Source organism: Symphalangus syndactylus, chromosome X (genome assembly GCF_028878055.3).
Source record: "Symphalangus syndactylus isolate Jambi chromosome X, NHGRI_mSymSyn1-v2.1_pri, whole genome shotgun sequence".
Lineage (NCBI taxonomy): Eukaryota > Metazoa > Chordata > Mammalia > Primates > Hylobatidae > Symphalangus > Symphalangus syndactylus.
Window position 1 is genome coordinate 131,757,759 of NC_072447.2, and position 72,089 is coordinate 131,829,847.

Here is a 72,089-nt window from a genome sequence, read left to right on the forward strand (position 1 = left end):
ATCTAGCTAATGCCAGGTAGTAACTGGAATAACTAGCAAGTGAGAGGGTTATAACAAAGTTGACTTTCACACACACACTTTTTCAAACATGCTGGTTCACGAATTTCACTGGTATTGACTGTCTGTATTCCACACTCATCAAATCAAAAGATGTTTAGTAGAGCCTGTCAGGAGGATTACTGTGGTATTTTCGGTTCTCATGAATAACTGTTGGGGATGTTATACACTTTCAGAACTAGTAGTGATGCCACCTTACATTTGTATAAGGATAGTGGTTTGCAAATCATTTTCATGTAGACATTCCTCATGATAACTTTGTGGTAGAGGCTGTGTGGGTGTTGTTATCCTTCCCCTCATTTTACAGTTGAGGAAATCGAGGCAAGGAAGGAAAATTAGTGTTTATTGTACATCTAATATCTGCCAGACATTTTACATGAATTATTCCACAGAAATTCCTATCACTGGCAGGCAGGTGTTATTCTTTCTCCATTACAGATGTGAAAACAATACTGAGAGGGGAAGTGCCGTGGTCAAAGTCACATTGCTAATAAGGAGCACCTCAGGGGTTTTAACACAGCACCATTTCCCTTCAAAACACATGCTCATCTCAGCACTCCACAGTACCTCCCAGGTAGGTATACTTAGGGGCAGAACCGGTGTTCTTTCCCCAAGTCAGTGTTTCTCAAACATCAGTGTACATGTGAATCACCTGTGGATTTTGTAAAACTGCAGATTCAGATTCACTAGGGGCAGAGTGGAGCCTGAGATTCTACATTTCTAATGGGCTCCCTGATGATGTCTATGTGGTTGGTAGCTAGTCTGTGGACCAAACATTGAATAGCAAGGTCCTAAGTCACAGCAGCAGCTCTCAGACAAAAGACAGGCTTATACAGGCACAACATACTCTTTCCTAGTTTTGGACAAAAAGGCAAATAGAAGGCTATGGTCTTGTTTAAAATAGGGTCATTTTCTATGTTTGTATGCACATATGGTCAGCAAGGAATCTCTGGATTTAAATTCCTTATCTGTGCATTTTCAGCATTTTCCTAATTTGCTGCATCACAAGAACCTGCTTGTTGAAAATGCAGATTAGTGTTCACACTCTAGATAAACTGCATGGGTATCTTTGGTGATGGGTTCTAGAAGGCTGCATTTCAATACTCTCCCCACCGCTGTGCCAAACCCCTATCAACTCCAGTGTGGATGGCACCAGGTTCAAGAGGCCAAAGAAGAGACCCTGATCCAGCAAATGAGACATAGGGTTTTAGTGGGGGCTTACATACAGGGAAAAGAGACCAGTTGCAGAGGTCTGGGCAGGATAACCACATGGCCCGGTGATGGCAGGCTGGGCAGAAGAACTGCAACTGCTTGAAAAGAAAACATGTAGTTTACATAGCATTTTTACTTAGTACCTTCTCCCTAACAACCTCCACCTGGCAAGCTTCATTCAGCCCAAAATTCAGGGCTTTGATCCCCTGTACAGCCAGTTTTCCACTGGATAGGCCATAGATTTAGATGTTCCTCATAGACAAGGAATGATTCTCTGGTTTGGCTACTCCCAGGTTCCCTAGCTCAGAACACACTCTCAGGTGAGTCTGCCATATAGTGTCATTCTCAGGGTGTGCTGAAGTTATTGCTATCAGCTGCATTTACCCTACACCCATGCAATTCTGATGCCCACTAAAGCATTGGTTAAGAAGGGAAGCAGCAAACATTTCTGTAAAGGGCCAGCTAGTAAATATTCTACAAAATTATATTTACAAAAACAGGGCCAGATTTGGCATGCAGGTCTCAGTTTGCCAAACCTTGGATTAAGAGAGCTTATGTTTGGGGAAGGCAAAGGACTGAGTAGGTACCACAGAGAAGTGAAACATCACAGTTCCCTCTCTTACCCCATAAAGTATCTGAAGTAACTAAGAAGCTTGGAGGGTTGGAGAGGAGATTTTTACACGTGGTTGTGTATAGAAGAGTGATAGAGACATAAAGACCCAGAGAAAGACAATGATTTTTTTTAAAATGAGAGACAGATGAGGTTAACACACCGAGGAAAGAGACCCCAACAAAGAGAAACACAGAGGCCAGAATAGTGGCACATGCCTGTAATCTGAGAACTTTGGGAGGCCAAGGCAGGCAGATGGCTTCAGCCCAAGAGTTCGATACCAGCCTGGGCAACATGGAAAAACCCTGTCTCTACAAAAAATACAAAAATTAGCTGAGTGTAGTGGCACACCATTGTGGTCCCAGGTACTCAGGAGGCTGAGGTGGGAGGATCACTTGAGACCGGGAGGTCGAGGTTGCAGTGAACCAGGATTGCACCACTGCACTCCAGCTTGGGCAACAGAGCAAGACCTTGTCTCAAAAATAAATAAGAAAATACAGAGACAAGCAGGCATGCACAGAGACAAGACACTGAAAGGTAATCTGAAGTCACCAAATGCAGGGTAACAGAATCAACAACAAGAATAGTAAACAAGGCAGAATTAAGGCTCAAAAAAGGGAGAGAGCAAAAAGGCAAGGGGAAAAAGCAAACACCTTATGAATAAATAAACCCTGAGCTCAGCTTGTTCTCCTATGCAGAACATGGGTGAATTCAAAGCACCACTAGTGAGATGGAAAATGCATGAGACATAAAGCTGATATTTTCTGCTTTTAATTCTTGGCTCCTTCTGATAAACATAAAGCATAAGTTTTCTCTTGGTTGTGATAAATCCTCTCACGGGGTCTTGCCACCTGACCATTTGAGACGCACTGATATAAGGAAGCTAGTGTGTGTAATACTGATTTCCATCAGGCAAGAAAAGCTTATCAATCTTTACTTTTGTCATAATATGGATTTTTTTTTCTAAAGTATACATACCCCTTGTCCTGTTTTGATATAATCTTGTCCTCACACCACACCCCTTCCCGCCCATCCCCCAAACACACACACAGCAACAAACTTCTCCATTTCTTGAAACTCACTGGCCTAGACAGAAAACACCACACAGGGTGCAGGGTGCAGAATATAGAGCAGGACAAACACTCGAAGTGAAGAGAATGCTGTTTCTTTATAAATAGTAGAAGTAGACAATGGAGCATTTCCTATGAGGGCAAACACGTCATCCCCCTCACTTGTCTTCCTGGGATCGCCTTCCTCACAACGCTTTTCCTTCTGCCATCAGTACTCCGGATCTGAGGTACTATGTACTGCTACGGCAGAGGCCATCATGAAGGAGATTTGATGCAATTTTTTTAACCCCTAAAAGACTTTTTTTTCCCTCTGAAAGCCCTGGCCTTAATGTTATAGTGACTAAAAGAATACGCTGCTGCTGCTTCATAAAACCAAGACAGCATGCTGATCTCAGCCCATCCTCAGTGGGTTAAGGGGTCCACTGACAGCGAAGTACAGCTTTCCTAATGTCAAAGGAAAGACATTAGAAACAGCAGCTGGGGGCATGCAAGGAGCAGTTTCCAACTGAGCTCAGCTAAGATCCCCTCGTGATAGATTGGGCAATAGTTCTGTTGGGAGTAGAAAAGGGGGTTGGTCTCTAACTTTGATAATGATATAACTTTGATCATGTAAAGTATTTAATACTTAGTACAAAATACTGGTAGTTATTGTAGTTATTATCATTACCACCTATTACTGTTACTCAGTTATCTTCAGGATTACCAATAGAGTGTAGGATAGGATAGTGATTAAGAGCTGAGCCGGGCGCGGTGGCTCACGCTTGTAATCCCAGCACTTTGGGAGGCCGAGGCGGGCAGATCACGAGGTCAGGAGTTTGAGACCACAGTTTTTCATGAAACCCCGTCTCTACTAAAAATACAAAAAATTAGCCGGGCGTGGTGGCAGGCGCCTGTAGTCCCAGCTACTTGGAGAGGCTGAGGCAGGAGAATGGCGTGAACCCGGGAGGTGGTGCTTGCAGTGAGCCGAGATTGTGCCACTGCACTCCAGCCTGGGCGACAGAGCGAGACTCCGTCTCAAAAAAAAAAAAAAAAAAAAAAGAGCTCAGGTTTGGCAGCCACACTTGAGTTTCAAAATGTGCCCTACCACTCCCTTGTAAATGTTACCAGGTCACTTGGGTGATGATCCAGAGCAGTGGTCAGAGGATTTATATAAGATAGATACTAATAGTCAAGTGTCTGGGATGCCCTACACTTGCCTTGTCTCACTGCACCAACAGGGAGTTGCTGACTGCTGTGTGCGAGGGAAATAAAACAGATTCATTTCACTGCACACTTCACTGAGGGGTAGAATTGGCAAGGAACTCACATATATGGCAGCAGGTAGGAGCAGGAAAGACCATATTGAGCAATTTGAATTGCATTGCAAATGACACTAAGACCAGAAAATTGAAGTTTCTGCTGCCTCGCCAGGAACTGGCTAAAGGGCAGGACAATTAAGATAAAGGTATAGTCCCCCAGTGAGTCAATAAGTTTTGCTCTTATCCTCATCACTGCCTCAGACCTTCACCTTAGACAAGGTGGGGATGCTTAACCCTGACCACAGCCTGAGCACCTAATCTTGACCAGCTGTTTTTAAAATCACAACAGGGACCCAACAAAATAGAAGGTATCTGTTTGCTTTATCCCTACAGAAAGAGAAACAATTCAAAGTAACACTTAGGGGCAGTGGGCGGGTTGCATTATCTTTGTATATGAAAAACAGCAAATAACAAACTGGGGTTGTATAAAGGAAAAAGAAGTCTTGCCTCAGTTACCTTTGGACAGAAGTTTCTTCCACAGGGCCTAAGTGTTAGGCTGACAGCTACTTTTGACTTATTGGCAGAAATGTGGAATGCAATGTTCAACATGTATACTCTGAGGCTCCACCTTTATAACACAGCAAAGGGAGAGTGAGTTACTGATCTTTCCCACTTATCAGGGAGCCTCACTGTAAGACAAAGGAATTCTTTGCATGTTGGCCTTATGGGCTAACTTTAGCATGACCCTATGGCATAACGATTTGGCTTTTTTTAGGAACCAGGTTCAGAGAAACCTGGGTTCAAGTTCTGACTATCCTACTTCCTAGCTACAAGATCTTAGGCAAGAGAATGTACACTCTGAGCCTCACATTTCCCATCTACAACACAAGGATTCTAATGGCACTTATTTCGCAGAAGTACTGTGAGGGTTAAATGAGACTATGTAAAGTACTGGATACTTAGCACAAAACACTGGTAGTTATTATCATTACCACCTATTACTGTTACTCAGTTATCTTCAGGATTACCAATAGAGTATAGGATAGGATAGTGATTATTAAGAGCTCAGGTTTGGCGCCCACACTTGAGTTTCAATACGTGCCCTACCACTCCTTTGTGCCTTTGGGCAATTTGTTTATCTCCTCTGTACCTCAGTTTCCTCTGTAATTTTATGATAATAGCCCTGCCTGCCTCACAGGATTGTGAAGATTAAGTGAGCTAACATATGTGAAATACTTACAAATGGTGCCTGGCACAGAGTAAGTGCCATGTAAATATTAGCTACTTTTATTTTATTTTTTTTTTATTTTATTATTATACTTTAGGTTTTAGGGTACATGTGCACAATGTGCAGCTTTGTTACAAATGTATCCATGTGCATGTTGGTTTGCTGCACCCATTAACTTGTCATTTAGCATTAGGTATATCTCCTAATGCTGTCCCTACCCCCTCCCCCCACCCCACAACAGGCCCCGGAGTATGATGTTCCCCTGCCTGTGTCCATGAGTTCTCATTGTTCAATTCCCACCTATGACTGAGAACATGTGGTGTTTGTTTTTTTGTCCTTGCGATAGTTTACTGAGAATGATAGTTTCCAGTTTCATCCATGTCCCTACAAAGGACATGAACTCATCATTTTTTATGGCTGCATAGTATTCCATGGTGTATATGTGCCACATTTTCTTAATCCAGTCTATCGTTGTTGGACATTTGGGTTGGTTCCAAATCTTTCCTATTGTGAATAGTGCCGCAACAAACATACGTGTGCATGTGTCTTTGTAGCAGCATGATTTATAGTCCTTTGGGTATATACCCAGTAATGGGATGGCTGGGTCAAATGGTATTTCTAATTCTAGATCCCTGAGGAATCGCCACACTGACTTCCACAATGGTTGAACTAGTTTACAATCCCACCAACAGTGTAAAAGTGTTCCTATTTCTCCACATCCTCTCCACCACCTGTTGTTTCCTGACTTTTTAATGATGGCCATTCTAACTGGTGTGAGATGGTATCTCATTGTGGTTTTGATTTGCATTTCTCTGATGGCCAGTGATGATGAACATTTTTTCATGTGTTTTTTGGCTGCATAAATGTCTTCTTTTGAGAAGTGTCTGTTCATGTCCTTTGCCCACTTTTTGATGGGGTTGTTTGTTTTTTTTTTGTAAATTTGTTTGAGTTCATTGTAGATTCTGGATATTAGCCCTTTGTCAGATGAGTAGGTTGCAAAAATTTTCTCCCATTCTGTAGGTTGCCTGTTCACTCTGATGGTAGTTTCTTTTGCTGTGCACTGACAAACCCACAGCCAATATCATACTGAATGGGCAAAAACTGGAAGCATTCCCTTTGAAAACTGGCACAAGACAGGGATGCCCTCTCTCACCACTCCTATTCAACATAGTGCTGGAAGTTCTGGCCAGGGCAATCAGGCAGGAGAAGGAAATAAAGGGTATTCAATTAGGAAAAGAGGAAGTCAAATTGTCCCTGTTTGCAGATGACATGATTGTATATCTAGAAAACCCCATTGTCTCAGCCCAAAATCTCCTTAAGCTGATTAGCAACTTCAGCAAAGTCTCAGGATACAAAATCAATGTAAAAAAATCACAAGCATTCTTGTACACCAATCACAGACAAACAGAGAGCCAAATCATGAGTGAACTCCCATTCACAATTGCTTCAAAGAGAATAAAATACCTAGGAATCCAACTTACAAGGGATGTGAAGGACCTCTTCAAGGAGAACTACAAACCACAGCTCAATGAAATAAAAGAGGATACAAACAAATGGAAGAACATTTCATGCTCATGGGTTGAAATAATCGATATTGTGAAAATGGCCATACTGCCCAAGCTAATTTATAGATTCAATGCCATGCCCATCAAGCTACCAATGACTTTCTTCACAGAATTGGAAAAAACTACTTTAAAGTTCATATGGAACCAAAAAAGAGCCCGCATCGCCAAGTCAATCCTAAGCCAAAAGAACAAAGCTGGAGGCATCACGCTACCTGACTTCAAACTATACTACAAGGCTACAGTAACCAAAACAGCATGGTACTGGTACCACAACAGAGACATAGATCAATGGAACAGAACGGAGCCCTCAGAAATAATGCCGCATACCTACAACTATCTGATCTTTGACAAACCTGACAAAAACAAGCAATGGGGAAAGGATTCCCTATTTAATAAATGGTGCTGGGAAAACTGGCTAGCCATATGTAGAAAGCTGAAACTGGATCCCTTCCTTACACCTTATACAAAAATTAATTCAAGATGGACTAAAGACTTACATGTTAGACCTAAAACCATAAAAACCCTAGAAGAAAACCTAGGCAATAGCATTCAGGGCATAGGCGTGGGCAAGGACTTCATGTCTAAAACACCAAAAACAATGGCAACAAAAGCCAAAAAAATTGACAAATGGGATCTAATTATTAGCTACTTTTAGTAGTATTTTCATAAACATCTTGAGGGCGTGGCTCACAGGTCCCAGTGGTGACTGATTTTAGCTAAAGCATGTTCTCAGTCTGTGTTTCTAACCCTACTATCCCCACTAAAAGCCTAAATCCATCCACTAACGCTTCATCCCACAAATTAGGGCACGAAATCACATCTGGTCATTAAGATTCTGTCAGCAAAGGCACGTGCCATCACACTTCTCCAGAATCCAACCCTCTGTCATCTCCCATTTGAGAATCACTAAGATACTATAGTTTCATGTGTCATGGTAAATTATGTTGTATCAATAGGGCAATGCAAAAACAGACACAACTGGTTGTGGCATGTAAGAAAATGATAAATAAGTCCCACGAATTTCAAAAGACAGTTTTCTGAAGGGAGGGCAGGTGGTAAGCCTGGAAGTGAAATGAAAACTGTTCACAAATTGAAAGACAGAGAGAGTTTCTTCATTCCGGATTTGACACTTGGCCAAGTTAGAGGTCCACACAATTTCTATTTAGAGGGTTCCTTCTACTCTCTCAGTGTACCCAACATAGAGATTGGCTGTTGTGGCACCCCAGCTAGGCCCATCTTCTCTAGAAATGATCCTTTCCCCAAAATGCCACCCCACACCCCCCCCAGCCCCACCCACACAGCTCCCTCCTATCTTTCTCCCAAAACAAAATTCTACTTCCTCAATATCTGACCTGGGATATACAAGGCTGGTCAAAGCTTAAGGCATTGCACTTCTCAGGGATATATTCCATATTTAAAACCTCTAAGAACATGTTAATGCTTTAACCTAGGAAAATGTTTCTCTGAGAGAAAAAAAATTCAGAGAATTTTGATAGAGAGATATGAAGAGATTAGACTAAAAGAGACCTTTGGTAATGCCTATTAAATTTATTTGGTTGTTTTTCAGCAAATATATATTGACACTATGTGTTCATTCTTTCTTAGACCTTGGAACTTTAGCAATAAAAATAAGATAAGGTTCCTGCACTTAGGGAGTTTACATCCTATAGGAAAAAAATAACCAAGAAAATATAATTTTAGATTATGTGAGCAATATGAAGGGAATTTATTTAGCAGAGTGATGGGATAAGGGGTAACAGGCATGAGAGTGATTGAATATTTATATAGTATGGTAAGAGATGATTTATTTGAGGTCATGACATTCGACTTGAGATTAGAATGATGAGAATGGAATCTGCCAGACAGAAGTCTGAATTATGATAGAAACCATTCCAGACAAGGAACGCAGCAAGGTCAAAGGCCATGTAAGGGGAATTAATTTGGTATTTTAAATGAACAGAAAGAAAAGTCATGTGGCTGAATTATAGGAAACTGGGAGTGGAGTGATAGGAGATGAGATTAGAGCAGAGACTGGGGCCAGATAATATAATAGAGCATTTGGACTTAATTCTAATGGGAAGCCTTTGGAGGGTTTTCAACAAAAGGGTGACATAATCTGACTTACATTTTTAGAATAATAAAGCAGAAATAATATGATAGGAGACATAGGCAGGGGGTAGGTCATATAGAGGCTTCTAGAGTAAGGTGAATCATATCACACTGGTCCACAATTCTTACTTTCTTCGAAAAGTGGAGGAAAGCTTCTGAAATTATATAACATAGCTTTGATAGCTTAATCTTTTTGTGGGCAAAGAACACCTTGTTTCCTTAAAATCAATTTTTTTTTCTCATTTTGTTTCTACTTTATTTACTCTCCCCAATATCATAAATGACTTCCTCCCTGCAAACCATTTTTTTCATGTTATGTCCTTGAAATTTATGTATCAATGAACCAAATAACTTAGCATTTGAACTCGTTTCTTATTATTTCATAGAGAATCATTGTTCGTTCACTTTTTTTTTCTTTGTCATCTCAACCAGTCTTTCACCCAGTGTGGTCCATAGACTACCTGCTTCAGAATCACTGTATGAGCCTATAAAAGCAGCATATTCTTGGACCTCAACCCAGACCTACTAAGTGAAAATCTCTGAAGGTAGAATCTTGTTACTTGCATGTTTCAAAAGTTATCCAAGTGATTCTGATTCACAGTAAAGTTTGAGAACCACTGTCCTATATTTTTCATGGTTTTGCTCCTACTTTTGCCTCTTTCTGCGATACTATTTCTCCAAACCTGTTTAGAAATTCCGCATGTGCTTCAAGGCTCACTTCAAATGTAATCTTCTTTACAAAAACCTCCCTCTCCTGCTTCCTCTTATCCAGACAAATGTGACCTTTCCTATTGCGATGAGTATGGAGCAGGGTACGGCAAGATGTTAATACTGGGGTTCAGGGGGCTGTTAAATACACTGATAGAACAGCTGCCATGGAGCTGGAGGAAAATTGCTGACCTGAAGTCTGACCTTACTCAGATTTATTTTATGACAGTGGAATCACAGACATACGAGGCTTGCTTACTGAATTCCCAGAGACTCTGGGCTAGAATAAATCTTAAGGGCCATAGTGTATTTTCCTTGACAGTCCATGCTATATGCATGTCTAAGACAGGTTTCTCTAAGGCTCTCTGCCTGAACATTCTGTGGACCCCTAGGTCATACACACTTTGTATCTCTTTTTTTTTTTTTAAATGTAGATTGTTAGGCTCAATGTCAAACCTACTGAATTGGATTATCATGGGGTGTGGTCCAAGAATTTGACTCACTTTCATTAATGGTCGATTGTGTTATTTCACTATATTGTTCATTGTGAGCAATTAGAAAAAGGGGACAAAACCAAACAAAGCAAAAGCTACATAAAGACACTGAAGCAATACCAAGGGAGAATATTCAGGGCCGAGATTGGAAAGAAGGCAGAAGGTAGAAGAGGTGAGCCTAGCATTTGGGGTTCCTCTTTCCCTCATGACAATCGTTAATTGTGAAAGAAAATGCAGCAGTTTGTCGCTCAGAAGCTAAGAAAAGTGCACTGGAATCTCACAGGGCTGGAAGGAATACAAATTGAAATTTAGATTCTGCCAAGTGTTTCTGTTAAATGTTGCAGATTTTCAATTGTTATCTTCAAATGGCTATACCCTAACAGTGAGGGTGAAGCAGAAACAGCTGAAACCTCAAATGGCTGAAGCCTAGCTTTGAATCCCTTTAAAGTAATCTGCCCCTAGCCTAACTGCATGCCAGAAACAAAAAACAAATTATCTCTAGAGGAAGAATAACATTATTCAGAATTTTGACTATCTTTATAATTATTCACACATGAAGTGTGATATTTAATCAAAACATAACGATTAACTCTAAAGGATAAGAACTACCCAAAAGCTAAGAAAAGAAAATTGAAAGAGATGTATAGGGGATCCAGATATTGAAGATATCAGGCTGAGAATCAAAGTAATTATGACTAATAGGTTTATGGGTTTAAACAAAAAGATGGAGAATTATGGTAAATAGCTGAAAATTCTAAAATAAAATTAAAATTCTAGAAGTAAAAAATATAATTTATCAAATTAAGGACTAAATGCCTGAGTTTAAAAGCAAATTAGACAACACAGAAGACATTAAGGTAGGTAATATACAGACCTGTCCAAAGCATGTAGAGGCAAAAAGTGGAATGCAACTAAAGCCATGCTTAGAAAGACAAGTACTTTTCAGTGCACATATTAGAAGAGGGGCCCCAAAATCTATTATTTTGGCATATATCACAATACATTAAAAGAAACATGAAAACCAGAAGAAGCCTGAAGGACAAAATGACAAAGTTAAAAGCAAAAACAGAAAACATGCTTACCAAGGCCAAGAGTTGTTTTAAGACTAATAAAATTGATAAGCCTCATTACAAAACAGAACCAGAAAAAAAGAGAGACTACCAGGAGTGGAAAAGAGAATGTGATCACAAATATTTCAGACATTTGCAAAGAAATAAAATATCATGAACGACTTTTTGCCATTAAGTTAGAAAATTTAGATGAAATGAAAAATTCCTTAAAAAATTATAAAAACTGACCCAAGAAGAAAAATAATATCTGAATTCTTCTCTACCCATTAAAAACATAGAGTCTTTAATTTAAAACCTTCCAGGTCCAGATGGCTTTGCTGATTAATTACACAAACATTTAAGAGAGCAATAATTCCAATCTCACACAAATTCTTCCAGAGAATAAGAGAAGATATAATTTCCAATAGTTTTTTTTTTTTTGGTGGCAAGCATCACCTTGATAACAAAAGTTGATAATTACATTACATGAAAAGAAATCCATAACTTAATCACCCATGAATATAGACATAAAATTCCAAAATTCCTCAACAAAATCTTACCCGACTGAATCTAGTCATATGTCAAATGAACAATCCATAAAAAACAAAACCAAATCATTGTATTTCAATATAAAAGCAGAATCAAGAAAAAAATAAAATAATCTCAAATGAGGCAGATAAAGCATTTTATAAAATTTAGCATCCATTTATAATTTTAAAAACACTTTGCCAACTAATAATAAAAAGGAACATTGTTATTTTAACAGAATACGTCTACATAGAGTTTATAGCAAACATGATACTTTATTTATTATTTATTTTTTATTATACTTTAAGTTCTAGGGTACATGTGCACAACGTGCAGGTTTGTTACATATGTATACTTTAAGGTGAAATGATGAAAGCTCTCTTCCTCAGATCAGGAACAAGACAAGAATGCCCCTCTTCACTGCTCAGATTCAGCATTATACTCAAGAAACTCACTGGAGCAAGAGATCAAGGAAAAAAACAACAAAAGTTGAAGGACTAAAAGGAAGAAAAAACCTCTCAATTTCTTCACATGAAATAATTATATATTTAGTAAATATAAAATAATTAAAAGTAAACTATGATAATGAATTTAGCAAGGTGATTACATATGTCAACATACGCAGATTGATTGTATTTCTTTTTTTTTTTTATTAAACTTTAGGTTTTAGGGTACATGTGCACAATGTGCAGGTTTGTTACATATGTATCCATGTGCCATGTTGATTTCCTGCACCCATTAACTCGTCATTTAGCATTAGGTATATCTCCTAATGCTGTCCCTCCCTCCTCCCCCAACCCCACAACAGTCCCCGGAGTGTGATGTTCCCCTTTCTGTGTCCATGAGTTCTCATTGTTCAATTCCCACCTATGAGTGAGAACGTGCGGTGTTTGGTTTTTTGTCCTTGCAATAGTTTACTGAGAATGATGTTTTGCAGTTTCATCCACATCCCTACAAAGGACATGAACTCATCCTTTTTTATGGCTGTATAGTATTCCATGGTGTATATGTGCCACATTTTCTTAATCCAGTCTATCGTTGTTGGACATTTGGGTTGGTTCCAACTCTTTGCTATTGTGAATAGTGCCGCAATAAACATACGTGTGCATGTGTCTTTATAGCAGCATGATTTATAGTCCTTTGGGTATATACCCAGTAATGGGATGGCTGGGTCAAATGGTATTTCTAGTTCTAGATCCCTGAAAATGGCCATACTGCCCAAGGTAATTTATAGATTCAATGCCATCCCCATCAAGCTACCAATGACTTTCTTCACAGAATTGGAAAAAACTACTTTAAAGTTCATATGGAACCAAAAAAGAGCCCGCATCGCCAAGTCAATCCTAAGCCAAAAGAACAAAGCTGGAGGCATCACGCTACCTGACTTCAAACTATACTACAAGGCTACAGTAACCAAAACAGCATGGTACTGGTACCACAACAGAGACATAGATCAATGGAACAGAACAGAGCCCTCAGAAATGATGCCGCTTATCTACAACTATCTGATCTTTGACAAACCTGACAAAAACAAGCAATGGGGAAAGGATTCCCTATTTAATAAATGGTGCTGGGAAAACTGGCTAGCCATATGTAGAAAGCTGAAACTGGATCCCTTCCTTACACCTTATACAAAAATAAATTCAAGATGGATTAAAGACTTAAATGTTAGACCTAAAACCATTAAAATCCTACAAGAAAACCTAGGCAATACCATTCAGGACATAGGCGTGGGCAAGGACTTCATGTCTAAAACACCAAAAGCAATGGCAACGAAAGCCAAAATTGACAAATGAGATCTAATTAAACTAAAGAGCTTCTGCACAGCAAAAGAAACTACTATCAGAGTGAACAGGCAACCTACAGAATGGGAGAAAATTTTTGCAACCTACTCATCTGACAAAGGGCTAATATCCAGAATCTACAATGAACTCAAACAAATTTACAAGAAAAAACCAAACAACCCCATCAAAAAGTGGGCAAAGGACATGAACAGACACTTCTCAAAAGAAGACATTTATGCAGCCAAAAAACACATGAAGAAATGCTCAACATCACTGGCCATCAGAGAAATGCAAATCAAAACCACAGTGAGATACCATCTCACACCAGTTAGAATGGCCATCGTTAAAAAAATCAGGAAACAACAGGTGCTGGAGAGGATGTGGAGAAATAGGAACACTTTTACACTGTTAGTGGGACTGTAAACTAGTTCAACCATTGTGGAAGTCAGTGTGGAGATTGATTGTATTTCTATATACGATCCACAAATAATAAAAATACAGATTTTTAAAGCTAATATTTATAAAAGCACGAAGAAAGAGAAAAAAGAAAAAGACTAAATACCTAGGCATAAACCTAATGAAAGGTGTTCTATTTAAAAAAACTCTAAAGCATTATTGGTAGAAATTAAATAAGACTGAAATGGAGAAATAAAGTCATGGATTAGGAGAGTCAATATTTTTAAAATGTTGATTTTCCCAAATTGATCTGGCTACAGATTTATCATAATTCCAGTTAAAATTATAGTATTTTGGTGGATATTAGTAACATAAATCTAACATTTAATTGGAAACATAAACCATCAAGAATGGTCAAGGCAATCTTGAAAACAGAGAACAGTATTGGAGCACTTATACTACCAGATAGTCACTACTTACTATGAAGCCACATTACTTAAGACAGTGTGTTATTGGGACAGATATAGATAAAGAGATCAATAAAACATAATATGAAGTCCAGAAACAGAACAATACATATGTGGATACTTGATTAATGACAAATAGGTCTGGAATACAGTGGAAAATGAAGTTCTGGATTACTTGTATATACATTGGGAAATAGTGAAACATGATACTTACACCATGCACAAAAATAATTTCAGGATGGATTATAGATCAATATGTGAAAGATAAAACTGCAAAGCTGTATTAATAATATAGAACAATATTTTCGAGATCTTGAATAATACTAACCTGAAAAAAAATATGATGAATGGGAGTTTACCAAATTTAAATAACTTCTGTTTAAAAAGAGATACTACAAAGAAAGTGAAAATACAAGCCACAAAATGGCTTTTGCCATATATAACTGACAAAGGGTACATATACAAATTAAGAATATTATCAACATTACATTGAATGAAATAATCCATATAAAAGAGTGTACAGACTAGATGACACAAATTTTATAAAATTCAAAATATGCAAGTCTAATCTATGTGGTTAGATATCAGGATAGTGGTTACCTCTGGGGAAGCCGATGGGGATAATGAATACAGGAAGTAAAGTGGGGCTTGGGGGACTTGTAATTTTCTTTCTTTCTTTCTTTCTTTCTTTCTTTCTTTCTTTCTTTCTTTCTTTCTTTCTTTCTTCATTTCTTTCTCTCTCTCTCTCTCTCTCTCTCTTTCTTTCTTTCTTGATGGAGTCTCGCACTATCATCCAGGCTGGAGTGCTGTGGCACGATCTCAGCTCACTGCAACCTCCACCCCCTGGGTTCAAGGGATTCTCCTGCTTCAGCCTCCCGAGTAGATGAGACTACACGTGCCTGCCACCATGCCCAGCTAATTTTTGTATTTTTAGTAGAGACGGGGTTTCACCATGTTGGCCAGGCTGGTATCAAACTCCTGACCTCAGGTGATCCACCTGCCTCAGCCTCCCAAAGTGCTGGGATTACAGGCGTGAGCCACTGTGCCCGGCCTTGTAATGTTCTTTATTGACTTGTGTTATAATTATAACAGGTATGTCACTTTGTGGTCGTTCACTGTCATGTTTAAGTCTGGGTCATAAATGCCACTTCATATTACATTGGAACTTATAATGCCTTCTTGGTTGACTCAGCCCCCTCACTACCATGCCCATATCTCTGCTGTAAGCTCACTTGCACAAAGCTTAACATTCAAAGGGTGACTAATATTTTATTGACATGAAAAAGAGCTAGGTGTGTCTGTGGAGCGGGCAGAGAGAGATAATAAGGAAAAAAGTAGGGATATGAAAAACGGGGTATCCTTCAATACCAGACTATTTAGGAACCACATTGTCAAAAAGCATAAGAAGCCAAAACTTGGAACAGCCATTCCTATTGCATGTCTATTCACCTACCACATATAATCAGATACAACAGCAGTAAAAACCATGTACATAAGATTATTCTCCAGCTTTTTCCTTATATGTTTTTAGACATTTGCCTACACACATAAATACACGCTAACATAAGTTTATCACTATCACCATCCCTGCTCCTAATATGCCCTTATTTAGTATCTCAATGTTAGTATCTCTATTTCCTCACTGATAAAACAATTAAAACAGTTTAGGTCACAAGCTATAATACATGACCTTAAAGCCCAGGAAAGACAGGCAAGAAAGATTCAAACAGAAAAATATCTAGTCCAGTAGTTCTTGAAAACTTTAGTGTAAATTAAAATTACCTGGAAGACTTTGTTAAAATACAAATTCTTAGGCCTTTCTCATCAAGAGTCTACATTTTAAAAGCATCACAGGTGTTTCTGCTGCAAGTGGCTTATGGGGAGGAATAATGATCAAACTGAACATCCTAACTCCCCTCAGGATTGTTATATTACCATGCCATATATATTAACTCTGGATCTATTTTTAAAATTTATTTTCAAGGAAAAGAAAAATCTATGACATTTACCAGGCATCATAATAATCGTCTATTTTCTAAAAACTTTCACTTAGATTTGATTTTTTTAATAATACAATACCATTGTAACATACACTAAGGGAACCAGCTATTTAAAGGAACCCTATGGTGAATCCTTCTGTAAAGTGAAAACAATTCCCCTGATTTATTGTTGCATAAATCCAGATTTTCATATCTGAATTCACCTGCTGGGGAGAAATGTTCTCCCCATTGTCTAGGTCCTCTTTGCTAGCCTTCTGTTCAATATGCGGCCTTCTCACAATTCTGTGATTTACATGGAGCAATTTAGAGAAGTAAACAAGTAGTGTTGCATGTTTAACTAGACTGATTGGATTGAAGGGCTGCCAGTAGCTAGCAAGACAAAAGATAAAAGGGGCTCGGGCCTCTGTATAGAAGGAAAACAAAGTAAAAAGGAGGAGGCTACCACCAAAAGAAGATGTCTATAACGCTGAGCACCGTAAAGAGATACAGCTATGAAGCTCAAGAGCCCTTGAGATATTGTTTTTCACAAGCTGGAGAAGGAATTACCTGCAGGATAGAGTCACCAGTCCCTTCAATGGCAAGGTAAACTTAGTGAAATCTCTAATCTGATCTGGGATATGATCACAGAGGGACTAGGAAGTGAAGACTTGTTAGAGATGCATGAAGGGAAACATGTGAGTCTGAAAGAGGCTATCTTTCAAGGTATTTCACACCTATAGAACCAAGGTTATTTGTATGTTTGTTGTCTCTTTAACACTCTATGACCTATAATGACAACATATTTATAGCAAATTAGATCTCAAATCCAGTGAAAATAGTCAGAAAATATGGTATATAAACTCACTACTGAGAATGGAGTTGAAGTTGTATCCCTCTGGCCACAGCCCATAAAGAAACCGTGATAACATCATAGCAGCAAAGACAAAATGAAACTTTTTGAAATAGAGTCTACATGTTAGAATGAACAAGAATCCAACACTATGTCTTCTTTGCCAAATACCTAAGACACAAATGCCTATCACGAAACCTAAGATATTGGTATATAAGCACAATAAATGAGATGATTTGGACAAGATTCTGAGGACCATGTGTAGCACATTGTTAATTTATAAAATTGTCAATTCCCTTCCTCTTTATTTCCTACCAGTCTGAACTTATTTTCAACAAGACACCTTTCTTAAAACATGAAATGCCATAATGGGCTAAGGTCCAATTTGCCACCAATTAAATTAAATACATTTTTTCTGCACATTTAGTACCTGCCGGTACTGTGGAGGACACAATCATGAATCAAACACGACCTTTGTGTTAATGGGAACAGCCTTTTCCTTTCAATATGGAGTTGCAAAATTACCTTCCTTATTGATCACACCCTTAGTAATATACCATTAGAACTCCTACTTTAAAGGGAAAAACAGTTCATAAATGATATAAGATGTGCACAAATGACCTCAATGTGAAGAACAAGTCAAAATGCCACAGATTTCTGGTAAGTCCTATGAAATTCACCAGTTGCTTTAAAATTAATCACAACAGTTAATCAGAAGAAGCAATGCATAATTCATAAAATTTTATTTTTCTTAAATGACAGCAGTATATATCAAACCAATCCATCTGAGAGACAGCTGGAGTCCTTTCTCACATTGTCAGGCACAGTCAAGATCAGGGGAGTATATGAAGCATGGGAAAAATGTAGCATGGCATCAAATACTAAAATCATCCTATACTCAAAAGCCAAACTGTTCATCATTCATATCCAGGGGAAAATAAATATAGGAAACTAAGAGCTGAGTTTCTGAAGTATAGCTCTATCTTGAATTGCCCGCTTGGCAAGGCTTCCTGTCCCATACAAACACTATATACCAGTACTCCAAAGTCAGCCACAAACAGAAAGGGCTTCTCTTCCCAGAAATGCCACCATGCCCTGGAGTCCAAATTAACAAGAATTTAGCCATCATAGGATCTGATTATCTTCCTTTTTGTCAACCTTGGGGAATTGCCATAACCCCTAAACATTCTAATTTTCCTTTAATCGTTTTCCAATGAATATTGTAGATATGACATCCTTGATGTTCTTTCTCTTCTTTTGAAACATATTTATATATATCCAGTTCATGCTATCTTTTAGGGCTAACAAGTTTCATCTATTAAAGCAGTGGTTTTCACATTTTATTTTAGGAATGGAAGCTTTTCTTTTTACCCCAAATGGTCAAGAAATCAAATATGTAAGACAGATCAAAGTGAAGCTAGTCTGGTTGAAGCAGGGCTGTGGATGTGTGGAGCCCTGCTGCCTGAGCCTCCCTCTCCTCCCCAGTCCCTTAGTGGCTCCTCGGGGGGCTTTGCAGAACTCCTAGGTAAAAGGTATCCTTTTAACTATTATTATATCAGGGAGAAAATGTTATTTTAATAACTGGACAGAATTCCTCAGAGAAGAAGCAATAATATTTGTTACAAAATAACTTGATAGTCGATTGGGCATAAAAGGTGAGATCAGGAGAACCTGCATTAGAAAGAAAAAGCTTAAAATAGAGCAAGTGTAACTTTCCTGCATAAAAATTTAATAAGAGTTTGTGGTAAGCGAGAGAGGTAAAAGGACATTTGTGATGCTGCGAAATAAGCCTCCTTCAATTCCCCAAACACAAAAAGCTCATATGGGTGAGTATGTGTTGTGAAAATCAAAGAAATGTGGCTAAGTCCCCAATTCTGGGCTGGTGTGGAATAAAGGAAAGAAAAGAACAATGGAAGGAGAAAGAGGCCAGTAAAAATGAAAACTCATTAGAATCAAAACATCAGAACTGGAAGTAATAATAAAATGTGAGTCCCTTTTAATTTCCAGGAAATAAAATGGGAGGGCAATGAACTTCCAACAGAATATGGGATGGGCTTCGGATATAATATTATCTAAATTTCAAAAACTGCAACTTAAGACTTAGGTCCAAAATGCTTCTATTTGGCACACGAGGGGACTATGGCATCTTTCTGTCTCAGGTTGAAATGAAAAATAACTGAAAAGATCCCTCTCTTCTTCCTAAGTCTTCTTCCAAGTCGTTAGGCCTTACACGGAGAGACAGGGACAAAGGAAGAGACAGAGAAAAAGAGAGACTTTCTCAACACTCACAGAAAAAAAGTGGAGAAAAGGAAGAGGAAGATGAAGGAGGAAACAAAAGTAGAAGAGGGGAAAAGATAGGAATAAAAACAAAAAAAATAAGTGTTATGACATAAAATGAGGTAAGTAGGAGACTAGGAAAAGAGGGGAAAGAGTAAGGCATGGGTAAATTTCTATTCAAGTAAGGAAAGCCCCTTTTACAAACGAACTTTTCTCCTCACCCAAAGCGTAACTTAGAAAGTCCAAAGTCCTGAGAAAGCATGGCTTATCCTAATTCCCTTTATCTCCCAATTTGCAATTTGGAGAAGAAGGGAGCTTACGGTTCTCCATTATTTTTCCCTCTGAGGATTTCCCTTTGGGAGTGGGAATTGGAGGAAATCTTGGAAAAAAAAATAAGTTACCCTTGAAAACATCTAAGCCTTGGTATCAGCCTATCATTGCCTCTCCAAATTACCATCTCATTCTTTTCTGCATGGAGTTTCACCTTCTCTTTAGTTCTTTTTTTTTTTTTTTTGAGACAGAGTCTCACTGTCGCCCAGGCTGGAGTGCAGTGGCGCGATCTCGGCTCACTGCAAGCTCCGCCTCCCGGGTTCACACCATTCTCCTGCCTCAGCCTCCCGAGTAGCTGGGACTACAGGCGCCCGCCACCTCGCCCGGCTAATTTTTTGTATTTTTAGTAGAGACGGAATTTCACTGTGTTAGCCAGGATGGTCTCAATCTCCTGACCTCGTGATCTGCCCACCTCGGCCTCCCAAAGTGCTGGGATTACAAGCGTGAGCCACCGCGCCCGGCCTTCTCTTTAGTTCTTGAAAGAGTTCTGAATCACTTTCTTCAACTTGAAGAGAAAATATTACCTTTTATAAGAAAAAAAATCATGCTATTCTCCCTTTCATGTTTGCTTATGATTAACTTGGTCATGAAAGCTCTTTCCTCTGAGATTATTTCCTGTGACATGTCATCTATGCTGCTGTAATAAACAGTATTCCAACAATGGTCTCTTTGCCATATCTCATTATCAGGCCAGTACCCAGCCAGAGCCACACAGAGCAGTAACATGGAGAAAACATTACTCTTCTGCTTTCCTAAAACCTGTGGTTTCCAATGTTTTAGAAATCTAAAGACCTTTAACAACGTGTTTGTGAAACTATTCTCTGCCGAATACCATTTAATTGAGAAAATCTATGCTAATAAATAGTGATTGAACTGAATAATACTTTCCCATGAACTTGTACTTTATTAATCACGGAAGCGACATGCATTTATTTAATCAATGGTAGCACATAAAGTAACCATATATGTTACTTATTCAGTCCACAGAGAGTGCTTGGTCCTCAAATACATCCTTGGTCCCTTGCAATAATGCAACGCTTTTCCTCTTCCCAAGATGTCTATGGCTTACACGTTGGAAACCACTGGGGATTTTCTAATTGGAACAGCCTTTTCCTTTCAATGTGCAACTGCAAAATTACCTTTTCTACTGATCACACCCTTACTCATACATCTTCAGGACTCAAACTTTCAGTTTGGGCGACACATGCATATTCTTATTTATATGCCTTAGTTGTTTTTCTCTGCAGAAGCAGACTATCACCTTGAGAGTAGGGTTCTACAGCAATTTCTTCTATTTCTCATGCCTCCCACATATCACACTTCAGGGCCCTGCAGAAATTATACTCAATAAATTCTGGTTATATGAAAAAAATCACTCCGTTTTCTCAATGTGTCCAGGTACATTCTTTGTCCTCTTTCACCCTCGAAGTATGGAACTACCTATAAATCCCTTAACACATCAGGCTATCTCAGATCTTTGTGAATTTGCACATTCTAGGTTTCCTCACCAACTGGACTAGGAGATTTAGGAGGCTAGGTAAATGTCTTTCTCAGACAGTATAATATTCACAACGCTTCATTCCTTTATTCAACAAATATTTGTTAATTATCAATAGCTGTTCTTCTAAGACAATCTGTAAACTCCTTGAGAAAAACAACTGTATTTTTAACATCTCTAGATGACTAGGACACAGTTCCTGGCACATAATAGATGGTCCGAATATGGTGATCGAATTGATTTATCACAGCTGTTGTAAATGCAACCTACCTTTGCCTATAATCTGAATATCTTATGTGTAGAAGACCAGCCAGTTAAAGATTTTGGCATAGACTTTACACACACACACTACTCCTCCTGGAGCTACTCATCTGGCCTCAGAGAAAGATTGTTTTTTGCTTCTGCATGTTAGTATTAAAAGTTTTGAAATATTTCCTATTAAAAAGGCAGCTACTGAAGTAATTAAAAGACATTGGAATCAGACAAATCTAGGTATAAATTCTGACTCCATCACTTATTACTTGTGTGACCTTGGGGAAGTCACCTGATTTTTCTGAGTCTTAATTTTATCACCTACAAAGTGTGGAGGAAAATAATCCCTATTCTCCATGGTAAATATGTAGCAAGTAATTTGGCAGACAGTAAGTGCTCAATTAATATTAGCTAACAATATTGAAAAGTATTGTTAAGGTTTATTATATATCCCTAAAAGAATGCCACAGGCCCTGAATAAAACACATTTATCACTTAAATGTAGCCCTTTAAATCCTCACCCACTCCTCTCCCAAAGTCCTTCCCTAGTCAGGGACCAGGACTGTACAGGAATATTCCCTTGAGCTTTCAGAGGCTTTGGGACACTAATCAGTGTCATCAGGCCTACCTCTGCATTTAGTGCAAAATATCCCACAGGACACAAGGCAAATGAGGCAGTTCATTATCTGGAGGCTGGCTTTCTGTGAAGAAGCACCTTCTCTTCTCCATTAAAATAAATATTGTGACATTTTGAATATCTGTGTTTTTTAAATGTCTTGTGATTAAAAAAAAAAAGGACGAGGAGCCTTTAAAAAATCAGAAGCTAGGCTAAGAGTGAACAGAAATCTTGCTAGAATTATTACTAAGGAGACTGATTGTATGCAGATGGCCTGGCAAATGGTGGGTAGGGGGAGGTGTTAGCAGCCTGGAGTGACTTGGAAGCTGGCAAGCAAGGAAAGGGCTAATTGGAAAAGGGCCATTTCAAGGATTCACTGTGCTGGCAGGAAGTCACAAAACATGTCATCACCCTCACTTTCCTCACTTTCCTCACTTTTTTGTTTCTTCTGATTCCATGCAGTTAGTGGTTAGAGGTAAGAGAAGGCATAGACTGTCTCTGTTTGGCTAAGTTAGAACAGACTCTAGGCTCCAGGTCAGTGGTTGGCAAACTTTTTCTGTAAACAGCCAAGTAGTAAATAGTTTATGCTTTGCAGACCATATGGTCTCTGTCACAATTACTCAACTTTGCTACTGTGGTGCAAAAACAGCCATAGACAATAAGAAATGAATGGCCATGGCTATGTTCCAATAAAACTTTATTTACAAAAACAGCCTGCTATCTCAATTTGGTTCATGGGCCACAGTTTGAGCACCTCTGCTCCAGAAGAATACATCGGAGGGAGCCAAGAAAAGATACCCAAAAAGAATATTTTTGGAAAATAGGAACAGCATGTGCAGACCCAAGATCATGAGATTATAGCTATTATCTAGCTATATGACCTTGGGTAAACTATAAATCTGTTTATATCTTAGTTTCCTTATCTGTGAAATGAGGTAGTTAGAGTTGATTATGATAATCAAGATGATTAACATATCTATCCCTTTACATAGCTATCTTTCTTTTTGTGGCGAGAACCCTTAAGATTTGGTCTCTTAGCAATTTCAACTATACAATACAGTATTATTAACTATAGACCTCATGTCATACTTTAGATTTCTAGAAGTTATTCATTCTACTAACTGAAACTTTGTATCCTTTGACCAACATCCTCCCATTCCCTACCTCCACCCTGGCCCCCTTTACCCCTAGTAACCACCATTCTACTCTATGCTTTCATAAATTTATCTTTTTTAGATTCCACATATAAGTGAGATCACATACCATTCATCTTTCTGTGTCTGGCTTATTTCATTTAGCATAACGTCCCCTGGGTTAATACAAAGGCCCGCCATGTGTTTCTACAATCTGCCATCAATTGGCTGGAAGTTGAGCTCTTCTCTTGCACCAAAGATGGCTTGAGATATGTTCCCTATATATATGATGATGTTTTGGCTTTTCTCTTCTTGTGTGTGAGAGAGAAAGAAGGGGAGAGAAAGAAGGAGGGAAAGAGATTTCATTTGCTGAGAAAATGGAGGAAGAGAAGATGGGAGGGGAGTTTTTAAGACAGAGCTGAGTCATAACAGCTTCTGCAAAATCACTGGAGTCAAATACAGCAAAATTAGATCTAAACTGGGATTTTAAAAACCTACAATTATCTCATCTGTTATTCTGAAAACCCTCAAAAAGCTGATAACATCACGGCTAGCTAGCATCTACAGGGCAATTTTATCCAAGCCAGCTGGTTTTTTCTAACAGCACCTGCAAAATTAGACTAAATTAACTGAAAGACTATCCTGAATTATTAGCACTGCCCCGGGGACTCAAGCAGTGGTGTAGGATGGTTTCAATGACCAAAAATAAAGGGAAAATATGATAAAACTATCTCACTTCAAATAATTTTACCATTCATAATGGCCACTAAAAGACAAATTAAAGGATTTATGCCTTAGTGAGTATTTCCTTTCTTTCTGAGATCTTACATACGGAAGCAGATAATACTGCACCATACCGGTTGTGTAGCAAATGTAAAGGCAGAATATATATGTCAAATATGAGGATTAATTTAAAGCAAGAAATAGAATTTATTGAAATAGTGTATTATGGAATGGAAGGAACAGTTAAAAAGCCAGAACCTAAAGGAACAGGAACCCAGTTAGTTCCAGGGATCACAATAACAGAAGGTTTTTGACCTCTCTGACCCCCCCACCCCCACACTGAGGTAGTCAGTATCCTAAAATTTGTCGATCATCATTTCATTCCTTTAAAATTTTACTAAATTCATATGCAGCCCTAAAAATACATTTCAAGTTTTACAGGTTTTAATTTATGTAAATGTAATCACATATGCATTCTTATGTGACTGTTTTTACTTACATTTGTAAGATTCATTCATGCTGATATGCATTGTCATAGTTGATCCTTTTTTTTTACAACTGTATAGTATTTTACTGTGTGAATACACCATGTTTTATTTACCATTCTCCTGTCAATGGACATTTGGGTTGTTTCCAGATGTTTGCTAATAAAACAATGTTGTTGGAGGAGGGAAGGATAAACAGAGCATTGAGGAATTATAAGGCAGTGAAACAATTCTGTATAATACTACAATGAAGGATACATGTCATTATACAGTATCGAAACCCGTAGAATGTACAACATCAAGGGCAAACCCTAATGTAAACTATGGACTTCGGGTGATAATGATGTGTCAATGTAGGCTTGTCAATGGTAACAAGTGTACCACTCTGGTGAGGGATGTTAGTGGTGGGAGAGGCTATGCATGTGTGGAGACGGAGTGTATGGAGTGTATGGGAACTCTGTACTTTCTGTTCAGTTTTTCTGTGAACCTAAAACTGCTCTAAAAATAAAGACTATAAAAAGCAATACTGTTATACAAGCATTCATTCAGTAGAGAGTCATTGAGCTCTTACAATGGACCAGAAACTAGTCTGGGCCCATGGATTTCAGTAGTAATGCAGCAGACAAAAATGTCTGGCTTCAAGGAGTTTATATTGCAGTGGGGGGAAAACAGCATATTAGATGGTGCTAAGTGCTATGGATAAATTTAGAGCAGGAAAAGGGGTTAGGCAGTATCAGCTGGGTATAATTTTAAAAGAGAGTGGTCAGGGTAAGGCTTACTGAGAAAGTGATATTTGAGTAAAATCCTGAAGTAGATGAGGGAGCAAGTCATTCTCCTCTTGGTGAAGAGTGTTTCAGAGATTAGCAACAAATGCACAAGTCCTAAGATAGAAGCATTTCTGGAGTGTTAAGAAAACAGCAGGGAAGGTTCTGAGGTTGGAGCCGAGTAAGCAAAGAAGAGAGTTAAAGGACATGAAGTCAGACAGGTAATGAGAAGGTGGGCAGAATAGATTCTGTAGAACCTTTTAGGTAATTGTTAGAATTTGGGCTTTTATTCTGGGAGAGGTGAAAAACTACTAAACATGTATTTCTAGAGTATATGTGGTAGTATTTCTAGAATATATATGGTAGAATTATTGGATCACAGGGTATACATATCTTCAACATCACTAATGAATACCAAATTATTATCAAATAAAACCGTGTCAATATACACTTTTATATTTATGAGTATATAAAAGATACTCATAGCTATACAACTTCACCAACACTGACATTATCAGGCTTAAATATGTTTGCCAATCTGTAGATTTAAAATGATGTCTAATTGAGGACATAGTTTTTATTTTCCTGATGACTAATGAGACTGAGCTTTTATTCATTTTTTCATGAAATAATTTTATTTCAACTCTTCACGTCATTGGCTTATTTTTTTCACCAAAACCAGAGCCATTTTTTGAGTCACATTATATTTTCTTCTAAGTTGTTTAAGATCCAGTTTTTTAAAAATCTGTGCATGATGCTTTCACTGAAATTTTTATCCTAAGCCTCAAGTAACTTTTTGATTTTTTTTTATTTCTGCAACATAATCACTTTCAGCATTTATAAGACTTTAAAATTGGGGAATAATTTACATGCAGTAAAATGCACAGACCCTTAAGTGTAAAGTACTTTCATTTTTGACAAATGCTTACAGCTGTGTGACCCAGATCCCTATCCAGATATAAAACAGTCTATTGCCTCCAAAAGCTTCCTTTTGTCCCTTTTGAATCCTCTCCCCAGTCCCTGCACCCGGGGCCAGAAGTAACCACTGATCTGACTTCTATTACAATAGATTAGTTTTGCCTACTGTAGAACTTAGTATGAATAAAATCATACAGTATATATGCTCTCATGTCTGCCATTTTTTTACTCACTATATTTTTGAGATTTATCCATGTCTCGTATATATCATTGATAGTTTACCTTTTAGTGATGAGTAGTATTCCATTGTATGAAGACAGTTTGTCTATTCTCCTATTAATGGATATCTGGACTATTTCTAGTTTGATGTTTTTATTAATTAATCTGCTGTTATGGACTGAATATTTGTGTCCCCTCAAAATTCATTGGTTGTAATTTTAACCCTCCATGTGGTAATATTAGGAGGTGAGATTTGGAGGAGGTAATTGGGTCATGAGGGTGGAGCCTTCACGATCGGCATTAGTGTCCTCATAAAAACATGCCCAAGGAAGCTGTTTAGCTTTCTTTTGGGTATGTGAGGATACAGTAAGAAGTCAGAAGTGTGCAACAGAGAAGAGTCCTCATCAGAATCTGATCATGCTGGCACTGTGATCTCTGATTTCCAGACTCCAGAATTATGAGAAATTAATATTTTATGTTTAAGCCAACTAGTCTGTGGTAATTTTTTACAGCAGCCCAAAAGGGCTAAGACAACTGCTAGGACCATTCTTACACAGAGCTTGGTGTGGACAAATGTTTTTATTTCTCTTGCATAAGTACTTAGTAGGGTAACTGCTGAGTGAGGGAGAAAAATCTGTCAAAAAAGTTTCTAAAGTCATTTTATACTTCACACTCTTACCAGCAATGTATGAGTTACAGTAGCTCCAAAATCTTACCATTTTATGGTGTCGGACTATTTCATTTTAGCCATTTCAGAGGGTTGTATCTCATTTTGAACTGGTATCTTATTGTGGTCTCTTCATACCTTTATTTGACATTTGTGTTTCCTATCCTGTGATGTGTCTCCCTAAGTCTTTAGCCCATTTTTCTATTGAAATGTTTGTCCTTTTCTTTTTTAATTCAGGACAATTATTTATATTTCTGGCTTCTCATGTTTTGTCAGTGTAGTGTGTTGCAAATATATTCTCCGGTTTATGGCTTATCATTTTGTTTTCATGAAGATGTCTTTTGATGATCAACAGTGATTTTTCCCCCAGTTTTATTGACGTATAATTGACAAACAAAAACTGTATATGTTTAAAGTATACAACATCATAAAATGTTTTAACATGCATATACATTGTGAAATAATTACCACAAACAAGCGAATTTAACATATCTATCACCTCACAAAGTAACATTTTTTTTGCAAGTGGTGAGAACATTTAAGATCTACTCTCTGCAATCTATCCATCTGACAAAGGGCTAATATCAAGAATCTACAAGGAACTTAAATTTACAAGAAAAAATCAAACATCCCTATCAAAAAGTGGGCAAAGGATATGAACTTCTCAAAAGAAGACATTTATGTGGCCAACAAATATTTGAAAAAAAGCTAATCATCACTGGTCATTAGAGAAACGCAAATCAAAACCACAATGAGATACCATCTCACGCCAGTTAGAATGGCGATCATTAAAAAGTCAGGAAAGAACAGATGCTGAGAGGGTGTGAAGAAATAGGAACACATTTACACTCTTGGTGGGAGAGTAAATTAGTTTAGCCATTGTGGAAGACAGTGTGGCGATTCCTCAAGGATCTAGAACAAGAAATACCATTTGACCCAGCAATCCCATTACTGGGTATATACCCACAGGATTATAAATCATTCTGCTATAAAGACACATGCACACGTATGTTTATTGCAGCCCTATTCACAATAGCAAAGACTTGGAACCAACCCAAACGCCCATCAATGATAAACTGGATAAAGAAAATGTGGCACATATACACCATGGAATACTATGCAGCCATAAAAAGAATGAATTCATGTCCTTTGCAGGGTCAAGGATGAAGCTGGAAATCATCATTCTCAGCAAACTAACACGGGAACAGAAAACCAAACACCACATGTTCTCACTCATAAGTGGGAGTCGAACAATGAGAACACATGGACACAGGGAGGGGAACATCACACAACGGGGCCTGTCAGGGGGTGGGGATCTAGGGGAGGGATAGCATTAGGAGAAATACCTAATGTAGATGACATGTTGATGGGTGCAGCAAACCACCATGGCACGTGTATAACTATGTAACAAACCTGCACGTTCTGCACATGTATCCCAGAACTTAAAGTATAATAAAAAAAATTGCATGTTAGAAATGTGTTCTATTACTTGGAAACTATGCTGTTATATGAAAAAGGCATGTTGCAAAGAGATGTTATAAGATTACCTTTTCCTTTGAAAATATATCTCTATATATTATATGTGCATACCTCACACATACATATGTGTGTGTACACACACATGCAAAGTTATTTCAGCTGAGAGTGTAGCTGAAGGGAACATGCTATGGTTTAAGACACTGTATGCTGTGGAGGAAAGTCAATTCCAATAATTTGTTATAAGAGCTCACATATTTCAAATCAAGGCATTCCGGTAAGAACATGATTTATTTAAATTAATGTTTCACTTTTCTAAATGTATAGATCTACATATGAAACATGTTTTGCCTATGGTAACTAAAGAATTCATCCCTATTTGTATTATCTATGTTGACTGAAGTAGACAGCCCTCACTTTCAAAATTAAATTGCATTCAACTTCTTCAGGCAAGAAAGTCAGTGGCTCATTCTTTTCATAATTAAAGACATAGTACATGTTTTACTTCCAGTAATGGCAAAGTAAGTCACATTGAACCAAACCTCCCATAGCTAGCAATTATAAACTCTGGGGAAAAAAATAAAATAACTATCTAATAGCACTTGAGGACACTAGAACTTATTTCTTCTATCTAACTGTATGTTTGTACCCATTAACCATCTCTCTTCATTCCCCCAACCCTCCCCAGCCTCAGCTAACTACCATTCTACTGTCTACCTCCATGAGATCAAATTTTATAACTCCTACACATAAGTGAGAACATGTTGTATTCGTCTTTCTGTGCCTGGCTTATTTCATTTAATATAATGACTTCCAGTTCCATCCATGTTACCGAAAATGACAGGATTTCATTATTTTGTATGGCTAAGTGGTATTCCATTGTGTATATATACCACATTTTCTTTGTCCATTCATCTGTTGATGGGCACTTGGGTTGATTCCCTATCTTGGCTATTGTGAATAGCACTGCAATAAACAAAGGGGTGCAGGTTTCCCTTTGATATAACAATTTCCTTTCCTTTGGATAAATGCCCAGTAGTGTGATTGCTGGATCATATGGTAGTTCTATGTTTCGTTTTTTTTGAGAAACCTCCATACTGTTTTGATAGAACAGTAGGCTGACTATAGTTAACAATTTATTGTATATTTCAAAATAGCAAGAAGATTTGAAATATTCCCAACACAAAGAAATTATAAATGTTCAAGGCAATGGATATTTTAAATACTCTAATTACACATTATTACACACATCATTACACGTTATATGTATGTACAAAACATCACATGTACCCCATAAATGTGTACTCATTATGTGTCAATAAAACTTTTTTTTAAAAAAAGATCTACTCTCTTAACAGATTTCAGATATACAATACAGTATTGTTAACTACAGTTACATCAATATTTATTAAGTCCCCAGTACTTATTCATCCTGCAAAACTGAAACTTTGTACCCTTTGACTAACACCTCCCCATTTCTCCCACCCGCTAATCTTTAGTCACCACCATTCTACTCTCTGCTTCTATTAGTTGAACTTTTCAATATTTCATATATAAGTGAGATCATGCAGTATTTGTCTTTTTGTGTCTGGCTTATTTCACTTAGCATAACATCCTCCAAGTCCATCCATGTTGTTTTAAAACACAGAATTTTATTTGTATTTTGTAAGACTGAAAAATACTCCATTGTGTGTGTGTGTGTGTGTGTGTATGTGTATTATTCTGCAGTATCAATTGTAATGTCTTCTCTTTCTTTTATGATTTTATTTATTTGAATCTTTTTTTCTTAGTTTGTCTAGCTAAAGGTTTGGCCATTTTGCTTGTGTTCTCAATAGCAAAGACTTGGAACCAACCCAAATGTCAAGAAAATGTGGCACATATACACCACGGAATACTATGCAGCCATAAAAAAGGATGAATTCATGTCCTTTGTAGGGACATGGATGAAGCTGGAAACCATCATTCTGAGCAAACTATCGCAAGGACAGAAAACCAAACACTGCATGTTCTCGCTCACAGGTGGGAATTGAATAGCGAGAACACTTGGACACAGGATAGGGAACATCGCACACCGTGGCCTGTCATGGGGTGGGGGGAGAGAGGAGGGATAGCATTAGGAGATATACCCAATGTAAATGACGAGTTAATGGGTGCAGCACACCAACATGGCACATGTATACATATGTAACAAACCTGCACATTGTACACATGTAACCTAGAGCTTAAAGTATAATAAAAAACATAGCCATGTGTTAAGGCATATACATAGAAGTTCTGATGTAATGGCCTGGGATGAGGCCTAAACATTTATATTTTTAAAAAATTTCCAGGTAATCATAACATTGAATAAGTATTGAAATCTACTGCTTTATATAACTCTGGAACTTTTAAATTTTCACTCGTACATTTATTTGTTCTCTACATATCCCATATTTGCTTTTGTTATAATGTTTTTTAAAAATTATTAATTTGGATATTTAACTTACTAGTTTTCAGCCTTTTAAGAATTTGTATTATAAGCATTTTTACTATATACTTCTTTTTATCATTTTATCTATAATCCCCCACTATACATAGGCATGCACTAATTTTTCATTAAGTACTAGATACATTTTAATTTGTATAATTTCTTCTTTGACTCATGAGTTAAATAGCAATGTGCTTTAAATTTCAAAATATAAGGGAATTTACATTTTTGTTACTTATTTCTTATCTAAAGGTATTTTGGTTACAGAATATAATCTGTATGATACTGACTCTTAGATATTTGTTAAAATTTGTTTTATGGAATAAGACATGATCTATTTGCTGTATGCTTGAAAAGAATCTCTATTCTCTGTTAGTTGGGAACAGTATTCTAATTATATATGTCCACTAAGTTAAGCTTGTCAATTTTGTTATTCAAATCTTCTGTATCCTTACTGAGTTTTATCTGATTGATTTATCGTTTACTTGCGGAGGTATATAAGATTTTCTTGCTGTGATAGTGCAGCAGTAAATTTCTCCTAGTATTCCTGAAAGATTTACTTTATTCTTCTCTATTTGCTCCCTTTATACAGGTGATCCAGAAGGGGACACCTAATCCATAGAATCCAGAACAATCACACCTGAGATTCACACTTGGGATAGCACCTTGCCTAGTTACAGTGTTATTTGAAATTTATTGATACAGGTGAAATGTCGAAGCTCATATTAGAAAGCGGGGGTGGTATAAGTGGGCAATTCAGGGTCTTTTAGCAGTTACCCACAAACCATAAAGAGAACTCTCTATCTATCTGCATCACTAGCTGTGAAAATTCAGGACCCAAACTGAAAGTAAACTCCACAGTATTTAGTCTGTGCTACTTCAAATAAGGATCTTCCTCTCTTTTAAGATGCCACCAACAATCCAAGAGATATAAATAGAGGAAAACTAAACCAGGAAGACCAAGGTGATACCAATGTAGAAATCTAAAAATACACAAGGACCAAAATAATCAGAGTGATTGGTGATTTCCATAAAATAAAGATAGAATGCCTTCTGCACATGCGTGTCAAGACATCAGCTCAAACATCAGGCACCCCAGTTTTGATGATACATTTAGCTACTGGCAGTCTCAAATTAAGTACAAACTGCTCATCCCAAAGAGAGACAGCCAATTTTAAAGGGCACGTTCCAAAATTCATGGAGGAACTAAGGATATGAAGATGAAACTCTGGCTAGTGCTGATGCTGGTACACACACACACACACACACACACACACACGCACATGCACACACACACAATTGACCCATAAATCCTTACCCCTTCTTACTTGACCTGAACCTTTGACTTTCTTTCCCTGTCAACATTACCCACCTCAGGCGTCATGTGTCATACATGTTATGATGCATGAGAATGTCAGATAAAAACCCCATATTCCAGCCACATTCCTCCCTGACATCAGGTTTAAAAGCAAGAAATTTAGCATTAACTGCTTTTCCTGGGGAAAAAAAAATCACTTTCATTTTGCTCCCTCCCAATATAGTTCAGCCACTGTTATTAGAATCGACTTTTTTTTACTCCACTTGAACAATAAAACTATTGATAAGCAACCTCTCCCCATCCTCGTCTCCTCTCTACCATTCCCATTCTCTAACATTCACAATTCTACTTCCTACTTCCACGAGCTCAAAATTGTTTCTTAGCTCCCACAGATGAGCGAGAACATGTGCTGTTTATCTTTCTGTACTTGGGTTATTTCACTTTACATAATGTCCTCCAGGTTAATCTATGTTGCCATGAATGATACATCGTGTGCGCATGTGGAAACATTACTCTGCATCCCATAAATATGTACAATTATTACACATCAAGTAAAAATAAAAGATTTTTTTAAAAATAGGGTAAAGACCCAGAGATTATTTTTTTAAAAAAAGAAAAAAATCTACTGGCAAATAATTTAACACCTCACACACACACACCCACAAAATCGGATTCCAGCAAGTTTCCTTTTACCCTTCTTGGTGAAACTGTTTGGACAAATAACTGTGAAGAACAGAGAGGCTGGATGTCCAATACTCAAAAGACTTGATTTTGTCTCCCTCTGGAAACAAAAGCAGAGTAGAATGAGGCAACCAGGGAGTAAACGGTGCTGCTGCAGAGAAGGGAATAGCCCACACAGCCTGAGAAGCCTCACTAATAGAGCTCTTAAGCTAATAGGTGTCATCCTCCTGCTGGAAGTTTAATCAATGGGGACCAGTTCCTCTTAATATCCCAAGTTCTATAGATTGCCAAATGCCCTAATTAAAATCATCTCTCAGTAGATTCTTTGCAGATTACTCTGACACTGAAATACAGAAGGGAAACTGAAACACTGGCTATTGAAGTCATCCTTGCCTCTTATTTCTAAAGATCTTAATTTTTACTCAACAAATATTTACTGAGTAACTACTACATGCAGGCATTGTGTTCAGCAAAGCAGTGAATGAATTAGATATGAGCCTTGCCTTCAAGGAGTATGCTGAGAAAGAGAGAAAAGCCAATAATAATTCAGAATAGAAAGAGATGATGGAATCTGTGTTTAAAATGAAGCAGAAAAAAGGAACCATGACAGTTTATATAATAACCACTTGCCAGGTAAAACACAGAGTGCCCAGTCAAATTTGAATTTCTGGTGAACAATTGTTTTTTAGTTAAAGTGCACCACATGTATTATTTGGGAGAATTTATCCTTAAAAAATCACTATTTATATGAAATTCAAATTTAACTGGGCATCCTGTATTGTTATTTGTTAAATCACCCAACTTTACTCCCTGCCATTTCTCTTTGTGATGACCCCAGCAGAGATTTCACTGTATAAAGACTCTGAGAGAAGGGGCATCAAACCAGTACATGGGGCCTCTTTTGAACTTTATCAGCACCAAAATTCTGAGTCAGAGCCATCTTTTAAATCATATAGCAAATCACACCATCATGTTTAAAACCCTTCCTTGAATTCCTGTCTGACTCAGAATAAAATCCAAACTCCTTACTAAACCCTGTCAGACAGCACATGATCTGACTCCTGTTTACCTTTCTAAATTTTATAACAGCCCTATGAAGAAGATACCGCTATTAGTCTCATCCTACAAGTGAGAAATCATACAAAAGGAGGACATGCTCTACCAGACATCAAAACTAGTTATGTTATACAAAACCTATTATAGTATTAATGGGGAGAGTAGAAAACAGATTGGAAAATGTAAAATAATAATGTCCAATATTGGTAATGATGCAGAGCAACGGGCACTTCTAAACAACATAGTACAAATTGGTCATGGTGTTTTTGAAGACAATTTGGCAGTGTTTATAACCATTAAAAATATATCCTCTGGATCAGCAAAACCTGAGTCCTCTCCTCTCGCTCTCCTCCCTGGACAGGGTGAGCTTCACCACTCACTCCACCACCTTCTCCATCATTTACCAGTCCCTGGGCTCAGTCCAGCTGCCCAGCTGCGGCGCCCTGCCGGTCAGCAGCACAGCGAGTGTCTATGCAGGTGCTGGGGCCTCGGGTTCCCAGATCTCCGTGTCCCCTCCACCAGCTTCCGGGGCAGCTTGCAGTCTAGTTGCCTGGCCGTGGGGATGGCTAGGGGTCTGGTAGGAATGGGGGGCATCCACAATGAGAAGGAGACCATGCAAGGCCTGAACAACCGCCTGGCCTCCTACCTGGACAGAGTGAGGGGCCTGGAGTCAGAGAATCAGAAGCAGGAGAGCAAAATCCGGGATCACCTGGAGAAGGGATCCCAGGTCAGAGACTGGGGACATTACTTCAAGACCCAGGAGGACCTGAGAGCCCAGATCTTTGCAAATTCTGTGGACAACACCCACATCATTCTGCAGATTGACAATGTCCATCTTGCTGTTGATGACTTTAGAGTCAAGTATGACCTAGAGCTGGCCACGCGCCAGTCTGTGGAGAGCGACATCCATGGGCTCCGCAAGCTCACTGATGATACCAGTGTCACTTGGCTGCAGCTGGAGACAGAGATCGAGGCTCTCAAGGAGGAGCTGCTCTTCATGAAGAACCATGAAGAGGAAGTAAAAGGCCTAAAAGCCCAGATTACCAGTTCTTGGTTGACCATGGAGTTAAATGCCCCCAAATCTCAGGACCTCTGCAAGATCAGACAGACACCGGGGCCCAATACGACAAGCTGGCTCAGAAGAACCCAGAGGAGCTGGACATGTACTGGTCCCAGCAGATTAAGGAGAGCACCACAGTGGTCACCAAGCAGGCTGCTGAGATCGGAATTGCTGAGATGATACTCACAGAGCTAAGACATACAGTCCAGTCCTTGGAGATTGACCTGGACTCAATGAGAAATCTGAATGCCAGCTTGAAGAACAGCCTGAGGGAAGCAGAAGCCCACTACACCATGCAGATGAAGCAACTCAATGGGGTCCTGCTGCACCTGGAGTCTGAGCTAGCACAGACATGGGCAGAGGGGCAGCACCAGGCCCAGGAGTATGAGGCCCTGCTGAACATCAAGGTCAAGCTGGAGGCTGAGATCACCACCTACCACTACCTGGGGGAAGAAGGAAGGACTTCAAACTTGGCAATGCCCTGTACAGCAGCAACTTCATGCAAACCATCCAAAAGACCACCACCCGCAGGACAGTGGACCACAAAGTGGTGTCTGAGGCCAACGAAACCAAAGTTCTGAGACATTGAGCCAGCAGAAACAGGGTATCCTTTGGGGAGCAGGACACCATCAGCAAACTAACACAGGATCAGAATACCAAATACCACATCTTCTCACTCCTAAGTGGGAGTTGAACAATGAGAACACATGGACACAGGGAGGGGAACATCACACACTGGGGCCTGTCGGGGGGTGGGGGGAAAGGGGAGGGAGAGCATTAGGACAAATACCTAATGCATGAGGGGCTTAAAACCTAGATGATGGGTTGATGGGTGCAGCAAACCACCATGGCAGATGTATACCTATGTAACAAACCTGCATGTTTAGCACAGGTATCCCAAAACTTAAAGTAAAATAAAAAAATAATAAAAAGTTCAGAGATCATTGGAGATATATATATATATATATATATATATATATATGCACACACACATATATATATTCTCTGACCTAGGATTCATATTCTAGGTGTTTTCCTAGTTACATGTGTGCATATATTCACCTATACAGGTAAATGTATAAAATAAGATCAGTGAAGATGCAAACCATCCTCTTTTCAATGGCCATCTCTATCTCTAGGATAAAGGAGTGGAAGTGAGACAGGTGGGGTCAAAAGGGACTTTTATTTTTCTATTCTTTATTAAAGATTCATGGCTATAATGTATTTGTGATTTTCATATGCAATTAAAAATATATATTTTTAAAAGACACAAGGTTAGATAAACACACTCCAAAAGTTTTTAGTGATGTCAGAATTATGAGTAACATTTATTTCTTTTTCTTCTTGAAATAGGATACCACTTATCCTGACTGTAAATCGGCTTTATGATTTTAGAAACCTTGATGGACACAAGAGGGAAAAACTGTCATGTAAATACTGCAAGCCATTTTCTTTCTTTCAAGTGGTAAGAACTTGAATCACCTTTGGGGCAACCTGTTCTTCAGTTTTGGAGAAAGTGCCTTGAATGGCCCTTGTTACATAAATTAAAAAAAAATCTATTATTCTTGGAGGAAACTATATAGTACTCTGAATGTAGATATTTTAGTCTCAAAAATAACTGTTCTCTTTGGTAATGTAAATTGCTGTATATGATTGAGTCAGGGCTCTTATCTGCAGACTCTGTTGCTTTGGAGTGGTGGAGTGATGGCTTTCTATGAATTTAGACTACACTGTGCTTGGACTGTCGCTTATTCACTTGGAGTTGTGGGAGGTTTTAGCAATTGCTCACCGGATAGTTTTAGCTGAGACCTAGAGAACTACAGAAAGATACAAAGGTATGATCTATATCTGCTGTATAACTTTCTTACAAAGGCAAACCACAATAGGTTTACACGGTTTAAATTTGACTAGCATGGTAGTGTTCTTTACATTGTACTTTTTAATTTGAAACCAAATGACTCAAACTTTGAAAAATACACTACTGCTGAATAAATCACCTTCCAATGTTACTATCTTTAGGGCTAAAGAGTGCAATTCAATAAAGCTACAATGTAGAGGGTGTGGAGGTTGTTGTCTCAGAAGGGTTGACATTCTCATTAGCAATAATCCTCAAAAATGAGAGGGCCTGGGTGTAAAAATAAGAACATGGGAATTGGTTCTCATTTGGGAGTGTTAACCTAAAAAAACGCAATTTATAAATTTAGAAAAGATTTTATTTCTTGCAAAGGATTACAGCCTGCAAGGTGGCCATCCCACAGGCTGGGAAGTGTGCCTCTGGCAAAGACCAAAGACAGACATTTCAAAGGAAGAGGGGTTAGAGTAGGAGCTTTATGCTGAAAAGGTTGGCTAAGCATATGTATTCAACAGATTACCGGAGGAGCTAACAAAAAAATCATGAAGGTAGTCCTGACGCATGCATATTGAACAAACATGCATGTAACATATGACCTATGTTCACCTTGGAGAGGAGACTTAACATTTAAATGTATTCTAATTAGGCCCTATACATCAAAAAGTCTTTTCAGGATACAAAGGCACTCAAGTGCACGGCTTCTGTAAACCAGCCAGAACCAGTCCATGGTCAGTGGTCTTCTTATCAAGATAAAGTCACTGAAATCAATCTGTTGTCCAATTAATCCAATTAAAGCTGTGTGTGTGGTTATGGCTGGTGGAACAAGAGTTCAGTTAGTCAGTGTCTGTGAGCTGGATGAGTTGTAATTGGTTTAACATCGCTTATCTTGAGGCCATTGCTTGTTTAGCTACTAGAGAAAAAGAAAAACCTTGTGGCAGTTAGGACATAATTTATTCTTTAATTATAGGGGTGTGTAACTTAAACTTTGCCTGGCGTGACTCTAAGTCCTGTTTATAATTTATTATCTTATTGCCACAAAGAGTCTGTTCTGTCAGTCTTATGGTCTCTATGTTAACATTAATGCTGGTCAGTTGTATCTAAACCACAAAAGGAAGGGGTTATGTCCAACTTCCCACCCCATCGTGGTTGGGAATTCGATTTTTAGGTTTTTATGGAATCCTCTTGGCCAAGAGGGGGTTCTTTTAGTCTGAAGGAAGGCTTATGAGTTTATTTTTAATTTACAGGAGTAAGGAAAAACTTTTCTTCTCTCAGGGCATGAAAGGAGCTGGAGCTTGATCTGGAACCTATTGTGTAAATATACTCACACAATTTGTTGAGTGGGGCAGAGAGTAGCAGTTAGCTAGCTCCAGGCCACACAGAAGCAAGCCAAGAGGTAGGCAGAGAAATGCATTTTATGAAATCCTCATTATGGATTTGTCCCTACGGGCTCTAAGAGTAGCCACATATACTACTAGTGGTGATGATAAAGTATCCTCAATGTTGTATTTCCCTTCCATGATCCCCAAACTGTCAGTAAAGTGTTCTGAAAGGAAGGGTTGGCTTAATGGGTGTGCAACATGTGCAGCTACACAGGGATCCACCCTTAATAGGGTCCCTAGGAATGGTTTTTTCTCTCTTTTTAAAATTCATTCTAAAAAATAAAATAAAATACATGTGCAGAACGTGCAGGTTTATTACATAGGTATACGAGTGCCATGGTGGTTTGCTGCACCTATTGACCCATCCTCTAAGTTCCCTCCCCTCACCCCTCCACCCCCCAACAGGCCCTGGTGTGTGATGTTCCCTTCTCTGTGTCCATGTGTTCTCATTGTTCAGCTCCCACTTATGAGTGAGAACATGCGGTGTTTGGTTTTCTGTTCCTGTGTTAGTTTGCTGAGGATGATGGCTTCCAGCTTCATCCAAGCTCCTGCAAAGGACACGATCTCATTCCTTCTCATGGCTGCGTAGTATTCCATGGTGTATATGTACCACAGTTTCTTTATCCAGTCTATCATTGATGGGCATTTGGGTTTGTTCTATGTCTTTGCTATTGTAAATAGTGCTGCAGTAAACATATGTGTGCATGTGTCTTTATAGTAGAATGATTTATATTTCTTTGGTTATATACCCAGTAATGGGATTGCTGGGTTAAATGGTATTTCTCGTTCTAGAACCTTGAGGAATCACCATAAAGTCTTCCACAATGGTTGAACTAATTTACGTTTACATAAAAACCCTGGAAGAAAATTAAGGCAATACCATTCAGGACATAGGCACGGGCAAAGACTTCACGACAAAAACGCCAAAAACAATTGCAACAAAAGCCAAAGTTGACAAATGGGATACAATTAAACTAAAGAGCTTCTGCATAGCAAAAGAAACTATCATCAGAATGAACAGTCAACCTACAGAATGGGAGAAAATATTTGCAATCTACCCATCTGACAAAGGTCTAATATCCAGAATTTACAAGGAACAATGAATGCTTTAATGTTCTGTGATCTCCACCTTGAAATTCATAATAATTTTTTTAAAATGGGCTCATATTTTCTTTTTGAGATGTGTCCCACCAATTATATAGCCAGTCCCGCTCAAAGGTTTCAGCCTTTTATCAGCCGTAAAGCACAGAGTCATCTCTCAGAGTCTTCACTCCATGGTTGGAGTAGTGGTAGCAAAGGTGGATATGAGCGGAAAAATACTACAATGACAACTTTAGAGCAACTTTGAAAATTCTCATGAAGTGGGGACACATTTTTTGTTCTGTTTTAATTTTGTTATTTCAATAGCTTTCGAGGTACAAGAGGTTTTTGGTTACATGGATGAATTATATAGCGGTAAAGTCTGAGATTTTGGTGCACCTGTTACTAGAGTAGGGTACATTGCACCCAATATTTAGGTTTTTATCCCTTGTTCCCCCTCCTACCATCCTCCTTCTGAGTCTCCATAGTCCATTATACCACTCTGTGTACCTTTATGTACCCATAGCTTAGCTAATACATATAAGTGAGAACATACGGTATTTAATTTTTCATTCCTGAGTTACTTCACTTAGAATAATGGCCTCCAACTATATCCAAGTTGCTGCAAAAAACATTATTTTGTTCTTTTCACGGCTGAGTAGTAGTCCATAGTGTATATATGCCACATTTTCTTTATCCACTCATTAGTTGATAGGCATTTATGTTGATTCCATATTTTTGCAATTGTACTGCAGTAAACATGCACGTGCAGGTGTCTTTTAGATATAATGACTTCTTCTCCTTTGGGTAGATAACCAGTAGTGGGATTGTTAGATCAAATGGTGGATCTATTTTTAGTGGTCTTTTTTTGTTTTTGAGACAGAGAGTCTCACTCTGTTACCCAGGCTGGAGTGCAGTGGCATGATCTCGACTCACTGCAACCTCCGCCTCCTGGGTTCAAGCGATTCTCCTGCATCAGCCTCCCAAGTAGCCGGGATTACAGGTGCCCACCACCACGCCCAGCTAATTTTTGTATTTTTAGTAGAGACGGGGTTTTGCCATGTTGGCCACGCTGGTCTTGAACTCCTGACCTCAGGTGATCCACCCGCCTCGGCCTCCCAGAATGCTGGGATTACAGGTGTGAGCTACAGCACCCGGCCTCTATTTTCAGCTTTTTAACAAATTTCCATACTAATTTACATTCCCACCAGCAGTATATAAGCATTCACTTTTCACCACACCCACAACAACATAAGTGGGGACACTTTTGAGAGGACATAGGCAGACGGAGGTCTCAAAGTCCCCATAATTTAATCAAACAAAGGAAATGTCATTGTCTGGAATTATTGGTTGTGTTCTCTTGGTTGGTTTGGAATTTGTTTTTACATTTTCCAAATGGCCATAGATTAATCATCAATTATAAGAATTAGGGGGAATCTTAATATATATTTAGTCTAGCATTTCCCATATTATGTGTTAAAAACCCTGAGGTAGGGTGCTGTCACAGGAATCTGTATGCACCAGGGTCATTTATAGTCACGATAAATAACATAACTTGCTGTCTCCTCAGCCTGAAATGCCTTTATCCCACTCTTTCCTGGCTAACCCTTCCTAATGCTTTGGGCCTTAGCTAAGAAATGACCTCCAACGGAAAGCCCTCTCCGATAACCCCAGCCTGCATTAAGTGTTTCTCCTCTTAGCTGCCAGAGCACCTTGTACTTCCCCTGCCATAATACCTATCACCCTACAATGATCTGATAACTTTCTTGTCTCCTCTACAGACCATGAGTCTTAAACAGAGACATTGACTCATTCATCTTTTTTTTTTTTTTTTTTTTTGAGACGGAGTTTTGCTCTTGTTGCCCATGCTGGAGTGCAATGGCGCAATCTCGGCTCACTGCAATCTCTGCCTCCCGGGTTCGAGTGATTCTCCTGCCTCAGCCTCCCGAATAGGTGGGATTACAGGCATGTGCCACCACACCCGGCTAATTTTGTATTTTTAGTAGAGAGGGGTTTCTCCATGTTGGTCAGGCTGGTCTTGAACTCCGGACCTCAGGTGATCCACCTGCCTTGGCCTCCCAAAGTGCTGGGATTACAGGCGTGAGCCACCATGCCCGGCCTGGCTCATTCATCTTTGTATCCCTACCACTTAGCAAGGTTCCTGCCACATCTTAAACGCTAGTAAATAATGGGTAAATAAATAACTGAATGAATGAACAAAGTATTATGCTTTTCAAACCATGCAGATGATGTAAGTATTAAATATATTAATTTTATAGTCTTACTATTTTTAAGTAGGTATTCAACTCACAGATACATTAAGCATACATTATCATAGCTGTAAAAGTCTTTGATAATAATAAGGGTTCTTCATAATTGAATATAATGAAAACCACTTATCTAGTTCAACTCCTTTATTGTGCAAATGAAGTTGCAAGGGATAGACTGCATTCACTTGTCCAGCGTCTCAAATTTTACCAAGGGCAATGGAGCCAACAGCTAGCACGTCGGCCTGTATTTTCTTGAATTTGCTAATTCTTTGTTTTCTTTCCCAAATTTGGCAATGCAATCTGCACAACCTAGGTTGATGCAAAATAACTTTCTTGTACTAGTGCCTCCTGCAGGTCTGCAAAGTAGCAGTAGCAAAGTGGCCCATGTCTCAAGGCCCATGTCTGGGACCTAGGAGGCTTAAATGCCAGGATGAGGCAAGCCAGTGACCAAACAGGCTGAGTGGTTCAGTATGAAGGAAAGTCACAGGGCAGGGCAAAGTGGTGAGGTTCTTTGTCCAACATAGTGTGTGGCAACATCAGATGCTGGGCTAAGGGGTGAAGACATAAGAAACCTCTGAAGCCAAAATTTCCAATAGTATATGGCCTCCTAAAGGTTTTTGCCAGTCTTGTTCACTACTGTATCCCTTATGCCTAACATAGTGCCTGGAACTGGAACATAGCTACTTCTTAATAAATATTTACTGAACAAATGAATAAACTAAAAATATGAATTGACCTCTTCCAGTTCTAGAAGGAACTGCTGAAAAAGCTACCTAAAGCAGCAAGCCTTGAAGATTCACCTGTCTGATTCTAAATGGGCAGTACATGATCTTTAATTATGTTTCCTCAATATCCAAAGTATCAGGCAAGGCACACTCCAAGGAAAAAGGGGTACACCTTAGGGGAGGTATATCTTAATGATATAGCTTAGGGGAGAAGATAGATTCCACCTTATGCTAAAATAAAGAAAACCAAGTCAGAAGCTCACAGACATAAATAGGCTTTTAACGCTCATCATCCGGCTGGGCGCAGTGGCTCATGTCTGTAATCCCAGCACTTTGGGGGGCCGAGGTGGGCCGATCACGAGGTCAGGAGATCAAGACCATCCTGGCTAAAATGGTGAAGCTCCATCTCTACTAAAAAAATATAAAAAATTAGTGGGATGTGGTGGCGGGCGCCTGTGGCCCCAGCTACTTGGGAGGCTGAGGTAGAAGAATTGCTTGAACCTGGGAGGCGGAGGTTGCAATGAGCCGAGATCGCGCCACTGCACTCCAGCCCGGATGACAGAGCGAGACTCCGTCTCACCACCACCACCACCACCGCCACCACCACCACCACCACCACCAACAACAACAACAAAAACTCATCATCCAAGTAAAGTGAAGGGACTGCTACAACTCCCTGGAGCTACACCCACAGGAATGGCCTTTTATAAAGATTTCATTTTGTTTTCCTTTTAAGTTTTATTTAATGCTATTTACAATCTGGTTCCTTTTGTATAAATTGGGAGAGGGAGATCAGTAATATATAATAGGTAGATAATGCTGTGGTTCTTCCTAGGCTTCACAAACTCCAGAAATGAACCTCGAGCCTCGTATACCTTTGGGAAGTCCTAACTGTTCTTACACATTTATCTTTATCCATAATGGGGTTGGAGACCTTGAGATGTTAAAACAATTACGTCAACTCTCCATTTCCCTTTGCTTGTTTAGACACAGATTTAGTGGCCACTTCAAAATGGGAGTTTTCTGATCTCTTCTGCCTGCCTGGCTGCCATTTCGTGACATCTTTTAATGCAAGTTTTCGTGTCATTAATCCCCCCTCTTTAATTCTGTTAGGAGTCACTGTCCTTTAATGTCATCCATTGAATTTTTCAAGAGTGAACACTTTTTTCTCATCTTGCAAACATCTCCTAATTAATGATCACCACCGCCTTCTCATTAATGCTCAATACATGAGATAATTAATGATCACTCATGCACCAGATGAGATTTTCAGGTACGGCTCACTCCAATAGTGCTGTAGCTTTTGTGACCTCAGTCAAAATTTCATTTATATGTCCTTTCTATAAAGAAAGGGATGTCACAACCTCATTTTCTAAACTTCTCCCAAGCAACAGACTCCTTCCCTCGGCCAAACATGTTCAAGTCTTATACATATATATTTTTTAAGTCAAAAAACAAAAAAGGTACCACACTCTCAATTTTCTATCTCCCTCTGGCTATTATCCCCTTTCTTCACCTCTTTATAGATTAGCATCTTCAATGAGTAATCTACATTCACTGGCTCTACTTTTCCTATCTTAACTCAGTATAATCTAGCTACTGAAATATTCTTGCTATTGAAATTATCTCACTAAACTCAGCAATTACCTCTAAATGCAAAATCTTTGATTTCTGTGTGCCATTGACTATTTATATTTCCACTGACTACCAAGTGTTTGTAATTCTTCTAGTAATGTTTGTAACATCATTTTTTTCTTGGCTCTCATCACATTTGTAATATTGTTTCTCTTCATTCTCCTTCACTGGCTCATTTTATCTCATCCGTCACTTAAATATTGATATATTCTAGGTTTATTCTTTGGTGCTTTTTCTTAAAATCATCCTGGGAAATATCATCTACTCTTCTGCCTTTTGCTAGTCATTTTCCAAGTTGATATCTTCTGCCCCATTATGTTTCCTGAGCTCTAGATTCATTATCCGGCTTTCTACTGAAAATTTCCACTTAGATGACGCACAGGTAACTCATAGTCAACATTTCCAAAACTAGACTTATCATCTACCATCACCTCAAATACACTCCTCCTCCAGCGCTCCCAGTGAATGGCACCACTGTCTATACAATTATTTATGTCAGAAATGTGGGAGTCATTCTTAATTCCTCCATTTTTCTCATCCCTTCAACACAAGCAAATCTTATCAACATTCCCTCCTAGTTATCTCTTAAAATGTTATCTTTCTCTCCGACTCACCACTAATCATTTGCTACTAACAATATGAAATCCAAAATCCTTATCACAACCACCCAATTCTCATTTATTTACCCAACATTTATTGTGTTTCCAACTCTGTTCTAAATATGGTACAACATGCTTTGCTTTTCATGTTTCAGCCCTTGGCTTCCCCTGTAGTGTCATTTTATCACTTTTGACAATATCTAACCTTCTTGCCACTTTCTATGCCCAAATCATAACAATTTAATTATATTTCACTAAATACATACTGCTCTCTTGCTTTTCTCCATATCTTTACAGAGACTGTTTGCTGTAACTGAGTATTTTCAAATATTCAATGAAAGTAATTTTACAGTAAGTGACTCTATACTACTTGTAGCCACACCAGGGTATCCAGATATATTATTTGATTTTCTTTCAGAGCACAGTTCATCTATATTTTTATCAGTCTGGCCCATCACCACTTAGAGCTACAAGAAAATGACTAAATTAGTCAGATGCGTTTTTGTTGGGGTAGGGAATGGTAGAATAGATAGGCTTGAGGTGAGGAAGGGAACCAAGGGCAATATGTCTGCCCAGGAGGTCGTCCAGCCCAGCTAAAAAAAAACAAAACAAAACACTAGACTAAATTGGGCTTGAGTTACTTAGATATTTTTGTAGTACACTGACTCAATACTTTAACCCAAATAAATTATTCTATTGTAAAGAATCCAAATCCAGAGTTACGTCAGCAAGAGAAAGATTTTGAGGCTCAAAATTTTTGACCTTCATTACAACATGAGGTGGGCCCCTTGTCTTTATGAGTAGTGTTCTATCCATGAATCTGAGAGGCAGAAAAGGAAGGGATTCAAATGCCTCTTTGTAGGTACTTTTCATGTGTTTCTTTAAGCTCCTCATTACCTAACACTATCTCAAGTTCATCCCCTTTACTACAACTCAGCTTGTTTCTTCAATATATCCTTCAATGAGTCTTCCCCACCTGCTGCAACTGCTGTCTTTACAGAGATTACTTTTCAATCTAATTTTCCAGCCTAATACTCCCCTCTGACCATTCCTGACTCTCTTGTTTTGCTCCACACTCACTTAGGACGTCTCCCCAGGATTTGAAACTCAGCATGGAAATAAAACATACCATTTATTTTCCTCTCTGCAGGAAAACTAGACACAGTCCCAAGTGTAAGACATGCAATCTGAGTTTTGGTTCTTTTCTCTAACATATCACAGGTATTCGAATTATCACCAAATTACTGTCTCTTAAACCACTGTTTCTGCTACTCATAATTTATAAAAACTGCATTGCTGGTGGACAATTGCCCTAAAATCCAGTTTCTAAAACACTGTCTCCCTATTTCATAACAATGACAACAAACAGATATATAGGATTTACTATGTACCAGGCACTGTTTTAAATTATATATGCAATCTCATCTAATCCTCCAATGAGATTTACCTATAAGTCAAGCACTCCTATCACCCAAACTTTACTTATAGAGAAACAGGCACACACAAAAAAGCAACTTACCCTAAGTCATGTAGCTAGTAAATGTCAGAGGTGTGATTTTAACCCAGGTTACCTGGCTTTCAAGTTCATGCCCTTAACCACTTTTTGTACTTGTACCCTTTGGACTATAAGGCCAAAGATAAAATTCATCTGCCATTCCATATTCTCTCCTCAGCAAACTTCAGCTGCTATAATTAAAGAGATCTTATAATGTCCTAGTCTAGACCCCATATTTGAGCTATCCTCTGTAGCAGCCACTAAGCCACATGTGGCCACTGAGCTCTTAAAATATGGGCAGGGTAACTGAGCAACCAAATCTATAACATTATTTAATTTTAATTAATTTTACTTTTAGTAGCCAGATATGGCCGTGACTATTATATTGTACAGTGCAGTATATTGGCAGTGTCTTTTCTGTATGATCAGAAAATGGATGTTGAGTGAACATCTATCTACTTGCCACTAAGAAGAACAACAAATGCATAAGAGTATGACCTTTACTTCCTAATAGGACATAATCAGAAATATAAGACATAGGGAAAGTAAATAATATTTAAATATTGGTGTTGAATTGAGGGTGAAACTAGGAGAAGGCAAGCCAAGAGAAATAAGGGCACTGAGCCAAGTTTCAGATGGTTCATGTTAGGTTTATGGCACATAGATACAAGGTTACAGCCTGAAGGCCAGGAGGCAAGGTCAAGAGACTATAGGTTGACCAAGAGGAAAAAGCATATGTCATTCCACTAGCTGTGAATTTAAACAAGAAGGAACAGATCAGCTATGATATCTAAGCTGGGACAAGTCAAGGGCTCAGACGTAGCATAGTGTGAGTGTACATGGAGTGACTAGTTCAAACTGGGCACAAGGCAACAAAAAATAAAGTAAAATAGGAAGATGGATAATCCCTTTAAAAGGAGAACAAGGCAAACAAATGGGTCTACCTACAGGTAGACCAGATTAATATCTTTGATCCTAATAATACCAAGTGCCACCTAGTGGATATCTACTATGAGCCAGACACCATACTAAGCCCTTTATACATATATTATATAATTTATTCTTGTGAGGTAGGTACTGTTATTCTCTTCACTTTATAGATGAGAAAACTGAATCTCAGGGAGCCTATTACCTTCCAAAAATCACAGTTACTAAATGGAAGAAACTTGATTTGAATCAAAGTCTGTTCAATTTCAAAGTATATCTAATTTGCACTACTTTCTATCTATAAGACAAGGCAGATATCTTTAGCCCTAAGCAGAGAGAGGGAGAGGTCTTTGCAGGGAATCTGCTAGGCTTAACAGGGAAGAGTAATTCTCTGTTAAGTTCAAAGGAATCAAAGCCTGAAGGATATGTATATATTGGAATACTGAACGGAAAAGGAGAGTTTTCACTGCATGAGGATTGATAGTATGAGCAGGGACAGAAATATGTAAGTGTAGAGGCTGTTCTGCTGGCAATAGCTGAATGTGATGGAATGTTAGTATTAGCACCAGTTTACTCACATACAAGTCACTGAACTGGTTGTTTCCCACAGAACTAGATGATTTATATCTATTATCGATAATCCTCACTTCAATTCCTTATTGGAGCTTATATGAGCTCCATTTCACAGATGAAGGACTAAGTACCTGAAGAGGCATGAATTATAATGAGAACCTGTCTGGTTCTAAAGCCATAATCTTTTCTTACTAACTAATGGCTTCCATGAAAATCCACATGGAACGCTTTGATCTCTCCCTACCCATTAAATTTTCATTTGAGACTTTCTTCTATTCCTTAGAATCTCTTTTAGATAGGTGCATATTTCAATAGCCAAGTATCCAGACCATGCAGGGATCTCTTGGCCTCTAAAGAGCATGTTCTCCTGCTAATTTCCATTGGAATCAAGCCAGTGGAAACTCCAGTGTTTCCATGTGGTGAAGGAGGTTAGGTGATCCAGTTGAGAACTTACCTAGGAAAACTATCTTCAAGGTGCATCTCCATATAAAGCTGAGCACATGGTTGTTGCTTTGATTATACATTAAAGGTTTTATTTGTTAGTGATGATTGGTCTATTTTTTAAAATTTTGTTTTTATCGAGGTGAAATTTATCTATAGAGAAATACACATGATTAAGGGTACAATGTAATGACTTTTGACAAATGTGCACATCCCTGTAACCAACACCCAAATTGAGGTATATAATATTTCTGTCATCTCAGAAGAAAGTACCCCTGGTATTCCTCCTTAGTCAACCCCTCATCACAACCCTTGGCCCAGACAACCACCATTTTGATTGTTTTGTCTATTCTTGAGATGTATTTAAATGAAGTTATACGGTATGCACTATTTTGTGTCTGATTTCTTTTACTCAGCAATGTATGTATAAAATTGATGTTTGCTGTAGCATGTATCAGAAATTCATTCTTTTTGCTGAGAACATAGCATAACTTTTTCATTCTCCTGTTGAGGGACATTTGAGTTGCTTCCATCTTGGGGGTATTATAAATAAAGTGGCTTTAAACATTCTTGTACAAGTATTTTTTGTGCACATGTGTTTTCATTTCTCCTGGGAAGATTTACTAGGAGTCAAATGCTGGGCCACAGGGTAGGTGTATGTTTAATCAGAAGGAAACACCTAACAGTTTTCCAAAGCAGTTGCAATATTTTATGTTTTTGCCAACAAAGTACAAGAATCTCACTTGCTTGACATACTCAAAAATACTTGGTCTTGTCAGTTTATTTAATTTTAGCCATTCTGGTGGGTGTGTAGTGGTATCTCACTATGGTTTTTATTTGCATTTAACTGACGACTAGTGACAGTGAACATCTTTTTCATGTGCTTAGTAAGGTTGATCTATTTTTATAGTGGTAGACTACACGTTTCTTCCACCAATTAAGCTGAGACACTATTAGCCTGAAGTGCTTTTGGAATGGGCAGGGCAGAGCTAACAGGAATTATGGGATGGCCTAATGCCCTTCTGTCAAGCAACCTCTTGCCGTGGTTGCTATGTTTACCCCAGGGAAGGACTCTATTTGCTGCTACTGTTGCTGCTACAAGTGCCTTTAAAAACTGCCAAATAATGGTCTTTTTTCATAAGCCATTCCTTTCTCAGGACTCAGAATTGTTCTATTTTTAAATTTCTTAAAAATCTACCTGAAAGTTACCATTCCTCCTTCCGAGACTTTAAACTTTAGTTTTTAGTCAAGAAGAAAGGGGAGTAGACATTTTAAAATCCACGGTTCAAAAAAACATATTTTCATAGCCCACAACACTGGAGATGGTCTTAATACTATATAACCGTATTGTAATTTAAGACTTGCTGAGTTTGAATAATAGCATCTTCAAAAAATGATTTAAAAATCATGGGAGAAGGAAAGAGCGGCAGACGAAAATATAGAGAAAAATCAAACAGATGAAGACAAAGCAACACAGTTACCTGAAAAATGCAGAAATGTCTATATTTTGTGTGAAGGAATACAGATCAAGCTAACTTGGTGTGATTTTTGTTCTCTTCCAGCCAAATGAATTTTGTATAGTGAGCCTGAAGATGATGAAAGGATTAACAATCAGCTGGATACATTTCAGAAGCTTGATTGTTGTAACTTAAAGGGATCAAGATCATCTAATACAACTCCCTACAAAGTGCAGGAATCAGCTCATAGAACACATACATGTTTCTATCTTTTAAAGTCTATCGATTACAGTGAGAGCCTCCGAAGCTACACAAAATAAATCTGTTGTCTTCTACATGTCAACATGTTGTAAGTTATATAACAGCTGTTAAGCCCTCTACCCTCAACTGAGCTTTCATACCTTCAGTTCCTTTAAACATTGCTTATAGAAACTAAAAACTTCTGGTCATCTTTACTTATCACAGCCATTTGTCAATATTCTCCAATGCTCCCTCCCCCTCAAAAAAAACCCACCATGTTATGTAAGTGACTGATCAGCACAGAGAATAGTGGGACTATAACCTTCTAGAAAATATACAATTTACTCTGAGATTACATTACTTTTTTGGTTGCAACATAGTGTTGACTAGCTTTGCCATTATAGTCAACTAAAACCCTTGGGCTTTTTCAGAAGCAATAATTTAAACCTTGGCTTCCTCACCTGGGCCTTTTGATGTAGGGGTAGGGAGGAGTTGAGTACAGAACTTTTCATTAGTCCTTATTATACATATTATATTATTTTTATACTTATTATTGTACTTACATTATCTTGTTAGTTTCAGTCCATTGTTCTAGCCTTCAAGATTCTGTCATACATGTGAAAATCCTTTATAATTTCATCTTTTATTTTAGTTAAAAAATCTTTCCATAATATTTCAGTATACATCTCTGCTTTAGAAACTAGAATCTAAATGATGAAACTGAATAATTTTTTGTTGCCTCAGGCTCTTAAAGGAACACCGTTCTTAATTATTTACTGCCCAGGAACTTATGAAGATAATTCCAAGAGATATAGTTGCAATTGTATTGAATTGAGGGGGGTCCTATGGAGATATTTTTGTTTTACTAAATACCTGATATGACATCATTTTTACTTATTTTTTCTTCAGGAAGAGACAGGCAATAACAACAAGCCGTAATTCAGTATAACTAAGAGTCCAAGTTAATTAACTTTAATGTAATTGAGACTTTACTAGAATATAGCTTAGTTAAGTTACTATTAATGTAACATATTTGAATTTCAACTGGTAATATTATTTACTCACTAAGAAAAATATGGTTAAAAAGAAGTCCTATCAGAAGCCAATGTCCCCACTAGACACTTGTAAGGAAGGGAGTAGAGTAACATTGCTCTTTGATTAGTTTCATCACTCCCTTAACATCAGAACTTTCTGAAAGGGTAATTTTGTACTTTAGTTTACTAGAATAAGGCAGATAAGTGAGGATTTACTGAAAAGACGTCTATTAGGAAAAGATTTAAAATGCTATAATGCAAGTGTTCATGGAGATTTGATGTCTCTCACATTACTACTCTAGAGACTGCATTAGCAAAAGAGAATTTGTGATGAATATGTCAACACTCTATAGCTGCTTTACATAAAAGCTAAAATGTACCCTCTCCCCACACACCTACATTTTAACTCTTTGTCTGGAACTCTCATTTCTTGAAACTAATCAGAAATCCTCTAAATCTTAGTTCATATATACTTTATATGCCCCCCACCTTTACTCTTACCTTAATCCAAACTTTCGGTTTGAGTAAAGGTCCAGTAATTACATGTACTCAACCAATGAGGTTTAAATCCAGCAAAAACAAACAAACAAACAACAACAACAAAAACCCATTCTCTGATGATACTAATCAGGCAAAAATTTCACTGCAAAAATTTAACTCTTTAATCAGAAATAACCAAAAACCTAGGTAGGAAAAGTTCATTCAAAGTAAATCCTGACTTAGCTTAAATACATTGCCCTCCTCAAACTTTACTCATTGTTTGTAATACTTGTCATATATCAAAATAGTTTTTAAAATAATTGAACCATTTTTTTTTTTTTTTGCCCAATGTGTTTGAAAAGCTCCAGTGGTCACACCCCACTCTCAATGGTCAGAACCTAAATAGAATATTTCAATGTGGCTATATACTGTGATATGTTAGAAGCATGGGGTTCTGAGTCAAATCTGATTTCCAGTCCTGTCTCAGCCTCAGTTATCTCATTGTTAATATTGAGATAATACACATCTCACAAGATTGTTTAAAGGATAATTTCTACCGTGTATGGTATACAGTAGGGACTCAATAAAGACCAGTTTCTTTACCACTTGCCCCTAGTCTTTTCCTTCTCCAATGTTAAACAATAAATAATAATACCATACAGAGGAAATTCAAGAATAAGATTCAATTTGCACCACTACTGTGAACTGAACATTTGTTGTAAGTGAAGTAATCTGTCATCATGAAAATTATCAAAGTCTACATCAGATAATAATAATATTTGAAGTTCAGTACAGACTGCATTATGTAGGAGAAACTCAAGTGCATCTAGCTTCCTCATTTAACCAGGGTTTATGCATTCATGAAATACTTTAAAAAAATAGCAATATAAAACCCCAATTCATGGATTTACTCATTGCAGTTCTTTGCTGTATATATGTGACAATTTGATATATGCGTATGTAACTGTGATATATGTGTCTCTGTGTGTGTTTTTTTAATATATACTTATGTTTTCTGGTTTTCCTTTTTCTTAAATCAAGCTAGAAACTTTCTGAGATCAAGTATTATATTGCTATTATAGTAAGACTCATGTCATGAGTAACATGTATATCTTTTCCATTAGACAGAGCTTTCCTGGCAAACCAAGACAAAGTTTTCTCCAACCTCCAAGTCTTACCCACAAATGTGGCTGACTGGCAATTCCTTATTGATTAATTACGTGAGCATAGAGCAGAGCCTGGAGATTGCTAATAAATGCTAAGAGCAGCTGAATATTTATCTCACAGAACTGTTTCACACAACGTTGGCCCCTAGATTTAGAATATCCGTAATAAACCATTCCTGAGGTGCTTAAATGGCTAAAGAAACTGCAGATGTCCCTCTTGCATTAATAGCATCATAGTCAAATGGTCAATAAAATGCAACAACACAGAAGCACACTGAGAATGTGACTGATGATGGGGAAGTTTTTTATAACATAAACAACACTGGGCTAAAAGTCAGAGACAACCTGGGTCCCTGTCCTGACTCTACCACTGATTATTCTGTGACTGTGGCCAGTTTACTTTATCTCTCTGGGTATCAGATATTAGATATTTATGAAATGAGTAGATAAGACTCTAAGTTCCTTCCCAGGTCTAAAAGTCTACAGGTCAACATTATATAAAAAATAATGCTTCCATCTTAGAATTCATGCTAAAATTAGAGTCTATATTATTCAGGTTGTCATGTGATTAATTGCTGCTCTTGTCTGAATTGTTTCTTCTACATTCAGTTTGTGTCCCTGATACAGGAATCATGAATTACATTTAGGCCAAAACTTAGGCCATGGCTGCTCAAAGTAGTACATGCTTTGGAGAATATCTATGATGATTGCTTGATCTAGAAAATGACAAATCTGACTACTGATTTGGCCTCACAGCTGTGATGTTGAGATTAGTAAGGTAATAAAACATTAACATTGGCACTGCTTTCAGCTTGTTAAATAAGAGATGGCATAAGTCCAGAGTAAATGCACATATCAGGATCAATTTTCTATTTCCTTCCAAACATTTCCAGTGCTCTGCAAATATGAAGTAACACGATGGGGTCTGCTAGTTACTTTGAAAACCTTTTTCAAGAATTCTGGCATTTATATGTCTGACCATAAAAGGATAGTTAAAAAAGACATTCTCAGAAACCTAGCTCAGTAGTAGCCACTGAGATTATTCCTATGTTTAGTAGCAAAGTGGCTCCCACATGGTTATTGTGAGGGATTCCAGAGATACTCTTAGCCCCTAACCCTGCTCTACAGCCTGCCCTTAACAATTTTGCAAGGTCACTGACATTCTCACCTTGGAGTCACCTCTCTGGACAGAGGAGGCAAGACATAGGGAGTTTGAATGATGGGAAGAAGAAGAAAAACATATGCAGGGCTTTAGTAAAACAAGCCCAAAAAAGGGACAGGCAGAGGGTACTTAAGGAGAAAAGAGATACTGATGGCTTTTTTATTAAACAATTGCACCAGAGCTAAAGTCGAAGTGGGATAGAGGGGTGGGCAGAAGATAAAACATACTTTCTCTCCTTCAGATGAAGCAAAATGACAATTCAAATGTGACTTCTAAAGGTAACCGTTGTCATTTCATTAGACCCTGGGCACAGCACTTCATTATTTAGCCTTCAGCTTTCTCACTGGAACTCAAGCACTTTTCACCATCTCTACTGCTACAAACCTAGTCCAAGCCATGATCATCCCTCATCCGGATCTTTCATCAGTTTACTGACTGGTTTCTTTGTTTCCATTTTTGTCCCTTATATCCATTGCACAGCAGCTACAGTGATCATTTCAAAGCATAAATTAGATATCGTGAATACCCTGCTTAAAACTTTCAAAATGCTTTCCATTAGTAGTGGAATAATATCCTACAGCTTTTTCATGATCCCTTGCCTATCTCTGTGACCTTACATCTCATCACTCTTTCTCTCCCTTTCTGGTTCACCTACACTGACCTTCATTCTATCCCTTGAACCCCTTGAGATTATTCTTATCTCAGAACATTTGCATGCACTCTTTTGCATGGAACTTACCTCAATATGAAACTGCCTTTTTAAAAACATGTTTGTTTTCCACCTTCCTTCGCTAAGTGATACAGTCCATGAGGGAAGAGACCTTGTCAATCTTCATCACCATTTTATCCTCAGTGCTTTGGCCATAGTTGGGATGTATAATAATTGTACTCATTGTATAATAATTGTACTCATTGTATAATAATTATAATAATTGGCAAATAAAAGTTTGCCAAAAGAATGAATGAATGGCAAAGAAAGCCAACAAGTGATGAAAAGACATGTAAATGAACATCCTGGAAGGCCCAGCTGAAATTAGCTATCATGGCTATAAGGAATCAAATCATCACAGTTTTATAGTTTTCCTTAGAAACACTTAGCACCTGATAAGCAAACGGAGTTGTTAGAAGAAGTTACGCAGGGCTTGCATTGGCAAGGCAAAAATTTTGACAGAGTTTTCAAGGGGCTAAAGAATCCCAGGGTATTAGTGAGCATATAATCAAAATGGCTGCCCGTAGAGCCCAGTGAGTATGGAGGCAAACCACAGTGGGAAGTAATGGGCTAGAAAATTGGGACTAATTAAGAGTTTGGAGGTGATGATGGGACCAAAAAGAGAACATTCAGTGGAAGGTAAGGGGTAGGGAGCCAATGGTTAAAGAGGAGGATCAGAATTTAGTATCATGGATCAAGGTACATTATGGTTGAGATGAAGGGGATATGGAGTTGGGGAAATGAGTTCAGGAACAAAATGGAAAGAATCTTTAATTACTTAGCATTGTCTTCCTTCGCTAAAGTCTTCCCTGACAACATTATGAAACTAATGGGCCATTCAGCTTTATAATGGATTTCCTATACCTTCTCCTAGTCTACCGCATCATACAGGGCCTATCTGGAAAAGTCCCTGATAGCATCTAATAGCTGATTTTGGAGAACCCAGGCTAGAATTAAGGAGAGAGGATCTCTAGCTTTTTTTTTTTTTTAATCTGGCTTTTCTCCAGCTGTTGGGCCCTATGCTTGGTTCTAAATCTGTCTTTTTCTACATGAAAAAGGAACCAATCTTTATCACAAGGCCTAACTGGGCTGATAACTAATCTAATTAACAGTAAAATGAGAGCGGCAGAGAACGGCTTAAAGCCTCACTAATCCTGGGTTGCATGAACGATTTGACAGCGCCTTTTCTGTCTTAAATCAATGAATAGTAAATAACATGAAATTTAGGGCTATTGTCAGTGTCCAGTTTTGCTAGGTTGAAGGTCATCTCCAGTAGGCAACATCCCCAGGCTCCTCTTTGTGCTATTGAATATTCATGTGGAATTAGGATCTGTTGGCAGCACTGCCATCTATTTAGATTAAACCTGGATTACAGGACCTCTGAATATACAGGATCAGGGAGGGCAATAAAATCTCAGGGAAAAGAAAGTAACTCCAATCCTCACATATCTATCTGGCTATTGACATGTCCTCCAAGGAGAAAGTATCCCTCCCTGGAACATGAGGCCTTTCGGAACAGATTTCCCAGTGCAATCATTTTTAGATCCATTAGCACTAACATGCTTGGTGGTTGCTAGGATGCTATATGTAAATCAAGAAATTAAATATCACATAATGGTAGTTGCAGAAAGGCAGGTGGTGGGCTGTTTTGCAGCCTATGTGTACTGGGCCGTTACTTATTAGCATCATGATTAGGAACATTCCCAACAGTTCCTGTCTATTTTCCTTCTGAAAGCTGGGATGCTATTGCATTTCAATTGGTAAAGAGTGTTTATAATTCATATTTTTTGAGTAGTAATTGAATTTGTGAAAGTTGAGCCTCATAATTGCTACTGAGGAATCTATTAATGAGTAGGAAGGAGGTTGGGGTATGCTTGTGTATTTTTTCCCTGACGATTAAATGGTAACTTCAATTTGGGAATGAAATCACCCTCCATTGATTTCCAGTGTATTCTGCCATCGCCCAGATAGCACTTTCAAAGAGTTCTGTAAATGAGATTTGTAGCTGAAGTAATTGCTGCTGCAAAAGCATGCAATAGAAGGCAAGCTTTATAACTGCCACTTTCTTCATGTTGTAACTTAACTACCTCCTTTCCAAATCAAAGCTGAGTGGAATAGAAGATGAATTTCTGTTTGATTTTTTTGACCTTGCCTCTTATCTCCTACAGGGAAGAGACACTCCAGACTCTTTGATCCCTATCTCACTTTATGATATTAATTACCCAACTGGAAAAAAGTCAAAAATAAATTTTTGAGCAAATTGCTTGGTATTAATGATCACAGCTTGATTACTGTGAGATTTGGGGACCTTTCCTTAAAAACTAGCAAATGTTAACCAGTCCTTTTGCAATGATGTTTCAGTGGTGTTGCCCAAGAAAAGATAAGTAGCTCCATCCCAGATGGGACTCAAGACTTCCAAGAGCAGTGCATTGGTGGGGATGGCAGCTGGAGGGAGAATAAAAATGATCTCCATAAATTGACCATGCCTACATCCAGAGTCTAAATGATAGTCATTGACAATGGCCACCCTCAACCTGAGGCAGTGCTTGAAAAGTAGGCTCTCCACCAACCACCAGCCCTTGTGTCTGAATGCCTAGTGAGGACTCATTAGGATAATATTATGCACCTGGTACAAGTTCCTGTCTGCCACCAACATTATAGTTAAAACCCTGGGGTAGACTGGTACAATGGTGGGTCTACAGCCTACCTCCTTCATTCTCTCATTTATATTATAAATAATTAACTCACTTATATTATAAATAATTAATGGCCAGGCGCAGTGGCTCACGCCTGTAATCCCAGCACTTTGGGAGGCCGAGGCGGGCAGATCACGAGGTCAGGAAATTGAGACCATCCTGGCTAACACGGTGAAACCCCGTCTCTACTAAAAATACAAAAAATTAGCCAGGCGCAGTGGCGGGCGCCTGTAGTCCCAGCTACTCGGGAGGCTGAGGCAGGAGAATGGCGTGAACCCAGGAGGCGGAGCTTGCAGTGAGCCGAGATAGCGCCACTGAACTCCAGCCTGGGTGAAAGAGCGAGACTCTGTCTCAAAACAAAATAAAAAATAAAAAAATAATAATTAATATCTGTCTCTCTATTTCCTACCACTCACCCCAGTTAAAGATTTTTTTTTTTTTGGAGAGAGGGCATATGTTATAATTTGAATGTGTCCCCAAAAGTTTATGTCTTGTAAACTTGACTTCCAATGCAGCAGTGTTGGGAGGCTGGGCCTCATAAACGGAGATTAGGTCATGAAGGTTCTGCCCTCATAAATCAACTAATGTCCTTATTACAGGAGTGGATTAGTTATCAAAAGTGTGGCTTTGTTATAAAAGCAAGTTTGACTCTCTCACATTCTCTTGCCCTTCTGCCTTTTGCCTTGGGATAAGGAGCATGAAGGCCCTCACCAGTTGCAGCCGCTAGACCTTGGACTTCCTAGTCTCCAAACCATGAGCCAAATAAACTTCTATTGTTTATAAATTACTCAGTCTGTAGGATTCTGTTATAGCAACACAAAATGAACCAAGACAGCACATATTAATTATTTCTTCAACTTCCCACATTCCCAATAGATTTTGCACCTAGCAAGTACTTAATTAATATTTGTTTAAATAAAAATGTTTTGTCACTATAGTAAATAAGAATCAGGTAAAAGTACTGTAAATGCCTTTGCTGTAATTTGAACATGTTTGGAGGAGTTGGGAGTTCCTGTAATCCAAAATTCAAATTTTGTCAGTTTTCAAATCATTTCCATTTTTTATAAGAAGGAAGAAGAAGACGACATGTTTTTAAAAATAAATTTAAATGCTTCAGAGAGGATATTCTTATGATGATCATGAAAGAATGACATGGATGATGGCTAAAGATCTTCTCTCATCTTTCCAGATACAGATTTCCTTTCCACCTAGACCCTTTGCTTGCTGTAACTTAAGATTCTAGCATGCTCTCTTTCCTGTCAGAATTAACTGGGTTGGATTCCCTACAAAATCTAGTACCTCAGTATTACTTAACAGGAAACTTCTCCTAAGGAACTTGTATAGCCAGAGCAAAGAGCCATAAGAAATGCAACAGAAATGTCAGCTTTGAATTTTTGTGTCATAGTAAGCTATCTACCACAAAGCTTGCCAGAGGAAGGAGGAAAGACTAGCCTCTCTCTTTCATTTGTTTTTTTCCATTATTTGTATGAGCTACTAAGAATGACTAAATACTCCCAGTATCTGAAAGTCATAGGAGATTACTATTGATTGTCAAGTATTTAGGAATGATTCCATTCACCTTTATACAAGAATGGGACAGCAGCCTGACTAGAGAATTTTCTTCCTTATAAGTGATCAAGAAGGTATCCTTATTATCTTCTATTTTATTAAACTTCATTCTTATTTCTTCCTCCTAGCAATCCCTGACCATTCACCTAATTTGCTTGGCAAACTTTAAGTGAAGAAAATAGTTTTATAAGCAGATAACTACAAGCCCCACCAGGCTGAGTCAGGAATACAGAGGTCATCAGAGGTCATAAGAAGGAATTCACGTTGTGAGAAATCAAGGGACAAACTTAACCTTGAATCAGAAAGAGCATATCACCATATCTTGGGGACTTTGACGACTCTGTTTTGTTGTTGTTGTTGTTATGTTTTGTTTTGTTTTGGGAAACGCAAATGGTATCTGGGTGTAGGCACAGGCATCCTAGGGAACCAAATTTGTAAATTTGTAAGTAAGGGAGTCAGGTGGTAACAGATCAATCATGATCTGGGACATAGGTGAGAGCTGAGATTTTAGAAAAGTGTAATTGTTAATTTTTGTTTTCAGCAGTTTTCAAAGTGTGGTCCATGGACAACTGGTGGTACCTGAGATCCTTTTATGGAGTCTCCAAAATCAGGACTATCTTCACAGTAATACTAAGACAGTCCTTGTCTTTTTCTCTCTGCTGACATTTTTTACTTATTGTGCAAAACCAATAGTGGCAAAACTACTGGCCCTTTAGCATGAATTATGGGAGTGGCACGAAACTATATTTGTACTATATTGAGTATGAGTTGTCTATAATGCTAATAATAAGCAATACCTATACAAGTTCATCAATACACTTTTCTTTTCAAAATATACATTTATCTTCATTCAAACTGTGTATGCCCATAAAAAATGTTTCTGAGTTTGTCAAGAATGTTTCATTTTCATGCATCTTTCATGTCACAACAGTAATCTCAGATACAATCTTCTCTATACTGACATGTGTATCAAAGAACAATTAATAGTCACAATGATGATAACAGAATTATTCCTCATAATTAAGCTATTAACATGTATACATCCTATGGATAATGACAAAAAAAGTCCAAGGAAAAACCATTTTAAATTCCTTAAGCAGAGGCATGAGAGCTTAGTAGTTGGATTCTACTACCAGCAGTTCTGAGTTTGATTTCCAGCTTTGCCACCTCCTACAAGAGTTACTTTGTGATTTAGTTTCCCCACTTTTCTTAAAGGGTTATGATGATTAAATAATACAATAGTTAATATGTGCAAAATGCTTCAAACAGTGCCTGGCACATAGCAAATGCCATAAGCATTAATTATGATTATGATTGGTGAATTGTTTGAAACTGAGATCACATGTGAGGACCAGACAGACATAGCATTGTTAGAGATATTTGATGTGAGTTTGTGAAGGCCAAGCACATGTCTTGTACTTCAGCATATATCAGTAAAATCTAATTAGCTTATGTCTCTGAGCTAAGAAAGTGTTACTTTCTGTTGATCTGTCACATTTCTACTGAGCTTTTTACAGTGTGCAACTGAGCCTTTGTCATTGTATTGGGGGGGTGAGGGAGAAGGAGAAAGTTCAGCATTCAATAATATATGAAATTTTCCTCTGCCTCCAGATTTAAGTTCCCAAGTTAAGTCCCTGAAACCTACTTCTATAATACACTATTTTCTAAATCTTGTTTAGAAACATCCCCCTTTCTCAACAGTTTTTTTTTATGTTTAGAATTGTCACAAAATCACTAAAAAATTAATTTCAATGGACTCTTTAAAAGGAAAATTGAAGGAGGGCTTCTGGGGTGTTGTTATTGTTCTATGTTTGACTTGGGTAATGGTTACCTGAGTGTTTGATAATTTACTGAGTTGTACATTCATGTTTTGTGCCTTTCTCTATATGAGTTCTACTTCACAATAAAAAGAGATTTAAATGGAAAAGGAAAGAAACAAATAGAAGGGGAAAATCATGCATGTTACTTTAGGAGGAGATTGAATCTGGTTATAATTTTTTAATTTTTAAATTATGAATTATGTTAGGACATCCATTTCAAAAATACTGGGAATCATTGCTTCACCCTCTGACAAGGTTCTAAATCTATCACACAAATGGCTCTACTTCAATGAAGAGTGACTTGTATCCATTGTTTTAAAACTCCATCAAATTGGGCAGCTCTTTCCAGAAGACAGTCTCAAGACAACGCATAGAGAGGAGCACCACATTAATTCAAACTGTCTCAGCAGCAGCTTAGGCTGGCAGGCTTTTTCCTCCCAGTATTGCCCATGGTCACTGAAAAAGGTGACTCTGGTCAGAGCCAGGTACCTAAGATTAACACCATCTGGTTGGGGAGATTGTTGGTTTTGAATTTCCATGGCTTGCTTAAGCCCCCCTGAAATGCTGACTTTGAAGTCCAATATGATGATATGTAAATAGCAAATGAAAGCTGGCATTTGCCTAGTATACTTCCATGTAAATCCATTAAGAAATTCATTTAATACTTCAATAATTTTACCATCCTCTTTGATCATCTTTTGCATTTCATCCTGTAATGTTCTAACTTCTGCCTTGACTGATCTTTGGCTTTTTTACAGTTCTGAGAAACTATATATTTGGATGATGTGAGCTGTTTTGGAGGTAGCTACTTTTTTTCTCAATACTTTTTCTTCCTTATCTTTTACTCATTTGCCTTGATGTCCTTGACTTCTATTTTTGAGAAAGAAAATTTTAGGCAGATTTATTCTGTGAGTCTTGTGCTTTCATGATTGTACATTTACGTATCATATCTTATGTCCTGACCCTCTTCCACATGCAACTTTCACTTGCAATCAATGTTTTCAGTCATGTATTTTAAAAAATATTTTGAGCAGTAACCATGCTACATAAACTAGAAACTATATATAGACTGGACCAGATAAGTGGAATGACAAAACAAACAGATGACATCAGGAGGAATTGCAAAATAAATAACTTTAAACATCCTTTCTTCCACAAAAGTAACGAGAGCATTGGCAAAAATTGTAAGAATAAACTTTCTTTCAGGAGTCTGTAAATTAATAATGACAGTAACCATCTGCTGAGCATTTACTTAAGAAAAATAGTTAAATATTGGTAAGAGCAGCAAGCTTTGTGACTTTTCTTTTTAATTTCCACAGGTTTTTGGGGAACAGGTGGTGTTTGGTTACATGAGTAAGTTCTTTAGTGGTGATTTGTGAGATTTTGGTGCACCCATCACCCAAGCAGTAGTCTTGAAATATATTTGTAGTCTTTGAAATATATTTTTCATAATATATTTGAATATATATATTATATATTATATATATTATATATATTCATATATATGAATATATTATATATATTATATATATTCATATATATGAATATATTATATATATAATATATATTCATAATATATATGAATATATTATATATATTATATATATTCATAATATATATGAATATATTATATATATTCATAATATATATAATATATATTATATATTCATATATATTATGAATATATATTATATATTCATATATATTATGAATATATATTATATATTCATATATATTATGTATACATAATATATATATTACAGTTTCTTTATCCACTTGTTGATTGATGGGCATTTGGGTGGTTCCACATTTTTGCAATTGCAAATTGTGCTGCTATAAAAATGTGCGTGCAAGCATCTTTTTCGTATAATAACTGTGGCATTTTAAGTTGACTTATTTCCACCCTCTTTTCCCAGCTCCACAGCACCCTTGAAACCCAATTGTATGCAATCATAATGAGAACCAGCAGCCTAACAGTCACTAGAGGGGATAGAATGGGGCTGGACCTCCTTCAAACCCCATTCCCAGGGAAAAATAATTATTTGACCAGTTCAGTGATTTCCTGGAATATCTCACTTGCAACTCTTATCTTTAATTGACTCGACTCAGTGATCACTCAGTAAATGTCTTTTCATGAAGGAGATTTGTTAAAAACTTTATTAGCATTGTTTAACACTGAAGCTTCCTGGTGCAGTGGTTAACAGTTGGGTGAATGGTAGGCTAGCCAAAAAGTTTAAAAGTAAAAGCTAGGGAATTAGATACCCATGGAGACTTTGAAAAGCTCCTACATAGTTCCAGAAATCTATGAGGCCATGATCACGTGTAAGCCTATGTACATGCTCCAGATTGCACACGTGCCCAGGAGAGGCCTGTGAAGGTCCTAAGTCATCACCTCTTGCTGACCATGAGGCTCTACATAAGCAAAAAGTGGACACTAGTCAGAGTTATAAACTGCCTGGCTGTTTATATATTAAAGATGCACCCCAGCAAGCATACAAGGCCACTCAGCAAAGACTGGGAGGCTTATTGGTTCCAGGCATATAAGGAAATCTGTGTCTAATCATTAGCTGACTAGTAAGCTAACTGATCAGAGACTTCAGCAGCCACACAGAACAAAAAAAACAGACTTTACAGAATTAGCTCAGAAAAGTAACTAAATAAGCAACAATCATCAACAATAATAAACCTTGGGATGAGGGGAAATCTAATTCCCGGAGTTTCCATGTTGTATTATTGAGAGTCCAGAAATGAACTCCTACATTTATGGTCAATTTGTTTTTGACAAGAGGGGCAGGATAATTCAATGAAGAAAATAATAGTTTTTTCAACAAAGGGTGCTGGTACAACTGAATATACACATGCAAAAAAAAAATGAATTTGAAATCTTATTTCACACCATAAGAAAAGAGTAACTCAAAATGCATCAGAGGCCTAAATGTAAGAGCTAAAACTATAAAACCCTTTGAAAAAAAATAAAGGAGTAAATCTTTCTGAATTCACATTAGTAAAAGTCTTCTTAGATATGACACCAGAAGCACAAATGACCAGAGGGTGAATAAATGAACTTCATAAAAATTAAAAGTCATTCGTGTTTCAAAGCATGTCATTAAGAACATAAAAAGATAACTCACAGAATTGCACAAAATATTTGCAAATCATGTGTCTGATAAGGGATTTGCACCTAGAATCTATAAAGAATGCTTAAAACTCAATAAAAAGACCAAAAAAATAAAATGGGCAGATAATCTGAATAGACATTTCTTGTAAGAAGAAATGGAAGTGACTAATACACACATGAAAAGATGCTCAACATCATTAGCCATTAGAGAAATGCAAAACAAAATCACGATAACATACCATTATTAAAAAGGACAGATAATAACAAATATTGGTGTGAAGAAATTGGAAACTTCATACACTGCTATTGGCAATGAAAAATTATGAACTGCTTTGAAAAATGTATCCAAGTTCCTGAGAAACTAAACATGCATTTACCATATGACCCAGCAATTCCACTCCTAGGTATACACCAAAGAGAATTAAAAGCATATATCTACATAAAAACTTATACGTGAATGTTCATAGCAGCATTATTCATAACAGCCAAAAAGTGAAAACAACCCAAATGTTTATCAGCTGATTAATGGATAGCCAAATTGTGGTATATATATATATACAATGGAATATTAATCAGCAATTAAAAGGAATTAAAAGAAATGAAGTACTGTTACATGCTACTACAAGGATGCACTTCAAGAACATTATTCTAAGTTAAAGAAGCCAACCACAAAGGACCACATAATTTATAATTCCATTTATGTGAAATGTTCAGAATAGCAAATGTATGCCGACAGAAAACAGATTAGTGGTTGCCAAAGGCTAGGGAGAAGAGTGGAGTAAAATGAAGAGTAACTGTTAATTTGTATGGAGTATCTTTTTTAGTTGATGAAAGTGTTCTTAAACTAGATTATGATGTTATGATGTAGTTGCACAGCTCTGTGAATTACTAAAAGCTATTGAATTTACATTTTAAATAGCTAGATTTATGGAATGTGAATTATAATATATCTCAATGTAGCTGTTTAACAGTTATATTGGATACACAGCCTACAATTTACTAAAAGCAAAGTCAAAAAAACACGAAAGTAAGACCATATAGGTTTTAAGTAACGAAGCTAGTATTCAAAGCCATATATGTCTGGTTCCAATGTTTATGTTAATAACCAATGTGATATAACACCAAAGACAAGCAGAACCATAGGATTGACTTAATAGTTTGATACAGGTGGGATTATGATTTAAAGGTATCTGGAGAAACTTTTTCATGCAGGTACAAGAAGACTAAAATTCTGTTGTTAACATGGCATGAATTTGGGTTAAGCATAGCTCTCTCCATAGAGGATTTCTTATAACAGCCTAGTAAATTCTAACTTCTTAGCATAAAAATCTCCAAACTAGTGGTAGCAAGATCTGGTTCTTGTCCCATTTCCACCATTAAATTACTGTACTCTGTTGGCTAAAACATGTCACCTCTGTCTCCAGTTTCTTCACCTCTAAATAAAAGTTGAACTTGATAACCTCTGATGTCACAAGTCCTTCCAGCTCTTACTCTATTTATTAATTCATGTTATTCAACAAATATTTAATGACCACAATATAAGTGCCAGACATTGTGTTACATTCTGGGGATAGTGTGATAGGACAAAGACCCTGCCCTCATAAAGGTTACATTCTAGTAATGGGAGACAGATAATGCTATGCTGTGAAGGAGGTAAAATGCAGTAATTGGTGGGGAGTGACTGGGGGCTACTCTACATTGAGGGTGGGGTATCAGAAAAAACTTCTCTAAAAAGATAACATTTGGCTGACATAAAAATGGTAAGGAAGAACCAGCCATTTTAAAATTTTGGAGGAAGAACAAAGGTTGTTCCTGGCAGAGAAAAAGGCAACAATAAAAAACAGCAACAATAAAGATAACCTCTTCCAGAGGTAAGAAGAATCTTGGAGAATTACAGAGAACCAAATAAAAAAAAAAAAAGATGGCCAATGTGAATGGATGTGGTGAGCAAAGGGAAGAGCGGGACTAGAGGAGAATAGAGAGCTGGTTATAAGTCAGATCATGCAGTCATTTACGCCACAGGTACATAGGTTTATTATGTAAGTTACAATGGGAAACCATTAAGATGTTATAAGAAGGGGTATAAGATCAGTTTTGTATTTTTAAAATGCATTACTCAAGCTTCCATGTGAAAAATAGATTGTCAGTAGGAAAGAGTGGGAGAGGAACACCCAATATGGAGACTATTGCCTTTAATATACTAACTTTAGGATATTATTTGCCAATCTTTTTAAAACTTTTATTTTAGGTTTGGGGATACATATGAAGGTTTGTTACATACATAAACACATTTCATAGGGGGTTGTTGTACATATTATTTCATCACCCAGGTATTAAGCCCAGTACTCAATAGTTATATTTTCTGCTCCCCTCCCTCCTCCCACCCTCCGTCCTCAAGTAGACCCCAGTGTCTGTTGTTTCCTTTCATGTGTTATAAGATCTTACCATTTAGCTCTCACTTATAAGTGAAAACATGCAGTATTTGGTTTTGTGTTCCTGTGTTATTTGCTAGGGATAATATATTTGCTAATCTGATAATCAAAACTAGTTAATATAACTTTCTAAAGGGTGTAACTCTTCAAGATGGCATATGTAATTGATATGAATCCAGCTGATTTTACACATAATAAAATTGCATCCCATATGAAAAGAAAAAAATGTTTATATTATGTACTTTATAAAGAACTTTAGCTTTATCAGTCCACTGGACTACTTTGCATAATGTGTATATACAGCTAAACTCCAGTCAGAAATACAAAGTCAGAACATTATGATGATGTGCAGTTTTCTGTTTCTAAAACAGTGTTAAATCTTAGACTTGGGAACAAAAGAAACAGCAGACTTACAATTTATCAGTCATTTGGTAATATATTAACATCCCTGACTAAAAAGCAGAGCCCTCATGGTGTTTATTGCTTCAATAAACATGCAATTAGGTTGGGGAACAAAGATAAGCTCAGCTGGTATCTATAGAGATACTAGTCCTCAATTGTCATTAGCCAGAATTTCACCTGCTGTCAACAAAATCTCTCAGGGGTAAATTTCAATTGCCTGGAAGATTCACCTTTATGGAATAACTCATATGCCAAGAATGCTTTACATTCCTATCCTGGTAGTAAAACAAAACAAGCACACAAAAAACTGAAATATCATTGACAGTTAAAATATTGACTAACAATATTAGGCATAATTTATCTCCACAGAAAGAAAAAGATGATAGTAGTTATATTTTGTTTACCTCTCTCAGTGTGGGGCAAAAGTTAAAACCAGAAAACAACAGAAGGAACACTACCAAGCAAGACTCTACCCCACAGCTTTAATGTAATACTACGAAGAGAAAAGCACTGATAGCAACCAAGCAACATGCCCTATGTGCCTATTTTGGAAAAAGAAAGTGTTTCTATTACAGATTATACATTTTATAATTAATCCTCGTGATGTTCTAATCATTCCATATTTTAAAATGGAAGGTAAGATTTCAGCTAAGAATCAAAATAATAGTGATATGATACTGAGACAAGTTACCCATACTGTGGTAACTATGTAATATTGCTCAGTGGAAAAGCATTCCATAAAGGCTGCTGGGAACAAAGCTAAACTTGGGTTTCACTAGGAGTCAAAAGGGCTACTGAACTTCAATTGGGAATTCAAAGAACGAGCCAGCATGTTTGCATATATTCAAAGGGCAACAAAACAGCACACTGCCTTTGAGAACAGTGCCACTTAATGTATGTTTAAGCTGGAATATTGCCAACAATTCAATTTGTGAAAGTTAAGACTGTCAATAAGTGTGTGTGAAAAAAAAGCCAAGAGAAGGGTCCATTATTGATTTTCCCAATTTGTGGAAATTGCAACGGCTATTTATTTTTGTGAGGCTGCTCAAACTGGGAGAAGTTGTTAAACATTGTCTATATATCTTGGAAATTATTGATGATACAGTAAGGTTTCACAAAACAGGGATTTATGCCCTTAAATATCCATGTCTTTGCTTTTTTTTTTTTTTTTTTTTTTTGGCCTGGCGATTGCCTCTACCTCAATGCCCAACTAACTCAAATGCAATCTCCTCTTTCTGAAAGTGATTGTCCTGATTCACCTGATCTTCCTCTTCCACAAGTAAATGATTGTCACCTTATATACATTAATATAAACTTCATGCTTATGTCTATTACCAATTCTTTCAAAAAAAAAAAGCCATATAACTTAGAAGTTAAAAACATCAATTTTGAAGATAAGCAAAGCTGGACCCAAATTCTATCTCCAGAATTTACTATATGTGTGACTTAGGGGAAGATGCTTAATCTCTCTGAGGCTTGCTCCCTCTAGCTTGAAACATGGATATTTCCAACACCTACCTCATGATGTTTCCTAAATGTTTTATGCTGTTTTATACCACCAGGCAATCCCCTCTGTCAGTTCTTCCAATGTTCTACATACTTATCTATTTTTATAGCGATCTCCTCTTTAAATAGTCAAGTGTAACTTTTTCCAGGAAATTATCCATGATTACTCATTTACCTCAAATCTATTGTCCATGCTGTGCTCCTAGAATATTTTTTAAAATATACTATAATAATTCATATTACAAAATCGTGTGAAAGTATCCATGTTTTTTCATGTAGTTAGTTCATTTTCATTGTATAGTATTTTATTTTGTGAATATACTGCAATGTATTTATCCATTGTACTGTTGATGTATATTTGGGAAGTTTCCAGCCTTTGTTTATTATCCATAGTGCTGCTGTGAACATTCTAGTACGTATATTTTGATAAACGTGTTCACATTTCTGTGTGGATATACCCAGGAGTGGAATTGCTGGGTCATAGGATATACATATGTTCAAACTGGTAAAAACTGCAAAAGGTTTTCCAAAATAGTTGCACTAATGTACCCTCATACTACCAATGTAGGTGCATTTCAGTTATTTCACATCCTCACCAACACCTGCAATTATCAAGTTTTTCCTTTAGCCATCCTAATAAGTGGACTGTACTTTAACAGATGGAACACAATCAGAAAGATGTGGGATATATCTAAGATGTAATAAGAGAACAAGAATGAGAATTGAATAGCACATATTTGAAGGTAATGATTACGAACAAGTGAAAGTAATTCATGTTTGTAACCCCACTGAATTAACAGTGTTTAATAAAGCAGTTGCATTTCTCTGGTTATACTCAATATAATCAGATTATACTCAATATATTCAGACAGCAGAAACCAGACACTGCACTGCGCAGACTTACACAGGGCCTGACAAATATTAGGCACTCAGTGTTTGATGAACAAAAAAATAAATGCTTAAATACCTCCTGTTGTGAGAGACTTACTACACCTCAAGGCTGGAGAAAGGAAAGAATTTAAGTATTTCATGGAGCAAGAGCATTTTAAGGATATAGGAAGAAGAGAAGAAATAGTAGACACAAAAATTAAAAATAAGAAATATGTGAAGGAGAAAGGAGAGAGCTAGGTCTGAAAAAGATGAAGGATCTAATTTTATTTATTTATTTGTATTTTTAATTATATTTTTTATTTTGAGGTAATTATAGATCCACGAGCAATCATAAGAAATAATAGAGATGCTATTTTTTTTTTTTTTTTTTTGAGACAAAGTCTCGCTCTTGTCCCCCAGGCTGGAGTGCAATGGCATGATCTCAGCTCACTGCAACCTCCGCCTCCCAGGTTCAAGCGATTCTCCTGCGTCAGCCTCTCCAGTAGCTGGCTATTTTTTTTTTTTTTTTTTTTTTTTTGAGACGGAGTCTCGCTCTGTCGCCCAGGCTGGAGTGCAGTGGCGCAATCTCGGCTCACTGCAAGCTCCGCCTCCCGGGTTCACGCCATTCTCCTGCCTCAGCCTCTCCGAGTAGCTGGGACTACAGGCGCCCGCCACCACGCCCGGCTAATTTTTTTGTATTTTTAGTAGAGACGGGGTTTCACCATGTTGGCCAGGCTAGTCTCGAACTCCTGACCTCAGGTGATCCGCCCACCTTGGCCTCCCAAAGTGCTGGGATTACAGGCGTCAGCCACCGTGCCTAGCCGCCATATATTCTTTTTTAAATTTCATTTTATTTGTTATTATTTGATTTTTAATTTTTGTGTGTATTTAGTAGGTATATGTATATGGTTTGTGTATATATATCTCTATATATTGGTGAGTGCATGTATATATACACACCGTGTGTGTGTGTATATATATAAGGTATATATACAGTGTGTGTATATATATAAGGTATATATACAGTGTGTGTATATATATAAGGTATATATACAGTGTGTGTATATATATAAGGTATATATACAGTGTGTGTATATATAAGGTATATATACAGTGTGTATATATAAGGTATATATGCAGTGTGTGTATATATAAGGTATATATGCAGTGTGTGTGTATATATAAGGTATATATGCAGTGTGTGTGTATATATAAGGTATATATGCAGTGTGTGTGTATATATAAGGTATATATGCAGTGTGTGTGTATATATAAGGTATATATGCAGTGTGTGTGTATATATAAGGTATATATGCAGTGTGTGTGTATATATAAGGTATATATGCAGTGTGTGTGTATATATAAGGTATATATGCAGTGTGTGTGTATATATAAGGTATATATGCAGTGTGTGTGTATATATAAGGTATATATGCAGTGTGTGTGTATATATAAGGTATATATGCAGTGTGTGTGTATATATAAGGTATATATGCAGTGTGTGTGTATATATATATATGAGTTGCATGAGATATTTTAATACAGACAGACAATTCATAATAATCACATTAGGGTAAATGATCGGATGTCCATCACCTCAGGCATTTATTTTTTCTTTGTGTTACAAACAAATCCATTATACTCTTAGTTATTTTATTTTGTTTTTTACAGATATACAATTTGTAATAAACACATCAGGGTAAATGAGGTATCCATCCCTTCAAGCATTTCTTCTTTGTGTTACAGACAATCCAATTATACTCTTTTAGTTATTTTTAAATGTATAATTGAATTATTATTGACTGTCGTCATCCTTTTATGCCATCAAATAGGTCTTACATATTCTTTCTATTTTATGTACCCATTAATCATCCCGACTTCCCCTGCTGCACCCCCACTACCCTTCCCAGTCTCTGGTAACCATCATCCTATTCTCCATCTCCATGAGTTCAATTGTTTTAATTTCTGACTCCCACAAATAAGTGAGAACATGTGAAGTGTGTCTTTCTGTGCCTGGCTTATTTCATTTAACATAATGACCTCCAGTTCTAACCATGTGGTTGCAAATGACAGGATCTCATTCTTTTTTACGGCTTAATACTACTCCATTGTGTATATTAACCACATTTTCTTTAGCCATTCATATGCTGATGGACACTCAGGTTGCTTATAAATTTTGGCTATTGTGAATACTACTGAAATAAACATGGGAGTGCACATATGACTTCGATATACTGATTTCCTTTCTTTGGAGAGATCTATATATCTCTCCAAAGAATATCTATCTATCTAATCTGTTATATATATATAATCTGTTATGCGTATATATATATATATGTATATATATATATATACGCATAACAGATGTATATAACAACAGATGCTGGCGAGACTGTGGAGAAATAGGAATGCTTTTACACTGTTGGTGGGAGTGGAAATTAGTTCAACCACTGTGGAAGACAGTGTGGCCATTCCTTAAGGATCTAGAACTAGAAATACCATTTGACTCAGCAATCCCATTACTGGGTATATACACAAAGGATTATAATTCATTCTACTATAAAGACACACGCACATGTATGTTTATTGCAGCACTATTTACAATAGCAAAGACTTGGAACCAACCCAAATGCCCATCAATGATAGACTGAATAAAGAAAATGTGGCACATATACACCATGGAATACTATGCAGCCATAAAAAAGGATGAGTTCATGTCCTTTGCAGTGATGTGGATGAAGCTGGAAACCATCATCCTCAGCAAACTAACACTGGAATAGAAAACCGAACACCGCATGCTCTCAGTCATAAGTGGGAGTTGAACAATGAGAACACATGGACACAGGGAGGTGAACAACACATACCGGGGCCTGTCAGTGGGTTGGGGGCAAGGGGAGGGAGAGCATTAGGACAAATACTTAATGTATGCGGGGCTTAAAACCTAGATGACGAGTTGATAGGTGCAGCAAACCACCATGGCACATGGATACCTATGTAACAAACCTGCACGTTCTACACATGTATCCCAGAACTTAAAGTAAAATTTTTTAAAAAAGAAATTAATGGGTAATGAATTTCCTCCTACACTGATATGAAAAGACACTCTTTGTACTGACAGAAATTCACTATCTGGGGTAATAAATACAAATCCCTTTACCAAAAAAGGAA

General features: G+C 37.6%; 1 pseudogene; it reads left to right on the forward strand.

Moving 5' to 3' along the window:
* The first annotated feature begins 24,349 nt into the window (after positions 1–24,349).
* LOC129475400 (keratin, type I cytoskeletal 18-like) lies at positions 24,350–35,873 on the forward strand (annotated as a pseudogene).
* Positions 35,874–72,089: the final 36,216 nt, after the last annotated feature.